At 39.5% G+C, this 72,089-nt stretch overlaps 1 pseudogene; it reads left to right on the forward strand.

The window, feature by feature from the left end:
- Positions 1-36,290: 36,290 nt before the first annotated feature.
- On the forward strand, positions 36,291-40,048 carry LOC143656770 (ribosomal RNA small subunit methyltransferase NEP1 pseudogene; annotated as a pseudogene).
- The last annotated feature ends 32,041 nt before the right edge of the window (positions 40,049-72,089 follow it).

Here is a 72,089-nt window from a genome sequence, read left to right on the forward strand (position 1 = left end):
AAACACTGAAAAAGTGATCAGTCTTCAGTTAGAGATAAGAATGAAGCTGTGTAGTTAGGACTAAGGTAAATCAGATTAAAGGGTAAAGGATGATATTGACTGTATTTTAAACCTTCACCTTAAGTGTGAGATCAAAGGAAGAGATGTTTACTTGGTGCAAAACTTATATTTTCTGTAGCACACTATCTAATCTGACTTGTATGGTCAACTTATTTGAACATCATAACTACATGGAACTTTGAATAGGGAGTGAGATTTTATTGGTTTGTACAGCTTGGTGTAATGTCCTGATATAACCCAGAGTAATCTGGGCAGAAGATTACGAAGTATTTGCAAAGCCCCCCTTGAGGAATTGGGGAAACAGGTGGCAATATTAAAGTTCCCCAACTGGGGAAGACTTTATAGTCTCATAATCATTTGGAACTGCCAAATTGATGGCCCAGGCCCTTGATCTTGGGGCTTGCCCTTATGAAACTTATTCTTGCAAAGGAGAAGCTAAGCCTAGTTATAATTATGCCTAAGAGTCCCCACAGAGAACCTCTTTTGTTTCTCAGATACGGCCTTTCTCTCTAAGCCAACTTAGCAGGTGAACTCACTGCCCTCCCTACCACATGGGACATGACTCTCAGGGGTGCAAATCTCCCTAGCAATGTGGGACATAACTCCTGGGGATGAACCTGGCCCTGGCATCATGGAACTAAGAATGAGTTCTTAACCAAAAAGGAGGAGTAGAAATGAAATGAAATGAAACAAAGTTTCAATGGCTGAGAGATTTCAAATGGAGTCAAGAGGTCATTCTGGAGGTTATTCTTATGTAATATATAGAGATCCCTTTTTGGTTTTTGGTGTATTGGAGTAGCTAGAAGAAAATACCTAAAACTGTTGAACTGTAACCTAATAGCCTTGGTTCTTGAATATGATTGAATAACCATAGAGCTTTAAATGTGCGATCATATATACACAGTTATATGATGATATTGTGAACCACTGATTGTACAATTTGGATGTTTATATGGTATGTGTATATATAATGTACCTATAATATATAATGTACATATAATGTATGTGAATATATATGCTATGTGATATATAATGTTAAATTACATTTAACAAATGTAAATTATATTTAACAAATATTTTATGGCATCTTACAACAAAACATGCAATTCTGAAAAAAAAAATGATATGGAAATCAGTAAGAAAGATCAGGTAAAATGAAAGACAGCTGGAGACCTGAGGCCAACGAAGGAAAGCAGGGGCCATCTCTACTGTATGGCCAAAGATATCCTCTTTGCATGGCATCGGCCTAGGCACAGAGGAGAAACTCAATAAACAAAGGATGAAGGGGGTATGTATTAGTTTGTTAAATCTGGTGGAACTGCAACGTAACAGAAATGGAATGACTTTCAAAAACGGAATTTAATAAGTTACAACTTTATAATTCAAAGTCCAGAAAAATGTCCAAACTAAGGCATCCAGGAAAAGTTCCTTTGACTCAAGAAAGGCTGCTATTTGTCATGTGGGAGGCATATGGCTGGCATCTGCTGGTCCTTGTTCTCAGTTCCATTGCTTCCAGCTTCAGATGCTAGTGGTTTCCTCTTTAAGCATCTGTGGGCCTTCACTTAGCTCCTCTGTGACACAACTCTGGGTTCTGGCTTGCTTAGCATTTCATGGGAAGGTGCATGGCAACCTCTGCTGGGCTCTGCTTATGTCTAGGCATCTTCTCTCTCTGTCAGCAGTATAAACATCTCCAACGTCTCTGTCAACTCTGAGTCAACTGTTCTCCAAGCATCTGCATTGGAGAGTTCTCCAAAATGTTTCCCCTTTTAAAGAACTCTAGTAAACTAATCAAGACCTACTTTGAATGGGTGGAGTCACATCTCCATCTAATCAAAAGGCCACACCCAAATTGGGTAAGTCACATCTCCATGAAAGTAATCTAACTAAAACATCACACCTACTTTTGAGTAATTATACTTTTGAGTAATTATACTCAAAAGTCATCATTTTGGTTAGATGACTGGGTGTGTCATATCTCAATGCAACAATCCAGTCAAAGTTTCCCACCCTAAACAATAGGTCTGGCCTTACAAGATTGGATCAGGATTAAATCATGGCCTTTCTTGGGTACATAATAGTTTCAAACCGGCACAGCGCTCCCATCTTAGGCTTTTGTGGCAATACTATTTTCTATATTGAAAGCAGATTTGGGGAATTGAAAATTCGAAGCCATCTTCTCTGGACCAGACTATATTAAAATGTTGGGAGCTGGAACCCTGTTTCTATATTTGTTGACATGGGATTTAATGTTTTTGTTTAAGAAAAGGGATAGGGAAGCATGTATTACAGTCATTACTCATCTGCAACTATTCTAAAAGTATTTTTCTTGAATTGCATCAATATTGCATTTTATTTTGATAGGCAGAGTTTTCTCCTTATGATGAAGGTGCTCAGTTTTCTAACTAAAGCACTTAAAGAACATGATATCATTCATCTTTCCAACATTTCCCTGTTTCTTAAGCATCTGCCACAATACCTTGGATGTGGTGGGCACTTCATGACTTAAAAAAAATTTTTTTGACATTAATAAGTGCTTGCTCAGTTTGAGACAGGGCTATATTCTGCAAGCCATGATGCCAAGATGCAAAGCTTGATTTGCCTATTGACAGTGGGATTCAAAAACTTAGCTTGAAGAAAAGATACATCAATGTTTATGGGTGTGTTTGTCTTAGCACCCCACCAACCCAATCATGGGAGTTCATTCTTTGACAATCTAATTCCTAGACTTTTGTGATATCTAATTAGAAATTTGGGTAGAGGAAATTAGGACAAGAAGGTCAGGAGAAAGAGGGTGTGGCCAAATAGGCCAGGACTACATGAGATGGGATATTGGAGGCAATTTTTCATGGATAGTGGAGAATATGGGTGGAAAGAGAAAGAAGCTTTCAAGAAGCTATGGAGTAAAAAGAATAGAAGAATCGGGGATGTTTTTTAAGTCATATTAAGGATTATAAATTATATCTTTAAAAATATATACTTTAAGAGAGGCAAGTAAAGTTAAAAGTACATTTTAAAATTGTTATTAATTTTGGCTTCTGCTATATGTTTGTTTGAGTGAGGAACCACAGCAGTACTAGTTTACATGTGTTCTGGGAATTATTCAGGTTACAGCAAGTTCTATGTATTTACTCCAAAGCACATACACTTGGTTGTACTAGCTATAATTACTCAGTAGTGAATTAGTATTTCAAAGAATCAGGGAGAAGTAGAACACAGCAAAAGCACACATGTACCATATTAATTTTAAAAATGTAATTTGAAAGTCTAAAAAGCAATAAATTTCATTGGTAAATACAAAGAGCAGCAAAATACTAATTTCATCTAGAAAATTAGCAACTATTTTGCAAAGGATTGACATGGATAAAGTGATTCTGTTACAAACAGTTTGCACACCTCAATTTTTTTTAAAAACCTATAGATTGTAAATGGGATTATAAATTGAATCAGAGTTCCTGGGAAATAATTTGGCAACATGTAGCAGTGGCCTTAAAAATATTTTTATCCTTTTGCAAGAGTAATTATCCTAAGGTAATAACCAAATATGGAGACAGAATATGGAATATTATTTAGCCATTAAAATCAGGTTTTAGTTAATATTTAAAAGAATATGCATATGTTTAAAATATGACTTCAATTTTGTGAAAATATGCATACTCACATACCCACACAGACAAAAGGCTGGAGAAAAAAGTGCTCTCAATGCAGGTTTTATTGGATGAATGGAATTATGGACCACTTTTATTTTTCCTTTATTTTTCTGCTATTATACCAATGTTTTATGGATGAGAACAGCTTTAACAATGAGACCAAAATAAACATCTTTGGAGGGGGTGGGGGGCTAGTTCATAACCCAAACCAATCGTGTTCAAAGGATTCTGGTAAATTTTCCACCAAAAAAAAAAAATCAAAAATCAAAAACAAAAACAAAAAAACAAAAATTCCAAAACTTAACATGTAGACCTATCAAATAGATTTGTTACTGTCTCTTCAAAGGAGGAAATTCTGTTTTAAATTCATCCTTAGCCCAAAGCAGCTAATTTAATTCTATCAGTCATCAGCAGAGCCCTTACATTAAATAATTTATGCATTTTTTAGCTCAAACCCTACAGGGCAACATTCAGTACTTAATGGAAACCATCACGCCAGTCGACTCCTAGAGCGCAACAAGCATGCTGGCTTTAAGGAGCCTCAAGCTGAAGCATTGAGTGGTCACCTAGAGCACGTTCATTTGATTTGACAACCCCAGAAAGGAATGCAGGGGTAGAACAAAGACACGTAGACATCATGATGTGCATGTGTTATCTCTGCAATAGGAGGCATGGAGAAAAACACTGAGGGCACCGTTCACAAAAGCAGGTGCGAAGATGATCCTGCAGTGGATTAACCTGGATGGAATGTTTTCTTTTTCATAGAAAAGTAACCAATTGTCAGCACCGCCTGCTGCAACTGGCTGCTGCAAGACATTCCTGGACCAGCCTCCTTCCAGGCATCTGTGGTCTAGAAAAGCCCTTCAGTTTCTGTTTCTCATCAAGAGTCTAACTCATCTCCCGCCTTATCTACAATCCTACCTGTACTTGCTCTTCTCCACCTCTTCACTTTGCTTTCCCTCTGCTGCTGGCATTAGAACTGAATTTAATTTGTTCATCATTAAAGGCCTTTTCATCACTGGATTTCTTGGGATGTCCTGACACTTGGTGTTTATTCCCCTGACAAGTGGGTTTTGAGGATGTATTGGATGTGGCATGTCAGGTGCTTTGAAAACAAATCGCCTGGCAGCGAGGGACTTGTTATTAATGGTGTTTCCAGCTCTGTTTCGGGGTGATGCTGAGACAAGTAGCGCAAATGTGGAGACTTTATTTTCAGAAGTATCGCTCTCAGTTTCATGTCTGTTGGCAAGAGTAATAACAGTAAACACACCACAGGGATGCTTTTAAAATTGAAGGGCTATAGGGATTCAGGCAATGGTCTGTATTAAGGGAGATTTGTGAGATGCTGGGATAAAAGACAGATGCTGGGATAAAAGACAGATGCTGGGATAAAATACCTTTCTACTGAGATGGTGGAATGGAAAAGGTCTGCTAGATTCCACAAGTCATCTCGGGTTCCTCAGCAGCCTCCTTTCTCCCCTTTCACCTGGAAATAGAGAGTGAAGTCTAACACTCCTTTAGCTAGCTAAGCTGGGGGTTGGGGGGTCAGAGAGGATAGCCACAACCTCATGAGCAGCCCACGCCTCCTCTGATACACTGTACCCAAATCGTGCTGTATGTTGAATAATCTGAAATTTTAAACACTCTCAATATATAGAGGGGGAAAAAAAAGTATAGTTCTTGATTTGTTACCAAACTACTCCAATTTCAGGCAGCTTTCAGATGTTTCTCAAATTTGCCATCCTCCAGACTTCCTTTTGGCATGGCCACCAGTGACGGGACATGCTCCTCTGTCTGTTTTCATGTTCCAGACGCTGTAAAAGCTCAGGGAAAAAATCAGTGTTAGGTTCACCTCAACTCACTCCAGTTTCATTGGAGGAAGACAGCCTGGGAACATGTGGACAGCTTATGTCATGTCATATTCCTTCCTCCGTTAATTTCGTGTAGGAGTGAAGGGATGGAGATATCGTCTGATTCTGGCTTTTCTTTTAACATTACCCTTACAGCGGACTGGGACCAAGTAAATCTATGTTTCAGGTTCCCCAATGAGCCCACCTTGTTGACAGTGCTTCCCAAACATTCCCAGTTCCTGTGACCATCTCGGGGACTGAGGAGCAGTCCCCCCTTGGCATAGCACTGTGGGCTCTTTCCCCAGCTTTGAAGTGTGCCTAAGTCAATGGGAGCTTGTTAATGCCAATGGTAGCTTTTAAATAAAAGAAAAGGGGATTTGTTTTCTACTATTCTTAGTGTTCTTAATCCAAGAGTATTTCTCACATTGCTGTTTTCAGTGTTTTTGTGCAATTCATTCCTCAAGGGCGCTTTTCTTCAATCACCATGCACCTCAGTTCCCAGAAATAACTCACTGCCTTTCCTCCCATCTGCACAAGGGTACTTCTTAACATAGACAGTGCCCTGTGTATCCTCGTTTATTATCACCGCACCACTTGAAATTTCTTATGTGAAGCATGAGAAAACTAGGAACAGAGCCCTGAATTCAAAATCCAGATATGCCGTTTCTAGACACATGACATGAGCAAGTTAATACTTTACCTTGCTCAGCCTCCTGATCTGTAAAATGGGGATTAGCAATATTCCCACAGGGTTCTGGTGAAGTTTAGAAGAGTCAGTGCCTGCTAATGTTGGTTGAATGAATAAAAGTTTAGCACAGTGCTTAGCAAAGAGTAGACTCTGTTTTCTAATTTTCAGTATTCTTGTTATTTAATTCATTAAGTGTTGACTCAACTTTTATTATGCTTATTACTGCTTTTGAATCACCCATTGGGGGAATTTTTCATTTTCTTCCCAGAGAGAAGTGTTTTTAGCCCACATTAACATTTCCTCTTTGCCTTAATGTCTCCCTTTTGGATCATTTTAAGTTGTTTCCATCTTCTCTTATAGCTTTTCCTTTAAACGATTCTGCTAATATTTTTGCTGCTTTTCCCTTCCAATTCAGCACATCCCAATTCTTGCCACAGGTGCTAGAAAGAGAACAGCAACTTTAGTAAGCAAGTGACTGTGACGTGTGCAAGATGCAGGCTTTCCTTTCAATTAAAAGGCACTCGGCGAGGGTCTCCTTTTAATAAGGAGGTAACTCAACCACATTTCTGGAGGAGAAACAAATAGTTCCTCTTACATTTTAGTTGACTTTTCTCTCCCCCAGGTTCATAAGTGTTGTCTGCCCCTTTCTTTTTTTTTTTTTTTTTTTGTTTTCTTGTGCTTATGTGATTTTCCCCCTTTTTTCACCTTTACCTTCTCTATTGATTTAAATTAAGCTTGGTTGGTGTTTCTTTGAAAAGAAAACACAAGCTTGCTGGGGTGGGAGGTTTTTCCAAGGCCTCTCTGCTCTAGTAAAATCTTATATACGTAGGTCCTGCGAACCAACATTATTTTTGCTGTAAAAACACCACGTGCATGTTCTAGACATGAGCCCTCTGTGTAAGATCCTTTCACACATGCCAAAACAGCTGACATTTCAGCACTTCCATAGCGTGAAAAACAAAAGGATCCCGGTTCAGAAAGGTCAGAGCTGTTCTCCCAGGGCGGGTGCGGGGCTTACCTCGACCTTCATCCCCATATGAGCAGTTGGGTGGGGGGGGGTGTATCAACTTTATATCTTCTTATACTTTATCTGCCTCCAAGGATGTGCCTCCTTTGATTTTGGATTTCCCCAGTGAAACAATGTATTCATTTTCTACTGCTACTTAATAATATTACTACAACTTAAAACAATGCGCATTTGTTATTTCACAATGTCTGTGTGTTGGGAGTCCAGGCACGGCTTAGCTGGGTTCTCTGCTTCTGGACTCAGAACTTCGATCAAGATTTTTGCTGGGGTTGTGGTACATCTGAGGCTTGCTTGGGGAAGGATGCACTTCTGAGCTCACTTAAGTTGTTGGCAGAATTCAACCCTGTGGCTCTAGGACTGATGGCTTCAGGTTCTTGCTGATTGTCAGCTGGGAAGCATACTCAGCTCCCAGTGGCCACCTGCAGTTCCTTCCCACATAGGGTTCCTCAGTGCTGGCAAGGGAGAGAGATTCCAGCAAGAAACATGCTACAATCTTACATATCATAATCATGTAATCACATACATGTAATCTTGTACATTCTATTGGTTAGAAGCACATCACAGGTCCCACCCACATTCAAGAGGAGGTGATCACACAAGCTTGTGATCACAAGGAGGTGGGGTCGTGGGGGACCACAATAAGCATCTGTTTATCACAAACATATGTTTCTTCTTTCATTGTTTCTTACTGTCATTGATAAAAAGAAATGGGGAAAATGTTCACTGTCTGCTGAACTTTCCAAGGATTTTGATGAAATATGGGTATTATTGACTGCTCCCACTTTTCACACAGAGCACCAAAAAAACTTCTTCTCAACTGGTTACATTATCATTGATCTAAATAAACAAAATAAAAACCTTGATGTTTGTCTCTGGCTATACAATCAAGATGATTTTTCTTTACCATATGCTCAAGGTCATTTCAAGACTATTGAGCTTCAGACCCAACGTTGTTTCGAAAGGAATGGATCTGGTAGGTTTCCAGTTGAGTTCTCACAAGTTTACACCAAGTTCTCACAACATATGTTGCTCTGTGATTTCTGCTACCTCTGGATTTTGTACCTTCATGAGTGACTTAATACTTAATTTCTTTCATGTAGTCAGTCAGTAAACATTACTGAACACAAAATAGATGCGTAGCATTCTGTTGAGTGTGTTGAAACCATCTCAAGAAACAGAATGTGTACTTACTGCCTTCACAGAGCTTGCATGAGTTTGATGAGATACAATGTCAGTAGTGGATGAGCTGTAGATTTTAGTAGTCTCAATAGTCAGATCCTCTGGGTTAAAGATGTGGTTCTATGCTTGCCTGTTTTGTAATCTGTTATATAACCTTGGGCAAATCAGCTACACTCATGTATCAGTTTTTGTTTAAAATAGGGACACTAATAGTATCTAAATCCTGAGTTGCTATAAGGATTGCATGAAATGATAATCCTTAGTATTGTGAACTACTTAGCAGAGAGTTTGACAGGACCGTCACATGGCAAAGTTCTGGGGAGGAGCATTCATGTACAGGAGAGTGAGAGCGGTGCCTCCTGCAGTTATGCAACAGGGCAGCTCTGAGTAGTTGCTTAATGAACGTTCCTGCCTGCTATTAAAAATTATTACATGTGAAATAACAAGCATATATTTAGCAGGACACCATATGTTTCATTTATATCTAAATTACATACAACTGTTGTCACAACTTTTTTTTTTCAGTCACTTGAACCCTGTCTTAGTTTGGAAGCTGTTGGAATGCAATATACCAGAAATGGTATGGCTTTTAAAAAGGGGAATTCAATAAGTTACAAGATTATAGTTCAAAGGAAGTGAAAGTGTCCACATTAAGGCACCAATAAGAGGTTCTCTTCACTTGAGAAAGGCCGATGAGTCTGGTACACTTCTGTCAGTGGGAAGTCACGTGGCTGGCATCTGCTGGTCCCTTGCCCCTGGGCTCTGCTGCTTTCAGCCTCTGTTCCCGTGGGGGTTCCTCCCTTTACTTCTCTGGGGCTGGCTTTCATCTCTTGGTTTCCCTTGGCTCTCTTCAGGTTCTGGCTTGCTAGACATCTCATGGTGATATCTGCTGGGCTCCAAGCATATCTAAACATCTGAGTCTCTGTTCTCTGAAGCAACTGTTCTCCAAGCGTCTACATCTGCTCTCTCTGTTAGCATTGAGGCTTCTGTCATTTCTGTCTCTCTCCAAAATGTTTCCTCTTTTAAAGGATTCCAGTAATCTAATCAACACCCACCTGGAATTGGCAGAATCACATTTCCATGGAGATAACCTAATCAAAAGTTACTGCCCTATACAGTATTGTATTAGGATTAAAAGAAACAGCTGCATCCACAAGATTGAATCAGAATTAAAATATGGCTTTTCTGGGGTACATAATACTTTCAAACCAGCACAAACCCATAAACTCCTTTCTGGTACATAGCCTCTGTACCCCCAATTTCTGTATTACTTTACTCATCCCTCCACCCTCACCCACATCTTTTCATGGCTGGCTACTTCTCATCCTTAGGTCTTTGCTCAAAAGATCCTTGCTCAAAATCTTTGCCTGGCCATTCTAACCAAAGTTGTTCCTATTCCCAGCAGCCGCTTTCTGGCACATCACCCTAGTTTATTTTCTTCATTGCACTTATTTAGCACTTCATGTTTCAGTCTGGTTTATTGTCTGCTGCCTCTAAGTGGAATGAAAAGTACTTGAAATCAGGAATTTTGCCTGTATTGAGTCTGCAGTATTTTCATCTCTTAGCTTTGGGTCTGGAACACAATAAACACTCAGTAAATCCATGAGTGAGTGAGTAGAGATCCATTTGGGTCGTGTCTTCAGAGAGGGCCTTGTGCAGTAGGCAAGTTTTGTCTGGACAAAATGAAAAAGAAAATAGAACTGTATAGAAACAGCAGAGCTGGCACTCAGGAAACAAAGGCGGGGCCATTTTTTTTAAAAACTTCTACATAAAGGAAGGAATATTTTAAGTGACATGTAACTAACAATTCAAATCATTCTATTCGTAAAATATTCAAATATTCTAGAGAAAGTTACAGTTTTCTTGAAGATTATCGTCAGTCCCAGCTCCTTCACAGAGGTAAGCACTGTGGTTAGTAAGGTGCTTTTCTTGATCTGGTAAGCTGTACTTTTTGTGTTTTCAAAGCTTACCAGGTGAAGGTGAGAATAGGAGAAAGTAGGTGGGAGAAGGCAAGTGGGAGAGTGAAAGGGAGAAAGCAGGTAGGAGCCAGTGAAAGGAAAGAGAAAATGGCTCCCAAAATGTTGTACTTTTAAATGCAGAGTTTTTTACATGCAGATTATTATAGGTGTGCCTAAGAAATATTTTCAAAGTTAGCATAAAAAATAAACTAAATTAGTCCCTGGGTAAGTTTTCCCCTGCTTAATTTTGAAGGTTGGTTAATTAAATTAATTGGTCCTTTAGATTAGTCTTAGGTTACACAGTACTTTAGGCTAATATGGATTCATTTGACCATTAATAAAATACTAAATTAAGAATGCCTATGAATTTATGAGAGTCTATCTTAAGGTAACGATCATGAAGTCAGCAATGATTTATGTAAAAAGTTATATCAAAGCTTTATTTATAAATGAAGAAATAAGTCATTAAATAATCACATGCCCATACACTGAAATATTATAAAGCTACCAAAACTGATATTTACAAAATTTGTTTTAATGTATGGGGTTGTGTCCATTATATAATGTCAAATTGTATAGGAGCCTATAAAACTTAAATACTAAGTATCTCACCCAAATACGTTTTAATAAAAAGAATAAGACCATAAAGACATATATTTGAGTACTAGTAGTGATTATATCTGGATGGTAGATTTATGAGTGATTTTTTGCTTTCATCTTTATATATATATTTTTTTTTCCCAAATGTTTCCAATGAGCTTGTAGTTGCTTTGCATTTTAGTTTAATTTTTATCAAAGTAATGCATGCATATAGTTTAAAAAGTCAAATGGTACCACAGATTTTAATATAAAAGCAGCATTCTTCTGAAGTTCCCCTCTTCACCCCTGAGTACCACTTCCCAGATAAACCATTTATCTTATCTTTTACTTCTGATGTTCTAAATTATACAAATATGTTGCTATTTGTTGATTTGTCTTAGTTTTAGGTATTATCAATCGAGTTTCTAGAATAGAAGGTGATGACTTAGTTATCCTTCCCTATTCCCCAATTTTATGTGTGTATTTTTCTTCTCTACAATTTTCCAATATAGTAGGATAGCATTTGGTTAAATAAATTTTATTGTTATAACTATACTGTTCACTGATAACGTATATGTATATTACTATTCTATGCCTTTTCTGAACAACTCTTTGGTTTTTCTGGAATTGTGAATGGCCTTAGTTTTTCCTAGCCTTGCTTTTCTCTCCACCTAGCAATAATTTATCCCCAAACTCTCCAAGTTAACTGTCTCCTTTCAGTATGGTCAGGCACATCAGGTGATCTTTCCAGTCTCTTCTTTTTCTTGGAGACATCCTTGTGCCATCCTTTTGCTTTAGTCTGTATGAATGCTCTCTGAATCTGCCCAGCTGGTACCCTAAAACTTCCTTTAGCATCATCCCAGGAATTCCCTTTACTTCACTACTATGCTGAATCCCAATTTCTGATTCCCAAGTCGTCTTTCCTGGTTTACTCTCTCAGTTTACTGACATACATCCACTAGTAGCTTCCAAAGAAAGGGTTTATGGGAGGTCAATTTTTTGAAACCTAGCCTATCTCAAATACCTTAGGTCTTTGTTCACACCTGTCTGAACAATATATAATTTTAGGATAAAAATAACATTCTATTGAAATTTCAACAGCAGTGCTCCATTGTTGTTTGGCTTTTCAGTGTTGCTTTTAGAAGTTTAATCCCATTTTGACCCCTGGTCCTTTATACATTGCTTGCTTTCCTCTCCACAGGATTTAGTATATTTTCTTTATTTTGGTATCTTGAAACATCATGATAGCATACCTAGTTGTGGGTCTTTTGGTAATCATTTGGTTGTATACCTGATAACTCTTTGCATTTGAAATCCCTATAAACCTGAAAAATTTTTCTTATTTTTTATTTGAAATTCACTTCCTTTCCATCTTCTCTTCTCTGCTTCTGAAACTCCTGTCCTTTGGATGGTATACTTCCATCTGGACTGATTCTCAATTTAAAAAAATATTTTATTTTCTACTCCTCATCTTTGTCTTTTTGTTCTACCTTCTGGGGATTTCCTCAACTTTAACTTTGATTTTTTTTTCTATTGAAATTTTTTCTATTTTATTTTTAATATCTAAGTGTTCTTTATTATTTCCTGAATATCCCCCACTGTTTTTAAAACTAGTATCCTATTCTTATGTGGTGTCATCTTGTATCTTTCTAAGAATATTAATTATTACTTTTGTAAGCTATTTTCTGCTTCCTCCATTATCTGTATTTCCTTTTACTTCATTTATCTGTTTGGTTTCTGTTTTCCACTTTCTTCAAACATGTAATGGTCCTTGGCTGAGCTGTTCCAATTCAAAGGTGAGACACTAAAAAGCTTATTAGCAGCACTATATGAAAAAGCAGGGCTTATAAACTGATGGGTCTTAAAGTAGCATATTAAAGACTTCACTGATTTTATGGGGGGCCCCCAAATATCATATCTTTAGGTCTTTGTTTCTAAGGTCAGTTTCCCTGAAGGGGAATCTTCCCTCTTCCTGGTTGTCAGTGGAAGAAGGACAGTGAGAGGGAGGAGAAGAATAACCCTGCAAGGAATCTGGAAGCCAAACTGAATGTCTCGCAGTTTTTCAGTGTGGAAGTTCCTCCTGATCTCTGCCATGTTTTGTGCCCTAAGTCCCATGCTTTTCTTCTTTCCCCCCCCCATCTTTCGGAAGGAGAAAGTGGTCTTCAACAGTGATAAGAAGAGGCAGCTCCAACTGTGAAGGATCGGCAGTGAGTGAGGTGTGGTGTGGGAAGGTAGAGAGGTTGTAGTCTAATTGCTCCTCATCCATATTTCCAATTCATCCTCTTATCTTCAGCCCTGGTTAAAATCCCTACCTCTAGAAATAACTCGTGCTTTCAATACATGGAGTTTATAAAAGTTCTGTGGTAGACTTGCTTTGGGGGTAGCAATCAACCATATCCCATAATACAGATTTCAGTTTTCTCCAACCTCTAAGTCTATTATAACTGGTTCATTTCCTTTTAATGGTCTATAATTTATCTTGCTTGCCATTAATTCTTCTCCAATTCTCTTTGACCTTATATGAATGCATGCTATTTTTCCCAATTTGTATTGCTTTACTGACTTTTTAGTGGATTCAAGTAGGAGCACAGTAAAATGCATATTTCAGTCTTCCGTATTAAATAGCAGTACCAATCTTTCCTATGTATTTAGCATATATATATGTATTCATGGAAATGTGTACTCTTTTTTTATTAGAGAAGTTGTTGATTCATAGAACAATCATGCATAAAATACAAGTTTCCCATATACCACCTTATTATTAACATCTTGCATTGGTATGGAACATTTGTTACAATAAATGACAAGACATTTTTATTATTGCACTAGAAACTATAGTACATTGGTTAACTTGAGGTATACTGTTTGTGTAGTGTGGTTCCTTGAACTTAAAAAAATTATTCTATTACGATATATATGAACTAAAGCTTCTCCTGTTAATCATATTCAGGTATCTATTTTGCCGCTATTAGTTGCACTCACTATGTTGTGCTACCATCACCACAATCCATTACGGAAGCATTTCCATCATTCCAAATAGGAGCCCTATACAGTTTAAGACTTAATTCCCTGTTTCCTATCCCCACCTGTGCCAGTTTGAAAGTACCTCAGAAAAGCCGATCATGTAGAGGCAATCATTTCTTTTATTCCTGACTCAATACTGTGGGTTGGAATATTTTGATTAGATTATCTCCACAGAGATATGACACACTCAATATGAGTGTAACATTTGATTAGATGGAGATGTGACTCTACCCATCCTGGTGGGTCTTGATTAGTTTGCTGGAGTCCTTTAAAAGAGGAAACATTTTGGAGAGAACTAGAAGTGACAGAAGACTCAGAGCCGACAGAGCCCAGAACTTGCACAGACACTGACACTTGAAAACAGAGACACGGATGTTTGGACATGCTTAGAGCCCAGCAGATGTTGCCATGAAATGTTAAACATCTCTGGAGAGAGCTGAGGGAAGCTAAGAGATGAAAGCTGGCCCTGGAGAAGCAGAGAGAGGAATCCCCAAAGGAACAGAGGCTGAAAGCAATGGGGCCCAGGAGCAAGGATGCCAACCACCTGACTTCCCAGCTAACAGAGCTATTCCAGACCCATTGGCCTTTCTTGAGTGAAGGCAAACCCTTGTTGGTGCCTTCAACTATGGACACTTTCACTTCCTTAGAACTGTAAACTTATAACTTATTAAATTCCACTTTAAAAAAGCAGTTCCAGTTCTGGTAATATCACATTCTGGCATCTTGCAAGCTAATACCACCCCATCCCCATAACCTATATTCTAAATTCTGTCTCTATGAGTTTGTTTATTCTAATTGTTTCAAATCTGTGAGATCATACACTATTTGTCCTTTTGTGTCTGACTTATTTCACTCAACATGTTAGCTTCAAGGTTCATCTATGTTGTTGCATGTGTTAGGACTTCATTCCTTTTTATGACTGAATAATGTTCCCTTGAATGTACATACCACATTTTATTTGTCCTTTCATCAGTTGATGGACATTTGGGTTGGTTCCATATTTTGACAATTGGGAATAATGCTGCTGTGAACACTGGTGTGCAAATATCTATTTGAGTCTCTGCTTTCTATTCTTTGGAGTATATACCTAGTGGTGGGATTGATGGGCCATGTGGTAGTTCTATACTTAGCTTTCTGAGGAACCATCAACCTCTCTTCCACACTGGTTGTACCATTTTAAATTGCCACCACCAATGAATGAGTTCCCATTTATCTATTTTTCCTTTTGTTCCTTGTGTTTTTGGTATAAAGTCTAAGGAACCATTGCCTAACACAAGGTCCTGAAGATGCTTGCCTGCATTTTCTTCTAAGAATTTGATAGTTGTTGCTCTTGTATTTAGGTCTTTGATCTATTTTGAGTTGATTTTTGTATAAGGTGTGAGTAGAAGTCCTCTTTATTTTTTTTGCAAATGTAGAGCTGTTTTTCTCAGTACCATTTGTTGAGGAGATTATTCTTTCCCAATTGTTTGGTCTTTGACCCTTGTCAAAAATCAGTTGGCTATAAATGTGAGGGTTGATTTCTGAGCTCCCAATTCAATTCCATTGGTCTATATATCTGTGCTTGTGCTAGAATCATGCTGTTTTGATTACTGTGGCTTTGTCATAAGTTTTAAAATCAGGAAGATGAGTTGCCCAACTCCAGTGTTTTTCAAGATGGCTTTAGCTATTCAGTGACCCTTACTTTTTCATATAAATTTAATACTTGGATTTTATATTTTTGAAAAAAGTTATTGGAGTTTTTATTTGAATTGTATTGACTCTATAAATTGCTTTGGACAGGATTGACATCTTAACAATATTTAGTCTTCCAATCCATGAGCACAGAATGTTCTTCCATTACTTCTATTGATTTCTTCTAGCAATGTTTTGTAGTTTTCTGTGTGTCATTTTTTTGTTTGTCATATTTATTCCTAGATAATTGGTTCTTATAGTTCTTATTATGAATGGATTTTGTTTCTTAATTTCATCTTCTAATTGTTCATTGCTTGTCTATAAAAACACTACTGATTTTTTGGTGTTGATTTTGAACCTTGCCACTTTGCTGAATTCATTTTTTAACTCTAGGAACTTTGTAATGTATTTTCAGGATTTTTCTGTATATAGCATCATATAATCTGCAAATAGGGAAAATTTTACTTAATCCTTTTCAATTTTGATGCCTTTCATTTATTTTTCTTGCCTAATTGCTCTCACTAGATCTTCCAGTACAACGTTGAATAACAGTGGTGACAGGGGCATCCTTGTCTTATTCCTGATGTCAGAGGGGAAGATTTCAGTCTTTTACCATTAAGGAGGATAATAGCTATGGCCTTTTCATATATGGTCTTTATCATGTTGAGGAAGTTTCCTTCTATTCCTAGTGTTCTAAGTGTTTTTATCAAGAAGCAATTCTGGGTTTTGTCAAATGTCTTTTATGTATCAGTTGAGATGATCACGTGGTTGTGTCCTTCATTGTGTTTATGTGGTGTATTACATTGATTTTCTTGTGTTGCACTGACCTTGCATACCAGGGATAAGCCCTGCTTGGTCATAGTGTATAATTCTTTTAATTGAGTTGGACTTGGTTTGCATGTATTTTGTTGAGGATTTTTGCATCTGTATTCATATGAGATATTGGTCTGTAGTTTTCTTTTCTCATGATATCTTTATCTGGCTTTGGTAGAAGGATGATGGCCTTGTAAAAGGAATTAAGGAGTATTCTATCGTCTTCATTTTCTTGGGAGAGTTTGTGTAGAGTGGGATTTAGGTCTTCTTGGAATTATTGATAGAATTTACCTGTGAATTCATTTGATCCTGGGCTGTCTTTGTCCCTTGTAACTGTTTATTTACTTTTAAGTCTATTTAATCTGTGTAGCTACCCCAGCTCCCTCTTGGTTACTACTTGCATGACATATTTTTTTCCATCCTTCCACTTTCAATCTACTTCTATCTTTGAATTTAAGGTGAGTCTACTGCTACAATAATATTGGCATTTATAACTACCCAAATGCTTACATTTACCACAGACTTTTGTTTCTTTATGCCACTTTGAACCACCGTCTAGTGCCCTTAACTTTTAGGCTGATCAACAACCTTTAGCACTGCTTATAGGGCAGGTCTAGTAGCAGTGGACTCCCTCAGCTATTGTTTATCTGCATATATCTTAACTTCTCCCTTATTTTTGAGTGAAAGTCTCAATGGATATATAATTCTTGGCTGCAGTTGTTTTCTTTTAGTACTTTAAGAATTTCTACCTACTGCCTTCTTGCTTCCATGGTCTATTGAGAAATCAGACTCAGTCTAATTGGGACTTCCTTGTATGTAACATGTTGTTTTTCTCTTGTAGTTTTTGGAACTCTCTCCTTGTCCTTTACATTCAATACTGCGATCAATATATAATGGGGTGTATTTTTCTTCATATTTATCTTGTTTGCTGTTCTCTGGGCTTCTTGGATGTGCATATTCACATCTTTTCTAAGATTGAGATGTTCTCCATCATTATTTCTTTGAATATTCCTTCTGCTCCTTTCTCTCTTACTTATCCTTCTGGGACTCCCATAATATTAGTATGCTTGATGATGTCAGGGGGGTCTTATACTATTTTCATTTTCAACAATTCTTTTTCTTTCTGCTTCTCAGCCTGACTCATTTCAATTGTCTTGTCTTCAATTTCACTGATTCTTTCTTCTGCCAGTTCCAATCTGCACTTGAAATTCCCCTGGGGATTTGTCATTCCAATTATTATGGCCTTCAACTCCAGGAGTCCTGCTTTAAAATTTCTACTTCTTTACTAAGATTCCCCTATTTCACATTCATTATTTTTCTGATATCCTTTAGTTCTTTCTCTGCATTTTCATTTACTTCTTTGAGCATTTTTAATATATTTTTTAAGACTTTGTTCAATGTATCCACATACTGGTGTTTTCTTATTTTTATCCTCTTTCTTTGTATGGACCATTATTTCTTGTTTCTTTGTCTTGTTCTTTTTTGTTACATATTGTATATTTTAATACTTTAAAATGTTATTTTGGGATTTATTGCCTTAGATGTCTCTTTCTTGGTTTTGTAATAAGCTAGTGATAAGACAGATATTTTCTTGAGCTTCAGCATTCCTATCAAGAGAGTCTGCCCAAGGTGAATGGAGTGTGCAAGGGTTTCCCTGTCTTTCTGGACCTCTGTCTTGTTCTGGGTTTTTGCGTATTAGTTGTTTTGGAATTTCTCTGTTTACAGGAGTTTGGTTGATCTCTTTGCTTCACAGAAGACAGGCTTCTCTCTCCCACGTATTTGGAGCCAGGAGGCTTTTGCTCCAGATTGTCTGCTTCTACAGTTTCTTACATTCCTTTCATTGTCTCAAGCTGCTTTTGCCTAGAGGGCCAATTCTTGGATGAGGGCCACACCAGAGAGGACTTTCCCAAGTCAGTCTTTCTCAGCCAAGACAGGTCCAGACATTTACTAAGGGGCATAATCTGGCTCCAAAGTGCCCTGGGGAGGGGATCAGGAAGGGTGCCAAGAACTTTTTGATGACTCCCCAAAGCTAAGCTTTCCTATGCAGCAAATGAATCCCTTCAACTCATGGTCCCCTGCAGCCCTGAGAAAGCACAGCATCCTTAAGTCTCCACCACCACTGCCCTTTTCTAGGGCTGGTTGAAGCAGCAACTGCCATCAGAGCCAAGCCCCCAGTGATCTCAAGATGCTAATCAAAAGCAGTGATCGGTATTGGCCATGCCTAGCCCTGGCCTTGAGAAAGTGGATTTTTATATCCTTTTCCATCACCAATGACCTAGCCAGGGCCTGAACCCCATGGCAGCCTGCCGTAAGATTTGGGGTTGGGTGCCAGCTGCTGCCTGTGGAGAGTGTAATTTACTATTCTTTACTGTGATTTTTTGGCCTCTTCTACCCACTTTTCCCTGGATGTCTACAGTGTTCTTATAGCTTCTGGAGTTTCAAAATAATTGTTTCAGACAGTGTCTGCCTGTTTAATAGTTGTTCTTATGGAAGGACTATGTCCTAGAACTCCTTCCTCTGCCATCTTCCCACAATCTCCAATCAGTATGTAGTCTTTCAATGTTTTTTAATATGTGTATATATATCATGTGTGCCATTCTCCATCTTGCTCCTTTCATTCAGTTAAGTCTTTCTGTGTCAAGTCTTACACACCATGTCATTCTTTTACATTGCCACATAGCAATTCATTCACTAAATAGACCATACTTTATTTCTCTTATCAATGGGGCTCTAAGGGCTTTTGCTTATTGATTATTTGACTCGGTTTGGTTTGGTTTTATTTGGCTTTTTTTTTGCTCTTATAGAAATGCTACAATAAACATCCCTGGTATGCTTCCTTGTGCTCATTTAAAATTTTTAGCATAGTAAATAGTGAGATACAAAGTAGAATTGCTGTATCTTAGAACATGTGCATTCTCAAATTTCATGAATGCTTCCAAAATGGGAAAAAGATCCCTAGTATAGTGGGATAATCATTTTCATCAAAATATATCTACATCCCAGTGTTACATTTGCTTTTCTTAACATCTTTTATTGTGAAATATAACATATATACAAAAAAGCAATACATTTCAAAGTACATTTTAACAATTAGTTATAGAACAGATTTCAAAGTTTGGTATGGGCTGCAGTTCCACAATTTCAGGTTTTCCCTTCTAGCTGCTCCAAGACATTGGAGACTAAAAGAAATACCAATATAATGATTCAGTAGTCATACTCATCTGTTAAATCCTAATCTCTGTTAAAATTCATCCTTCTCCTTTGATCTTTCCCCCAATCTTTAGGGATATTTGGGCTTTGCCCATTCTAACTTTTTTCATGTTGAAAAGAGGTGTCAACATATGGGATAGGGAGATGGAACTAGTGATGTTCTTGAAGAGATTGACATCTCTCTGGGTTTTAGGACTTATCTGGCTTAGGAACCATCTGAAGGTTTTAGGTTTCTGAAAAGTAAACAGTGCCTAGACCTTTTGTAGGATCTCAGATAGAGACCCTGGGTGTTCTTTAGGGTTAATGAGAATGATGTTAATGGGGTCTGGCAAACCTTGGCAATTAGGAATATCTAGCTGAAGTTTGCGTAAGAGTGGCCTCCAGAATAACCTCATGACTCCAACTGAACTCTCTTAGCTACTCTTACTTTATTTTGCTTTATTTTTTTTCCCCTTTTGGTCAGGTAGGCATTGTTGATCCCACAGTGCAAGGGCCAGACTCATCCCTGGGAGTCAGGTACCATGTTGCAAGGGAGACCCACAACCCTGGATATCATGTCCACATAGTGGGGAGGGAATGATTTTACTTATAGAATTGGGTTTAACGAGAGAGAGGCCGTATCTGAACAACAAAAGAGGTTCTCTGGAAGCAACTCTTAGGCATGATTATAGGTAGGCTTAGCTTCTCTGCTACAGAAATGCTTCATAAGATCAAGCCTCAAAACTGAGGGCTTCACCTATTAACTTGGGAGTATTTGAGAAGGTATCTGGAGTTTCCCAGTTTGGAAAGTTTAATAGTTCCATATTTTTTCTCCAGTCCCTCAAGGGACTTTGTCAATACTTTTTAAATATCTGCTTAACATACCCTGGGATGTATCTGGCTATTACCTTAAGCTGTGCAGAATTACAAGCCCTTGTTCCCATTCTGGGCTCCATGCATTTGGAGTGTTTAAATGAACTATGAAGATAGGTTGAGTTTGCTTCACAAACTTTAGGCTTTGGACAAAATAAAGCTCTCTTCCTTTGGTCTCATACAGTAGGTAAAGTTCTAAAACACATACACTGTCATTCTTTACCCTGTATTCTGATTTACTTTTGGTCTCAGCCACATCAGTTTCGTTCTTATCTCTAAGTAAAGCCTGATCTCTTTTGTTATTTCTTTAACAGTTGTAGTAAATAGCAATGCTGACCTTCAGAACTGCAGTCCTCCAACCCAGAGTCTTAGAGCTCACACAGGTACCCAAAGTTCCAGGGAAATAGAAGGTTATACACATATAGTACAGCACCACAGAATCTAGAAATAACACTTAAAGCTCAGGACTAAATGTGGCAGCTATAAGATCTTACAATCTAGGCCCAAATTTTCTTATATTTTCTAGAAGAGACCATACAATATTTTCTCTTTTGTTCCTGGCTTATTTCACACAACACAATGTCCTCAAGGTTCGTTCACCTTGTTGCAGACTTCATGACTTGGTTCTTTTCAGGAGCCACAAAATATCCCATCATATGCACACACTACAGTTCATACTTCTGCTTCTCAGTCATTGTAGCCTTCAGCCACCTCCATTCATTGGGCACCAGGGATAATATCCAAAATAAACAATCCAAATCTCACAATAGCTTCATTTAGTTATGCAATTATCATCACTCATCATTTTAGACAATTTTCACTGATCTGCAGAGAAAAATACTGATAAACACACCCTCACCAAAAACAAAATCCAAAACTCTCCTTAACTCTTATCCTCCCCACCCCCAATTATTTACCCCTAGTATTGCTGCTACTAGTGATGTCTTCCTGTTAAACACAGGCTGTGTTGTGCAATATTAGTTTTTCCCTATACCTCTCTATTATTGATCCTTTGTTCAAGATTCATACCTTTGAAGTGGTTCATGCAAAAACTTATTTATATTTGTAGTGTTAATTGGTGAGATACATGGTGTTCTCTAATCCCTTTCAATCATATTCACCTTCAATATGGCAATATCACTTATAAACCCACTAATAAACTACCGTAATTTCTATCCATTCCCCTTAAATTCAACTTCATTAGGTTATTGTTCACCTATCTCTAACTTTTATGTGTTTCTAGGTCCCCTTTTTCTACATTAGAGACTCTGAGTTTACCTTTACCAGGTCATATTAACAAAATTACACAGCATTTATCCTTTTATGTCTGATTTATTTCACTTAGCTTATGTCTTCAAGTTTCATCCATGTTGTCATATGCTTCAGCACCTCATTTCATCTTACTGTTGCTTAATATTCCATTATATGTAAATACCACATTTTGTTTATCCACTAGTCTGTTGAAGGGCACTTTAATTGTTTTCATCTTTTGGCAATTGTGAATAATGGCACTATGAGCATCAGTATGCAAATGTCTGTTGTATCACTGCTTTCAGCTCTTCTGGGTTATATACTGAGTATTGGTATTGCCAGGTCATAGGACAACTCAATATTTTAGTTTTCTGAGGAACTACCAAACTGTCTTCCACAGTGGCAGTACCATTACACATTCTCACCAGTAGTGAATAAGTGTTCCAATTTCTCCACAACCTCTCCAATAGTTGTAGTTTCCTGTTTGTTTAACAGCAGCCATTCTTATAAGTGTGAGATGATATTTCGTTGTAGTTTTGCTTTACAATTCCCTTATAGCTAATGAAGATGAACATTTCTTCGTGTTTTTTAGTCATTTTAATTTGCTGTTTGGAAAAATGTCTATTCATATCTTTTGCCCATTGTATAATTGGTTTGTTTGTTGCTTTGTTGTTGAGTTGTATGATTTCTTTATATATTGGTTTTCAAACCCTTTTCTGATATGTGGTTTCCAGATATTTCCTCCCATTGAGTTGGCTGCCTCTTCACCTTTTGACAAAGTCATTTGAAGCACAGAAGCATTTGATTTTGAGGAGCTCTCATTTATCTATTTTTTTCTTTTATTGCTTGTTCTTTGGGTGTAATGTTTAAAAAGCTATCTCCTATTACTAGATTTTAAAGATGCTTCCTTATATTTTCTTTTAGGAGTTTTATGGTATTGGTTCTTTTATTTAGGTTTTTGATCCATTTTGCATTAAGGTTTGTGTAGGGTATAAGGTAGGGCTCCTCTTTCATTCTTTTGACTATTGATACCAAGTTCTCCCAGATCCATTTATTGAAAAGAATGTTCTGTCTCAGTTCAATGGATTCAGGGGCCATGTTGAAGATCAATTAACCATATAGATTTGGTGGTACATTTCCACACTCTAAATTCAGTTGCATTAATCAATGTGTCTATCCTTGTGCCAGTACCATGCTGTTTTGACCATAGTAGCTTTATAATAAGCTTTAAAATCAGAAAGTGTTAGTCCTCCCACTTTGCTCTTCTTTACATTTGCTTTTTATAATGTTCACAACTTCATTTGTTGACTCCCCAAGTCATTTTCTCTATCTTCTGTGGATCACAGAGCAGGCAGAGGCAGTTCATATTCCCAGCTGTATTACCTACCAGCTGCTGGACCCTCAACAAGACATTCCCTGAACTTCAATTCCTTCACGTGTAAATTGGGGATCAGACCTACTCCCCAGAACTGTTTGTAGGAATAAATGAGATGTATCTTTCACAGTGCCTAGCACACAAGAAATACTCTAATGTATTACCTGCTTTCCCTAATTATTGATGCTATATATTTGGAGATAATGGCATTAGCAGTATGATTCAGAGATACAACTTAAATGCACACCATACCTGAAACCAGAGTCTCCAATGATCCTGGGCTGACAAACCCAGCTCTATATATGAAAATAAGGATATTTCTGAGAAGTCAGCTAGGACCCACTCCCAACCTCCTCTCCGAACAGGGCCTGGGCAAGTGCCTTTAGAATGGACATTCCATTTTGCATGTCCTGGCCCTCTCCTGCCAGGTGGAAGGGCTTGGAACTTTTCTCCTTCTACCCTGCTGGAGCACTTTATGAAGTAGTTCTAAAGCAGCAGTCTATGGTTAGGGAAGACAGCTTCTGTAGCATAATTTCCTTCTCTGTCTCATTACCCACTCCATTTTTATGACATCTCATAGTACAAAGTGACAATTATCTAATGTAAAATACTGATTATTGCTAATTTGTTAGCATCACAGGAGAAGTTTTATCCTTTACTCAGGGAATAATTATTAATTGAACACATGCTACTTTGAAGGTACTATGACAAACCCTGATGGAGGACACGTCTGAATAAGAAATGGTCCTTGCTCTCAAAGAGTATACAGCTGACAAAGGGATAAGGACTAGGCCCATGCTGAAGAACCAGGTGTTAAGAGACAGACAGATGGGGAGGGAGGTAGAAGAGAAGGAATGATTAGTCTAATGAGGATGTCTGTATCATAGAACCCTCAGTGGGGATGACACAGAGCAACAGGAGAACCCTGGCTTTGGTACCAGATACACACATGTTTGATCCCAACTCTTCCTGTATGGCCTGCAAACACATGTATCTTCTCCATTTCGTCACCTGTTTGGAGTGGGCTAATGAGACCTCCCTGACGGTGGAGTGCAGATGTACAGCAGGTTCCACACAGATGTTTTACCAAGTTAAGTCCCTTACTTACCTTTCCCTTCCATTCTCTCTCTATCTTTCCCCTCTTTATGAAATTGAACAACATGCTGATTTAATTATATGGCTTTCTAAAAATCAACCCTTGCCTCTAGCTCTCTGTCCCACAGCCCTGGCAGGGACCAAAGGAGTGGCACCTTAACTCTGTCTACTGCTCATGTTTCTGCACTTTCCCTTGTCCTTGCCTGTGAGGCCATCCCAGAATTCACATGGTGTCTGACAAAGAAACCAGGATCCCAGACCCTGAGACACAGCTTCCTTTGGTGACCATTACTTACCCTATCACATTGTGGGAGTCCCCTCTGACATAAATGGGCCAAACCATGACAATTCCTATAGGAATTCTAGGCAAGTTCATAGATCAGGACACAAGCTGACAAGGATTATGGGGTAACAATCTAGAATTAATTTGGATTGTATCCTGTGTTCCAGAACATTTGCATGCTTTTTAGTGTTTCTTGGCCTAATGAGCCCAATAGGTTAACCTCAATATTTCTATGGGGTATTTCAGAAAGCTATTGAAAAATAACTTGGTAAATGGAGCAGAGTCCCAACTCAAGGTGCTGAAAGAGCTGGCCTACATGATTCATCACTTGGGAAAATTTTATTGAGCATCTACTATGTGCAAGGCATTGCATGTGGTATGAGAGACCCTTATCCATGTAACATACCCCTCCTGACTTCCTTTCTCAAATCCTACAATATGCCTTTGTATTAAATATAAAGATTTAAGCTCTAGTTTTCAAAATAATAAGTAATCCGTTATTGAGCATTTATGCTATTCCAGATACTGTGCTAACTATTTTGCCTACTCAACATACATTATCTCATTTGACCCTCATTTAGAACCCTGGAGGTAGATAATGTCATCATCCCCATTTTAAATAGATATGGGAACTGAAGCATAGAGAGATTAAGTAACTTACCCAAATCACACAGGTAGAAAGTGGTGATGCCAAGCTGAGACACAGGAAACACACCACTGTCTGTATCAGTGATGACCACCAGAAGCTCTCCCACCTCGTAAATATCCAATCAGGATCCCACTTCTCTTTATCACTGAAATTATAAGGATTCTGCTTGAAGTTTAAGGATTCTCATCCTTTTCTAGGTTCTGCTTGACAGATACATTTCTTTCAGAATCGCTTTTAGGTTGAATCCAGCTTTGTTCGGGCTGCCTCTCCTGCCTCACATGCTGTCTGCCAGACCAGTCTCTCATTTCCCCGAAGTGAAGCTAAGAGCAGACCATGTGATTCTAGTAAGGACACTAGTAAAGCCTTTGGACTGGAAGGAGATCTAAGCGCGCACAGCAGAGCCCTTCCCCAGGCTTTCCAACGGGTACCTCTCCCTCCGAACTCCTGCGTGCTGCTACGTGGGAGGGCTCAGCCCACTCCAGCTACCAGGAGGTCCCCAACAGGCACCCCGACCCCAGGCTCAGGTCCCTGATCTGCTAAAACCTGCATCAGACCAGCCAGCCACAAAATGTTTCTTAAAAGGCAGCATAATCAGCATCTATGACTCCATCCCTAACGGTTTCACGTTCTTAGGCCGAGCCCTGTGGCACCTTGTGGTCCCTAAATACTCCCCATCAAAAAAGGGTCTCTTTTCTTTCATCCAAATACCCTTTAAAAAAATTGTCACACTCCCCCGCCATTCTCCCCCACCCTGAAACAAAGATGAATTGTTCGCCTACTGCTTTTAGAACTACAGAAATCAAGCTTGAAGCTTTAAAACGACCATTTTCCGCATTGGTAGCCACCTAAGTTTGAAAAAAATAGCAAGGCTTATTCTTGTTCGGGATGCCCAGTTTCACACTGCATGAAACGCTTCTCAGTTTGAAAGACCATTTCCTATGCCTTGTCTCCTTTTCCCTGCAACGCCCGAGGCGAACGTTCAGAACCTGCGGTGGTCCCCACCCTCTGTCGATGCTAAGCTCAGATAAGGCAGCTACGTGGCTCTGCTTGCCTGTTTTCCTAGGTGTTCTCCTGGACCTTTTTTCCCATCCTTGCCTTGTTTCTCCTCCAAACCTTCTCTTTGCTAAAGTAGGATGTTAGACTGGGTTTTGGAAACTCAAGGGAAGTCTCATTCTTATCAGAAACCATGAGGGTTCTTTACATAAGTCTTCCAGGAACTGATCAGCATTCTTTTGCTAATCAACTCCTTGACCACGACTTGTTCTGTGCAGGTGTGCATTTTTAAACAATGAACTGGCAGTTCAAAACCCAATGCCGCACAAGCAAAAATTGTTTTATCCACTAAGATCTTTCTATTGTTTGTCCTCTGTGCTTTGTATAGAAAGAAAGGGTATTTAAAACCTCAACTGAGCGCATTTCTATAAATCACCCTCACACAAAATGATTGGAATTAAAACTCCCTCCAATTCCTCTTGGTTCGAAAGAGGGGGAGAAGAGGGAAGGAAACAAATCATTGTTTTTTGATCGATCTGTTTCAAAACCTGCATACAGAAATGCCTGTCCCATTGCTATGCGGGGGTCCTAATGAAATCTGAAAGGTAATCTTTAAATCTGATAAAATGTCGCTCGTTAACCTGTTACCCGTTCATGAGGAAAAAATGTAGTCTGTCTTAGCCCCCAGAAGGTGCATAAATGCTCTCATGCCAAAAGTAACAGAAAATATTTTTTCAAATCTCTCTCTCTCTTTTGTACATGGGCCTAAACAAACAAACAAACCTAGTAACATTTCACTTGATGTTCCTGGCTCTATTTGTCTGTGGGAAAGTTTGAAGATGAGGGAACGTTTTCTCTGCCTGATTATTTACATATAGACCACTGTATTTATACCGAGTTTATTAACATCGTTATGAATCCACTTTTAATGCACTTGTCCATAACCGCGGAGCTTGTGCCACCCTGCCCAACAGCCTTTGATGTTCCCAGGTCACGGGGCACCTCATTTCTAATCTTGCATCACTCTCCATGTGGCATGGGACGGGCAGATGTAGTCTTTTGGGAATTACCAGCATAATAGACAGAGCTTCCAAAGGATGTGAGTGAATATATATACATATGTATATGAAAAAGATTCTCTCCGTGCAATTGCATAACATCTTGGTTTAATGTTACCCATGGAGGGAAACAGGAAAGAAATTAATGGATGAATTTATTATCACAGTTATTATCAAGGAACCGCAGGCCTGGGTCTCATTTCATGACCAGCACTAAATCTACATTTGGCAGGGTTTCATCACCAATGGGAAATCTGACAAGCAGACAAAGAAACCAATCAGATTTTTAAATGTTTTCTGAATTACTTTTTCAATATTCAAAAACCGGTTTATCTGAAACATAGCAAATCTCATCATCTGTGCAAACTTGCGCTCATGACTTACTAGAAAAGCATGCTCTACATTTGCTTTAATAAAGGTAAATTCTCCGGGGGGGGGGGCGGGGATAGGACGCAGCTCTCTTTTTAGGTCCACTCCTGCATTTCTTCTGGCCTGGAATCCAAACTGGGTGCCTCTCGCATTTACATGCAATTATATTTGAGGGCCCCTAATCAAGAAAATAAATCAAAGAAGGAAGTCATATCTGAAAGAGCCTTGAATTAGCATAATGCTATACTGGTTAGAAAAGGAAAACACATCTTACTTATTTTCCTTCTCTTTCATTATATATTTCTTCATTCGAAGTCTGGCTAAAAGATCTTCTTACACGTTAAAGTGAATCCAGTGGGGAATTAGTCTGGCTGGAATGCTCGTTGGAGTTTTGATAATGAAACACTGCAGGGGCTGCATTTTGTGTTTCATGTTGGGTCTTCAAACTTGCAACAAGTAAGTCACCTAATGAAAAACCGCCATGCTAGTTAAGCTTAATAAAGACAGCACCCCCCCCCCCCCCGAAAGGACTCAGAGTTTGGAATTTGCAGGTTATATTTACATTAGTTGTTTATTTGAGTTTCATGTCAATTTTCTGATGTGGATGCAACATCAGAAAATGCTCTTCTCCTTGTTTTATAAGGAAGGAAATTGGCAGAAAGAGGGTGAGTGTCTTGCTCCACGTCCTCTAGGCCTGGGTAACAGCAGCACAGTCAGAAGACCGGTCTCTCAACACAGAGGTTTCGAACTCACAGGGGAGGTCCTTAGAATCTGGCAAGAGAGAACAATCGTCTGCTTAATTCATCGTCACACCCCCAGGTTTTAGTCTGAAATAGGTGCGCAGAAAATAGTTGATCAATAAATGAAAGTGTCAGCAACCTGCAAAGAGGAGAATAAAACAGTAATGGCCTGGTGTGCCACATTCTTAGGTCTCTCCTCCATCTACAGCTGTCTAACCCATTATCACCTGCACAGCCAACTCCAGGAAAGCATGACCAGTCTGACGTGCTGTGGTCGTTGTGATAAGACACAGGCCTGGTGTTTCTAGACTTTTTTCTGAGTCCGGTTCTCAGGCTTCAGGTGCCTGCTCACGCATGTGAACCAGTAGTGATGTGGATGAAGCTGGAAGCTGCAATACTCATTAACAGTTACTTCCACAGCATTTGTATTCAGCTAAACAGAAGTGCTAAAACACATTTTCACCTAAGTGACTATAGGTCCATCAGTTAAATGTCAACAGGAAGTATCAGACAGGGATTAGTGTATTACTAACCCTAAGAAAAAAAAATCACTCAAATTTCATGAGGTTTGAAGAATGGGAGACACAATAGCTATTCCCTGTTCTTATCTATTGCTTATTCAATATGTAATATATTCTCATTTCTTGAAATGAGGGCAGGTCAAGCGCTCTAGGAATGGAACTATGAGCCATACACGCTGTATTTGACTGGAGTTTTCGTTGTTGATAACTTCACGTTCCAGGAGGGAGGTTCCATTTTAATTCTTATGTTGCTAACCCTGTTACCAAAAGGTAACATGATTAGGTAATGTACCATAAGTTAAAGGTGGGTTGTACAAATAAAGAAAGGTATCCTAGAATGAACTGTTCTACATATAAGTACAAACTGAAACAGTCCATTCCTTTTTTTTCAACCTCTAGACCACAGTCAAATGTTGTTGTTGTTGTTGTTAAGTGACTTCTAACAAAGATTATTTTAAATAGACATGTCCTTGTTCAAAAGTTTAGCGCTTTGGCTGGGCCACCCATGCTTGTCCATGCCCCACATTCTGAGTGTGAGCGAAGATTATCAGAACTCACATACAAACCTCTCCCCTGCCCACCATTAGCATTTTAAGTCCTGGGCTCAGAGTAGGTCTGTAGTTGAGCACAAATTTCAGTGGGATTTGGAAAAATCCTTTAAATAGATTTTTATTGGTTTTTAAGAACAGGGCTATTTTGTGTTAATAATGGGCATACATTAGGCTTTAGATAATTGCTTTATGTAACTTAGAGTTTTGGCTTTCAGCTAAATAAACACTCTATGTGTTCACAGGTGTATTGTCCTCAAGGGCACTCGGCTTTTAAGGGTGGCAGCTGTTGCCAAGGTGTTGCTGATACAGTTCTGTGTATAATTTATTGGAAACAGGTGCTGGCTCATGATGAAGATAGACAGGAAACTAAAGCAGACAACATGTTTAACCACCATTAAAAAAAGTTCAGGTTCAGAGAGACAATGTGTCTGAGATGTTTGGGGGATGTTGCCAGCATCCCAGCACAAGTTTAAAAGCTCCTGCAAATCACCATAAGGAAGAAATTGCACATGAATTTCAAGCAGCCCAGCCTAATGAGTGCCTGATGCTATGCTGCCAGATTTAATTGATTACATGAAAAATTTTGAGTTTGTGTAAGGCTAGCAAAAATTATAAAATACTTTCCTAAGCTAATTGTTAAAAATTACTTTCAAATGAGGTAATAACTGTTCGTTTTCAATGATCTGGACAGTGGATTAGGCCATAATGTGTTTTCTTTATGCTCCAAATGTTTGTGCCGGGTTCTGTCTCTGTTGGGAAGAGGCCAGGCTTGGTGTCCGCAGCGTACTGGCGCGGGTTAGGGCAAGCAGGCAGGGGCGGGGTCTAGAGGAGCCTGGGCACTCACCCTCTCTGGAGGTTGCCCTGCGGTAGAGCTGGTTGGCAGGCTTGGGGGTGGAGGCCGTGCTCAAGCCTTTGGGCCCCACGGAAGAGTGGGAAGGTGTTGGAGTTTCCTCACTAACTGCGCCCTCTGGACGGTGCTTTGCCTCGATCCTACCCCTTATACTCCCCAGTCATAAAATGAGGAGACGTATCAATTCAGACTCCTCAAGACCGTCCCCCTGTGAACAGGCATTTGTGTATTTTCCCAAATAATCTTGAGTCTAATCGGCATGCCACATAATACACATGTGCAATAAATATGCATACTAAATACAGCTGAAAAATAAGTTGTTAAAAGTGCGTGCAGAGTTTTTCAACCTCAAAAACCTAAATATCTTGGCCATTTGCATGTTTAAAACATACCCAAAGGCATTAGACCACATTACGGACTAATGGCCTGCCAAATTTCATTTTTGGGAAGAGAATCCACGTTTGAGTTAGAGAACACACGAGTGTAAAAAAAGCAACTGAAACAACAAAATTTGGTTAGAAACATTTTTTGACCCCAGGCTCAGACCCTGTGTGCCAAAAATGTTGACAAAACTTTATACCAACACCAGCGGGCATGCACAGTTTAATATCTGCTTTATGTGAAAAATCATTGACAATTTAATGCTTGCATTAATTTGAAAGAATTTTATGCAGTAGGTAGAAACTTTTACATTACCATCCCTAATCTCTACCAGCCGTCTTGTTCCCTCCTCAAAGGGAAAGTGACTGACAGGGCTGAAAAAAACAAATCTGCTGAAGGGCCCATGCAGCTGCTTTTATCACCCTTCCAACAGCCCCATCCTAGCCTGAATTGCAGGAATTCGGTTTGCATGCTGCTCAGAGCCTTCAGCAGAGGTTTAGCAGAGGAAAGCAAATAACTGATGTAAAAATAAACCCTTTATTAAAAAAAAATCTTTATAAGGCCCCTTTATTTAGAGGGAGACTCACTCAAATAAATACACCGTTAACAAACTTATATAATGAATAATAATATATACTGTAGCAAGTGATGAAACGCAATCCCACAAAACAAGTGCTGAAATTCGATGATTGATTATCAAACCTATAGGATAAATAAACCTTCTCCAATTAATAGCAAGTCTTGCGGATGAGTTTCTATAGAAATGCTCCAGAAGGAAAAGCACCAATTGCAGAGGTCCAGGGAGAGTCAAGTTCCGAATTTAGCAGGGCTAAGCTTAACCACAGCACTGTTTCCAGTGTAGTTATGAGCTTGGAGGTCATAGTGAGATGGGTCCAGCTAACTTATGGAGAAATATGCTTTCTGCATCTGAGCTAATGAATTATCTGGGCCATTTGGGACCCACGTGTCTAAGTATTAGAAGAAGCTATTTTTAATTTATTAAAAAGGGAATTGAGAACCAACCTGGTTTCCTTGCATGTGTTTCTTGCCAGCACACCAATGAAAGCAACCCATTCAGAAATTTTTATTTTCAAGCTTTGGTTTGCATCTTTATTCTTCTCTCTGAGTTGATGGGGATAGCCTGTTCAAAAGCTTCTTATTGATTTTGGAAGGGAGCTGACTTCACATTTGTAACCAGCCATGCTCTGATGTCTTGGCAGCAAAGTTATGGGGAAAATGACCAGCATGAAATCCCAGTGGCCAGCTGCATGCCTACAACTCTCCATCCACATCATTTAGCAGTGTCTTTGTTTTGAAGCAAAGGAAGAAACGTCTATCCCAGCGTCCTATGAATGCTGCTTTGTGACTGTGCTTTATCCTTGATCTTGAAATAGGGAAGTTTCCATTGAAACCATCATACTTGTTAGACTTGTATTGTGGATGTCAAGGGAAATAGACCCTTCATATTTATTGGTCCATCAGACCATCCATCCATCCATCTATCCATGTGTCCTTACCAATAGTGTCCTTTTCTGCACAGTTCCTTCCTAAAAGGGCACCCCTAATTCTACTTTCTCTTCAAGCATGGAATAAATATACCTCCCTTCAGCCCCTCAAAGCTTTGGTATTCCTGGATATATTACATGCATAAATGAGTAGTTGTTTTTTTTTTTTAACTTTTTTTATTAATTAAAAAAAATTAACAAACAAAACCTTTAGATATCATTCCATTCTACATATACAATCAGTAATTCTTAATATCATCACATAGTTGCATATTCATCATTTCTTAGTACCTTTGCATCGATTTAGAGAAAGAAATAAAAAGACAACAGAAAAAGAAATAAATGATAATAGAGAAAAAAAAACTATACGTACCATACCCCTTACCCCTTGCTTTCATTTACCACTATTTCAAACTGAATTTATTTTAACATTTGTCCCCCCTATTATTTATTTTTATTCCATATGTTCTACTCTTCTGTTGATATAGTAGCTAAAAGGAGCATCAGACATAAGGTTTTCACATTCACAGAGTCTCATTGTGAAAGCTATATCATTGTTCAATCATCATCAAGAAACATGGCTACTGGAACACAGCTCTACATTTTCAGGCAATTCCCTCCAGCCTCTCCACTACATCTTGAACAACAAGGTGATATCTACTTAATGCATAAGAATAACCTCCAGGATAACCTCTCGACTCTGTTTGGAATCTCTCAGCCATTGACACTTTGTCTCATTTTACTCTTCCCCCTTTTGGTCCAGAAGGTTCTCTCAATCCCTTGATGTTAATTCTCAGCTCTAAATGAGTAGTTTTGGCTAAGCCACTTCACCTTGCTAAACCTCAGTTTCCCCTTCCATCAACACAGACTATTCACATTTTACTGCATTGTTATAAAGGTCAGATGGGCTCACATATAGGAAAAACCCAAGCATGTGGTAGGAACAGAGTTGAATCTGATATCATTCTCTGAAATGTCTTGTCTTTCCTCACTCAAATTTTATAAACCCCAACAATTTCCCTGCACATACTCCTCATCAAGCCAGTGAGAACCCCAGGGAGTCCTATTTTCATACTAAGTAGTAAGGTAAGGAATGAGAGCAGAATTTAGAGTCCCCAAAATGTCTAAGGGAGAGTCCTTGTTACACCACTTACTCTCTGGGTGATCATAGGAAAGTTACTGTTCTTCTCTGTGCCTTGGTTTCCTCATCTGTAGAACCTGGAGAATTCCTTACCTTGTACCATTGCTATGAAGATGAAGTGGGTAACACACCCATTGCCTGGAAAATAGTGGGTGTTCTATAAATGTAAGTGAATAGGACTGGGAGTAGATGTAGGGGTGGTTCTAGCGCCCCAGGGAGACATAGTAGCAGATTTCCCACAGACTCACCGCTGTTCTTCTCATGACTGTACCTCTCCAGGTGCCATCATAATACCCTCCTGCTGTGCCAGGAGACCATTTCTCTGGCTAACTGCCTTCTAGAGAATGGGGCAGTTGATTTAGCCAGGCTACTCGTGACCCAGACATAATACACCTATTAACTAAATCTCAAGTGAGAACTCAAATATTACATGTTTACAGATTTTTTAATGAAAAAAAAGTAATTTATGAATGAGATTTTATTAACCAGTCCTTAATCCTGCAGGTTTATAAAGTGACTATACTGAAACACCTGAAACGGTTGTATGCAACCCAATATTTTATTTTATCTAATTTTAACTGAGGCTACTTTGAGCCACAATATTTAAGAGTCCTGCCATTCTACCAGAGGCAAGCAATTAGGAGAGTTGATAATTTTCTCTATTGTCCAATGCTTAATTCTTATGCCGCTAGAAACTTTCTCCTGATGGATACTTTGAAAATATGATGGAGGATAATAATAAATAGTGCTCCTGAGTGCTTGGAATAATAACCCAAAAATGAATTATTTAAATGTGTAAATGCTGATGTAGCAGGAAGTATATATCCTTCAGAGTCAGTCCGATCTGTATTTGAATTTTAAGCTCTAGAATTTGGGCAAGATATTTACCTTTCCTGAGTCTGTTTGCTCATGAATAGAGTGAGAGTAACGGATCAACTGTGTGGTATGGTAAACACTGGCTACATAACAACACCATCAAAAGCACGGCAGTTATGGAGCATTGCCATGTGCCATGTGCGAGGCATTGATTCCTTTTAACCCAAGCAACAACCTGTAAGGTAGTTATTGTTATCATGGCTTATCTGTGAAAACACCAAGGCATGAATAAATAACCTAATGGATGGAGCCAGGATTTGGAACAGGATGCCTGGTGTGAAGCCTGAGTCCTTAACCTGCATTGTATGATCTTCTAGGAATATCTCTTCTAAGTGGTCAAGGCACAATTTCCTTAATCTCCAGTACACCATGGGGTCTCTGGGACAAGGAGTGTCAAGATCCCTCCCCATCTCACCTCTTGCTTTTCCTCGCACCCCACGCTTCCCACACACCCTGACTGCCAAGCCCCTTCTGTCACCAGCTCATATCTCTGAAAATGAAATCCTCCCTTCATGCCAAATTCAGTCTTCAGGAGCTGGTGGAAATAGGGAAGTCCAAAAAGCAAGGGAGGGGGCTGGGGCTGCCTGGAGAAGGGGCCCAGGGAAACTTGGAAGCAAGGCTGGAATGAGTCAATCAGTCAGCAAGTATTTATTTAGTGCTAGGCAGCTTGGGGGCTACAGAGAAATTATAAGACGCCATCCGGTCCCTGGCTAGATTGCTGGCGAAGTTCCTCCGGTGAGAACCAGGCCTGGAGCTGGGGCCTGCCCAGCTTGTGGAAGGCTGCCATGGATTGGAGTCTGGCTGCCCTGCCTCCATCGGGAGCAGCAGGGGCTGGGGGGGAAGAGCAAGAGCTGAGGAATCTACTAGCAGAGTCCATGTCCCAGCTCTGCTACACATCATGAAGGGGTCATGTTGCTAAAGAGGAGCCTCAACTTTCCCCAATGTCAAATGGGAATAACACCAGCCCTTGTCCAGTTGAGGTGGGTGAGGTCTAGGGAAGCTGATATTTGGACAGTGTCTAGCCTAATGACTGGTGCACAGTTTGCCTAACAAACATGGGTTCTCACTGAGAGGCGTGGGTCACATTAAACAGTAAAGAGTGTTATGGAAGCCCCTCATATCCTGCCCACACCCTCTCCTTTTACTCCAGTTACTGCTCTGGCCCCCTGCTCTGCACAGGTATACCTGAGGGTGTCTTGGTGGCCTGGACCTGAGAGTTGGAGAGAGTTAACACGCATGGGCAACGTGACCAGCCAGGTGCAGAACTGGTGGCTGAATACTCCTCTCTTTTATCCTTAAGATCAACAATTTTGAGGTACATTGTACACAGCTGCTCAGAAGTTTCTGACAAGTTGAAGACTGAGGGAGACAATGCATGGAAAGTGCATAGCCAGTGCCTGAAGAAGAGAGTGCTCAGTTCAGTGTTGGTATAAGTGGGTATCTCTGGTTCAGTTCTGGTTGGGATCAACCCCACTGGGAAGACCATCTCAGAGGAAGGCCAACTCAAACAAAACGTGGTGTTGGCTTCCCAGCTTCCCAGGTGCACTCTCCCTACTTCCCAGTAGCACTCTCCCTACTCCTTAGTCCTTTTTCCTGGGACCATCCCCCCAAATGAATCACCTTGCCTCAGGCTCTGCTTTTATAGTGGTGGAGTAAAGACTCAAGTCATGGTAAGGTGTAGCATGATAGTAAAGAGCTGGGCAGACTTGGGCAGAACCCTAGCTTTCCCAGTCATTGACTGTGTGAAGGAACCTTTATAGAGCTCTCTGAGCCTGCATTTACTGTCAGTAAATTGGGGATACTTTATAGTACTGAGCTCCTGGAATTGTTTGGAAGATTAAGGGAAACAATGCATACAAAGTGCAGAGAGCACTCAATCCACAGTAGGTATAAGCGTGTATCTCTGGTTGGGTTCTCAAGAAGCAGAACCTGAGACTAAGATTCATGTGAAAGTGATTTATTGGAAGATGTTTTAAGAAAAAGCCAAAAAAGTAGAGGGAGGAAGAAGGGAAGGAAGCTAAGGAAGGACATGAAGCAAAATTCCATCCAGATTAACTTTGGTTCAATCTCCCAGGGGAGCTTGGACATGCAAACATGACACCTTCCCCAGTCTTGGGGATCAGCAAGGTTCTCCTAAAGGAAGTGATGTCACACCCTAGTTTTGCAAAGGTAAATAGGGTTACCCAGGTATATAGAGGCCAGGGTAGGAAGCCCCTTCTGGGCAGAAAGAATTGTACTAACAAGGCCCAGAGAAAAGAGGGAACATTGCCCATTCAAAGGTTTCCTTTGGCTAAAGCATAGAGTTCACAAAGAAGAGGGGCTGATGGTGTCAGGGAAGTCCAGCCAGGTCCAGGTCATGCAAAGCCATTAAAAGCTGAAAAGGTGGGTGCTGTGGAAGGGATGCATTCCAGGAAGGCAGGTTTGCAGACTTCAAAAGGCTTTGTTCTGGGTGGGCCACGGTGGCTCAGCAGGCAAGAATGCTCGCCTGCCATGCCAGAGGACCCAGGTTCGATTCCTGGTGCCTGCCCATGTTAAAAAAAAAAAAAAAAAAAAAAAAAAAGGCTTTGTTCTGAAGGGAATGATCTGATCACATTTGAACTTTAAAATGGTAATACGGCTTCAAGGTTGGAGAATGGGTTGAGGGTGGGAAATTTTATAAATAAGGTGAATAGGGAGGAGGCTGTTCCTGATGTTCAGATGACAGATGAGTGTAGTCTCACCAGGGTAGTAGATAGGGATGAAGAGAAGTAGATGGATTTCAAAGGCAATCGGGGGCTACAAGAGATTGAATTAAGTGACGGAATAGATTTGACAAGTGAGTCTGAGAGATAAGTCAAGGATGACACCAAGAGTCTTGATGGGACAATGGGGTGGTTGGTAGGACTGAAATAGGAGACCAGGGCAAGTAACAGGTGGGGATGGGGAAGAGGCTATGAACCTACTTAGGCTTGTGCTACACATTCTCTCCCAGCCCTACCCATTCTCTCCCAGCCTCATCACTTCAGGACACAGGGGCCCAGTTTCCAATTACTGGTATCTGTATTCCTATGCCTGAGGCTGTTCTCTTGCTGGTAATTAACATATTCCAGGAGCAACACTTTACCAATGACTGAAGGAAGCTGATGTGTGAATACCCCAGCTCCATCATTCCTTTCGAGAGATCACCCTCACTGGCTCCCAGAGGTCCCCTGAATGTTTAAGCTCTACACACCCACAGGGGTATCTGGCTTATAATATACCCTTCTTCCCTCTCTGTCTCACTTCTCCATGTTCTTCCCCTCCCAATCAGGGTGTGTTTTATAGGGAATCCAAACCGAGACATGAGCACACGGATGAGAGCAACTGTAAGATAATATGGGGTTGCCCAGTAAGAATGTATAGAGAAGGAGAAAAACTCCTAACCAGGACCTGGGAGAAGGCCAATGTTTAAGGGGCAGGTTGAAAGAGAAGACCTTAAAAGGAGGCTGAGAACATGCAGTCAAGGAAGTAGAAAGAGGAAGTCTCAGGAATCAGTGTGGGTAGCATTGCCAGACTCCACCAAGCCAAGGGGTAAAATGAGTAAGAATGGAAGTACTTCCACTGAGTTGGTCTGTGTTGAGATCGCTGATGAGCCTGATGAGAGCAGTGTTAGTAGAGCGAAAAAGAAGGAACCTTAGCTGCCATAAGTTGAGAGAAGTGAGAAAACTTGTTTTTTCTTCCTTCCCTTACTCAGCAAATCCTTCCAGTTTGACCCCAGAGGGAGCAACTAACTCTCTTTATACCCTTCCCTCTGCCCAAGTTATTTGTACCCTCCCAAAAGCATCCTTGCATATTCTTGTCTTTTTGCCTGGAATAGTTCCTTCTTTCCACCTCCCTGAATTCAAACTCCTTCACAAAGTTCACTATTTCATATTATTTAGAATTTCTTTGACTGTAAGAACAGGTTAGCTTCTTTTATTACTCTCTTAGAGCTCTATTACTTTTCTTAAAATCATTATCTCCATATGTACTTATACTTTCCTTCATCTGGCCATCTTAAATATTAAGCTCAGCTTTGATTCACCATTATTCCCCCAGAGCCTGATGTGGTGCTTTCTGACATAATACACATTTTATAAATATTTATTGAATCAATGAATCCTCCTCCTAGTTCCTTCCTCACTCCTTATAACTTGAGACCCAAACTGGAAATAAAGATTCTCAACAATTTAAACCATCCTACTTCAATGTTATTCTACTTTAAATCATACCGAAGCTTCTACTACTTCTCTCCCTAGTTCTGTTCTATGTGCCGTAGCATTCTCGGGCTTCCAGTGTGCTCAGAGTTTCCTGTTGGAAAGTTTTAAAGGCTACCTCTTCTCAGGAATGACGCCTGGAGAGCCGGCAAAGTGGAGTTTCTCAGTGGCTTCAGATATGGATAGTTGAAGCCAATCCACTGCTCAGCTGTCAGAGCTTGAGGAAACTAATTACAGAAAACATGGACATCACAGAAGACATTTCTAAGCTTTTCAAACTGTAGGTCCCATCTGGAAAATTTCAAAAAGGTTGGCCATATGGTCTATTCCATGTTACAGAACCTGTGCTCAATACTCCTGCTCATGTCCCCAGACACTCTACAGAAATTTTCAGGCTATTTTCTTCCCACGTATCTGGAGCCCTTATGGGAAACCTTCTCAAAATGTTCCTGTTCATGCCCAAATTCAACATGTGAACCTCTTTCTTTGCTTTCCTCCTTGAATGCTTACATGGGAATAGCATCTTGCACTCTCTGAAAATTCCTTTAGTCCTTTGCCTGCCCTTACGTCAGGTGGTAATCACCGCTTTAAAACATGGAGATTAGTGCAGTAAAAAAGATTTATGAATATTAATCCTTTTTATAGCAGGTCATAATGTGAGCTGGAGAACAAACAGTGTATCATTTCATTATAGTGCTTTACTGCAAACAAGAAAGAGGTCGCATGTTGTGGAAAATATTAGTTGGAGATGCTGGTTTGAAAACCAGTTTGTTTTGATGGCTTTGGTCATAACCAGCCAGACGACCTGAGTTGTGGAAAGTCTGTTACGGAAAGTGAGGGTCATGAATTTTACAGTTGTCATGTCGTCCATTATCAGCAGCATTATCTAAAGGAGTTTTAAAGTCTATTCTTAAAATGCAGACCCCAAAACATTAAAGTGGGTGATATTAAGAAGGGGAAGACCTTTTCAAACTTTCTAGAGCTTTAGTTTGAAAGGTTTAGGGTGCCCAAGCAGTCTCAAGATGGGAAGAAGGTCAGAAGTCATAGGCTCATTTTGGTGCCGGTGGAGACTGTCAAGTTAGGGCAGACCTGTGAGCTATTCAACAGAGATAAGCACAAGTCTGTGTTGTTTGAAGATAGTATGGGATCCTTGGGAGGGGAGACTGGACACGGGCCACCAGAGTTTCCTGAGGCTGATGGATAGTCCCTGGGCTGAGCTGACTCCCTACAGGTTTACAGCCACATGCAGAAGAATGTGCTGATTAAAGTGAACCCCAGACTCCAATTCTCAGAATCTTTGATCTGTTCTATGGCTTCATGATTCCGTTTTTACCCAAACTCACTGTTCAAGCAGCTGATGGCCCCTAGAAGCTCTTCAAGACAATAAAGAATCCGGTGTCAGATCACTTTCTCGTTGGAAGTATGAAAATTGGCACTTTATTTTCCATCCCTGTCATAAGTGATGCATGAGTAGTTGCCCGGCAGTGACCCTATTGTTTTTGTGCTGAGGGCCTCTGCCCACTGTAAGGTCAACATGTGTATGTAGAGGACATAGTGTTCAGCAGCAACTGCCCCCTTTCTGCTACCCTCACCTGTGCGAAACTTATGATAGCCTTTAGAAGGATGGGGGTCACTTGATAGAGGAGAATATTGTGTCAAAATACAAAGACTGTTGACATTGTGCCCCTTGACTCTTTTCAGATGTGATTCTGAATTGACTGCCGGAAGATCACTTTCTGCACTGAGGCTTTGGACTTTGGCAAAGCCAAGGCTGTAAATATGCTATTTGTTTATCCTACAAATACTGTTCTTACAGGGGAAAAAAAAGTGAACTGTCTCACTGACCTGTCACTTCCTCACAAGTCCAGTATGGCTTCCACCTTTATCCTTTCCTGAAACAGTGCTTTCAGAAGTTCCTGGGGTCTCCGAAGTGCCAATCCTTGTAGCATTAGACATCCTTGACCCTTTCTTCCCTGACATGCTTTCTTCACTTGACATAGCAAGGAATACACTGAAAGGCAGTATAACCATGAGTAAGAGGAACCCTGGACTTAGCTAAATTGTTAGGGTTCAAATCCTAGCTCCACTCCTTACTAGCTCTTTGAGTTTTTGGGCAAGTTAATTAACCTCTTTGTACCTGTGTCCTCATCTATAAAGTGGGGATGACAATAGTACTCACCTTGCAGGGTAGTTGTGAAGACTGAGTAATTTAATGTATGTAAATTACTTGGAACAGTGTCAGATACGTAGTACAGTATCTGTTCAATTAACACTCTTATTGTTTTATTAATAGCATTGCAGGATCATGGGTAAGTCTGACCCCTGCCTGTTAACTTTGTCTATGTTGTACCTTTGAGGGAAAATCTTCCATTTGGGTACCAGAACCATTGATTTATCTCTTTAAGATTTACGTTTTAGAGTCCTGATCCCAAATGCCTGAAGACACTTTCTACATTTTTCTCCTTTAATTCTATACTTTCCCCTTTCACGTTTAGTTTTCATTCCATCTAAGGCTTATTTTTGTATTTGGTGTTTAATTTCCATTTTTGATAGAGTGAGACTATTTTCTCCATGGTATTTACCAGATAGTTTGTTCTTTATCCCACTGACTCTGTGATGCAAATTACATAACATGCCAAGTTCCCAGAGGCACCAATGCATCTCTGTGAGTGCTTTAGTCTGCTACCTTGGTCTATTTTTATGCACCTACTTTGTCGCCATACTGTTTTAATTACTGTTGTTTTGTACTCTGTCATAATGCCTAGCAAGACCAGTCTTCATGGCCTCCTCTTGAAAAATATTCCTTTTATCCATAGGCCTTTATTCATTCCTCTGTATTTTAGAATCCATTTCCAGAAAAAATATGCTTGAACTTTCATTAGAACTAAACTAATTTACAACTTAATTTGGGTTATGTCGATGTCATTTCAATGTTAAATTACGCAAACCTTGGGCATGATATTTACATGTCTTCTTTCATGAATTGGACTAAAATACTTAAAACTTTTCCATGAAGGTCCTGTGTATTCTTTATTATGTTAACTAACAGAAAATTAATAGTTTTAGTTGGTATTGGAAATTTTCCTATACTTTCTGAAAGGAATTTGCTCTACTGGGTGCACATTATTGGCTTTTATAACTTAGTCTTGTTTCTACCAATTCTTATAGATTTCCATGTAATAAATATTTTGTCTTCTCCTTTCCAGTCCAATATTTTCATTATTTCGTTTTATTTTCTTATTGTTTCTCCAAGAATTTTGAATAGTAGCTGTTGTGCTTGTAATTCTTGTTTTCCTTCTGACCTAAAAAGAAATGTTTCTAAAATTTCTCCATTAAGGTATATTTTGGTAGATTAAGGAAATTCACTTACATTCCTAACTTTCTAAGAGTTTTTTTTTCCCAGAAATGATTGTTGAACTTTATCATATACTTCTTCTAGATCTATTAAGACTTTTACTCTATAAAAATGATAAATCATATTTATAGGTTTTCTGATGTTGAAGCACCCTTGATTCATGATCCTTTTAATATGCTTTTGGAAATAATTAGCTAATACTTGACTTAGGATTTGTAAAACTAAGTTCAGAAGTAAAATTAGCCTATAATATTTCTTTTTGTCTTTTACATTTTTTCATCTGGTTTGGCAATTAAAATTATACTAGACTCATGAAGTGAGCTGGCCAGACTCTCTTCAGTTTCTACTTTCTAGGGCAATGTGCCTAAGATAGGAATCATATAATGCCTCACTTGTAAAGCCCTTTATGTTTGTCATGTATGGGGAGAAGGTAAGATGATTATATCATTTTGATTTCTTTGCTGATTACAGGTTTATGAACATTGTAATGTTTCTTTCAATTTTTCTATAAATTTGTATAGTTTTCTAGATTTTTAAATATATTGGCATATGGTTTGATAGCATTCTTTAAATTTTATTTTCATTTTATTTCATCTCCCTGCTTTTGTTTTTTTTTGAAAAGATCACCAGCTCTAAAAAAAATCTGCTTTTGTTTTGTTAAACAATGTTTATTGTTTTATGATAAACATCTTTATTGTTTATTGTTATTCTCCATTTTACTCACTCATGCTTTTATCATCCTGCTGCCATCTCTCTTGTGTCTTTGTGTTTGTTCTGTTGATCATTTCTTTTTTTTAATTGTGAAAAATAAGGTATGTACAAAAAAAGCAATAAATTTCAAAACACACAGCAGCAATTAGTTGTAGAACAGGTTTCAGGATTTGGTACAGGTTACAATTCCACAATTTAAGGTTTTTCCTTCTAACGGCTCCAAGACCCTGGAGACTAAAAGAAATATCGATATAAAGATTTAATAGTCATACTCATTTGTTAAATCATATTTTCTGTATTATAACTCCACCTTCTCCTTTGATCCTTCTCCCAATCTTTAGGGGTATTTGGGCTCTGCCCAGTCTAACTTTTTCATGTTCGATAATATGGGATGAGGGATGGAACTAGTTGACATTCAGGAGAGGCTGGCCTCTCTGGGTTTCAGGACTTATCTGGCCTATGAATCCCTCTGGAGGTTGTAGGTTTCTGGAAAGAAATTATAGTGCATGGACCCTTTGTAGAATCTCGGATAAAGCCTTAGGTATTCTTTAGGGTTGACAAGAATGATTTTGGTTGGTATTTGGCAAATGATGCTAATTAGCAATATCTTGCTGAAGTTTGCGTAAGAATAGCATCCTAAGTAGCCTCTCCATTTGAACTCTGTTAGCCACTGATACCATATTTGCTACAATTCTTTTCCCCTTTTTGGTCAGGAAGGCATTGTTGATTCCACAATGCCAGGGCCAGACTCATTCTTGAAAGTAACGTTGCATATTCCAGGAAGATTTTCATTCCTGGATTTCATGTCCCATGTAGAGAGGAGGGTAATGATTTCACTTGCAGAGTTGGGCTGAGAGAGAGAGAGAGAGAGAAAGAGGCCACATCTGAGCAACAAAGGAGGTTCTCTGGAAGTAACTTTTAGGTATAACTATGGTAAGTTAGGCTTCTCCATTTAAATAAGCTTTATAAGAGCAAGCCTCAAGATCAAGGGCTTGGCCTATTGACTTGGGAGTCTCTAATGTTTCTGATGCTACCAGGGGTTTCCCTGGTGGTAAAGTTTTAATAGTTCCATATTTTTTCTTCCATCCCTCAAGGGACTTTGCCAGTACTTTTTAATTATTTACTCATCATACTCTGGTATATATCCAGGAATTACATTAAGTTATACAGCCTTACAACCCCCCATTCTTATTCTGGACTCCCTGTGTTTGGGTTGCTTAAATGATCTCTCCAGACAGGTTGACTTAGATTATGTGCTACAGAAAACTTAGGTTCTGGACAAAATAATCCTCTCTTCCTTTGGTTTCATAGAGTAGGTGCAGTTCTATACCGACAACGTCCTCCTTACCCCTGTATTCTCATTTACCTAGTCCTGACCCAATCAGCTTTGTTCTTATCTTTAATCGAAGCCTGATCTCTTTTTCAATTTCTTAAAACAGTTGTATGTGGCAATGCTGACCTTCAGAACTGCAGAACTCCTACCTGAATTTTAGATGTCATACAGGTATCCGTAGTTTTAGGGAAGTACTAAGCTATACATATATAGCACAGCCTCTCAAAATCTAGAAATAACAATTACTACTCCAGACTAAATGTGACTGCTGTAAGAGCTTAAAATCTAGGCCCCAATTTTCTTATAAGTATTTTCTAAATGAGACCATGCAATATTTGCTCTCTTGTTTCTGGCTTATTTTGACTCCATAATGTCATTCAGAACATTACTGCCATATGATTTTGCTCCTTTCTGTAGCAGTCCACTATTCAATCTATGTATACACCACAGTTTGCCATCTACTTCTCAATGTATCCTTCAGGCACCATGTATGATGTCCAAAGTCAACAGTCCACGTCTCACATTATCTTCACTTAGTGGTATAATCATCAACACTCTCAATTCTACATAATTTTCATTGCTCCGAAGAGAAAAATAACTGATAAACACACCTTCACCAAATAGAAAATCCAAAGCCTCCCTTAACCCTTATCCCTTGCCTCCCCCTGCCCCCCCCCACCCCATTATTTATCCCAGGCATTGCTATGTTACTGGCGATGTCTTCCCAGTAAACATAGCCCATAGCGTGCAATCATAGTTTTCCCTCTGTTCCCCAATATTATAAACTCTTTGTACAAGATTCTTACCTTTGAAGTAGTTCACACAAGAATTTATTTATATTTGTAGTTTAATTGGTGGGATACATGGCTCTATGCAATCCTTTTCAATCATGTTCACCTTCAATATGACCATATTACCTGTAGACTCACTGATGAACTGCCTTAACTTTTATCCATTCCCTTACATTGAAGTTCAACCTCACTAGGTTACCATTCACCCCTCTCAAACTTCTGTGTATCCCTAGTTCCCTATGTTCTGTATTATAAGCCTCTGAGTTTACCTTGACCATGGTCATAAAAATGGAATCATGCAGTATCTATCTTTTTGTGTCTGGATTATTTCACTCAGCATTATGTCCTTAAAGGTCATTCATTTTTTCATGTTCTTCGGGATGTCATTTGTCTTACTGCTGCATAATATTCCATCATGCAGCAGTATGTATATACCACATTTTGTCAATCCACTCATCTGTTCATGGGTACTTGGATTATTTTCATCTTTTGGCAATTGTGAAAAATGCCACTGTGAACATTGGTGTGCAAATGTCTGTTTGTGTCACTGTTTCTCTTCTGGGTATACCAAGTAGTGGTATTGCTGGGTCATAGGGAAACTGGATACTTAGTTTTTAAGGGACCGCCAAACAGTCTTCCACGGTGGCTGTACCGTTATACATTACCACCAGTAGTGTGTAAGTGTACCCAATTTTTCCACATCCTCTCCAACATTTGTAGTGTCCTGTTTGTTTGATGACAGCCATTCTTAAAGATGTGAGTTGATATCTCATTGTAGTCTCTATCGACATTTCCCTTATTGGTAATGAAAATAAGCATCTCTTCATGTGCTCTTTAGCCATTTGTACTTGCTCTTCAGAAAAATGTGTATTAATATCTTTAGCCCATTTTATAATTTGGTTATTTGTTCTTTTGTTGTTGAGTTGTGTGATGTCTTTATGTATACAGGATGTCAAATCTTTTTCTGATACATAATTTTAAGGTATTTTCTCCCATTGGGTTGGCTGCCTCTTCACCTTTTTGACAAAATTTTTTGAGGCACAAAGTATTTGCTTTTGAGGAACTCTCATTTATCTGTTTTTTCTTTCATTGCTTGTCCTTTGGGTATAAAGTTTAGGAAGCTACTTCCTATTACTAGGCCTTTGAGATATTTCCATATATTTTCTTCCAGGAATTTTATGATATTGGTTCTTATATTTCGGTCTTTGATCCACTTTGAGTTAGTTTTTGTATAGGGTATAAGGTAAGGATCCTCTTTCGTTCTTTTGGCTATTGATATCCAGTTCTCTCGTGCACATGTTTGGGCTGACCCTATCCACCTAAGAAGCACACCCCGAGGAGAAGGACTGGAGCAAAATGGCCCTAAGTTAGCAATTAGCTCAGAATTGGGGGTCTTAAAGGAAACTGAGGTTTGACCACCAGTATTTTCCCTTTGTTCTTCAATGTTGTTTGAGACCAGGATCCTAGACTGAGGTTCCTCTCTCCTGGCTTGGGTTTTGCCAAAAAGGAATAATGGGAGAAGTTCTAATTAAGCTAAATAACCCTGGGAGGCTAGGTCAGGTTCCAGAAGGATGATAGGAAAACCGGAGAGGGCAGGCCTCTACCTCAGGGGAGAGGCGGTGGTCTGGCTCCAGAGATAGGGCTGGGAATAGGGTAGGGGGCCTGTCACCTCTATATTCCCTTTACTGCTCCTTCTTTGTCTTAAAGTTGCCCTTCCTAAACACCTTCATCAGGATCCTGGAAAAGAGTTTAGGCTCAGTCTGGCTTTGGGGAAAGCCAGATGAGTCATGAAATAAAGATGTCCCACCTTTCCATCATCTGGGCAATGGGATTCTGAACATTGGAAAATTTCCCACAGGATCCACCTTGGATTGGATTTGGGTTTGTAATGTGGCCATATGTAACTCTCTGGACTCATCTTAAGATATAAAAATTCAGATTTTTAAAATTCAAAATAATGATATCCAACATTTAAAAAATTACCAACAGGTAACATAATACTTAATGGTGAATGCTTTCCCTCTAACTTGTTCCTTTAAGTTTCAGAACAAGCCTAGGACATCCACATTTACCACTCTTACTTGTTGTAGTTCTGGAAGCTATAACCCATGCCAGAAAGCAAGAAAAGGAAATAAGAGGCATACAGATAAGAAAGGAAGAAATTAAATGGTTCCTATTTGCAGATGATATGATTGCCTATGCAGAATCTCCTCTCTACCTCCCCCCAAAAAATCTACAAAATCTATCCTAGAATGAATAAAGAAGTTCAGCAAGTTTGCAGGATACAGATAAAAATACAAAAATCAATTGTATTTTGTATTACAGCCACAAGCACAGTTGTAATTAAAAATGCATTATCATTTACAATTGCTGGGAAAAATGAAGTACTTATGTATAAATATAACAAACACATATAAGATTTGGATACTGAAAACTATAAAACAATGCTGAAAAATTCAAAATTATATGAATGATGAGTCATACCATATTCATGGATCAGAAGACTCTAAATAGGAAAAATGACAGTTCTCCTCCAATTGATATATAGGTTTAATGCAATTCCTATCAAAATCACAGCATGATTAGTAAATTTAGATAAGGTCATTCTAAAAATCTGTATAGAAAGACAGAGAATCTAGTATAGCTAAAACAATTTTGAGAAGAATAAAGTAAGAGGAAACAGTCTACCTGATTTCAAGACTTATTTATAGTCACAGTAATCAAGAGTGCATGGTATTGGTGGAGGGATAGACATACAAATCAATAGCAGAATAGAAAGTCAAGCAACAGATCCACATGAATATGCCCAGCTGATTTTTTTTTTTGACAAAAGTGCAAGCACAATTCAATGGAGGAAGATAGTAATTTCAATAAATGGTACTGAAACCAGTGGACATCTATAGGCAATAAATGAACCTTGATGTAAACTTTATCCCTTATACAAAAATCAACACAAAGTGGATCATGGACTTAAATGTAAAATACAAAATTATGAAGTGTTTAGAAAAAAGCCATAACATATAATTTTCAGAATCTAGGACTAGGCAAAGAGTTCTTAAATTTTTCACCAAAAGCATGATACAGAAAAAGAAAAATTGATCAGTTGGATCTCATCAAATTAAAACTTTTTGTTCTATGAAAAAGCCTCTCTGAAGAGTGAAAAGACAAACTATAGACTAGGAAGAAATATTTTAAATCCATACATCCAAGAAAGGACTGGTATCTAGAATATATAAAGAACTCTCGGGTGGGCAACAGTGGCTCAGCAGGCAGAGTTCTCACCTGTCATGTCGGGGACCCGGGTTTGTTTCCTGGTGCTTACCCATGCAATAAAAGAACTCTCAAAACTCAACAGTAGAGTGCATGGGTGGTAGAGTGGTAGAATGCTCACCTTCCATGTGGGAAACGGGTTTAATTCCTGGACCATGAACTTAAAAAAACAAAGACATAAAAATAAAAACAAAAAATTCAACGGCTGGGTGTGCCATGGTAGCTCAGCAGGTAGAGTTCTCGCCTGCCATGCTGGAGACCCAGGCTCGATTCCCAGTGCCTGCCCAAGCAAAAAAAAAAACAAACAAAAAACAAAAAACTCAACAGTGAAAAATGAAACCATCCAATTAGAAACTGGCCAAAAGACATCATCAAAGAGGCTATACAGGTAGTACATAAGCACATGAGAAGATGTACAATATCATTAGCCATCAAGGGACATGCAAATTAAAACCACAATGAAATGTCACTACACACCACTTATCAGGATTATAAAATGAAAAATAGTGACAGCACAAAATGTTGGTAAGATTTTGGAGGAACTGGATCGTTCGTCTATTGCTGATGGGAATGTAAAATGCAATAGCCACTCTGGAAAACAGTTTGTCAGTTTTTAAGAAACTAAATGTGCAACTAGCATATGATAAAGCAATTGCACTCCTGGATTTTTAACCCAGATAAATCAAGACTTATGTTGATGCAACAGCCTTTACAATAATGTTAATAGCAGCTTTATTTATAATATCCAAAAATTGGAAAAATGGTATGTCCCTTCCGGGCATGAAACAAACCATGGTATATCTATGCCATGGGATAGTACTCTGCAATAAAAACGAATGGAATATTGAAACACACAACAACTTGGATGAATCTTCATGAATTAGGCTGAGTGAAAAAAAAATCCAATTTTTAAAGATACATGCGGTATGATTTCATTGGTGTAATATTCTAGAAATGACAAACCTGTAGAAATGGAGAGTAGATTAGCGGTTGCCAGGGACTGAGGTCAGAAGAGGGGGCAGGAAATAAGTGGTGTAGCTGGGAAGAGATGATATGAGGGATCCTTGTAGAGATGGAAATGTTCTACATTTTGAACATATCAATGTTAATGTCTTGATGATAATATTGTAATGTATTTTTACTAGATGTTGCAATTGAGTAAACCATGCAAGTGATCTCTCTGTATTATTTTTTACAACAGTTTGAAAATCTGTGATTTTTCTCAAAATAAAAATTTAAAAACAACAACAAAAGCCAACAACGACCATTCAGATCAAAGTAGGATTTAACTTCATTCTGTTTTACTTTGCTTTACTAAATTAGTTTTACTAAATCACTTGCCTGAATGAATTAAAACATCTGGTTTTGTCCAGACTTACTATGTTTTCCTCCCCAGAACTTTTCAGGAAAGAAGTACCCAAACACTCTCACCCCTTTCCTGCCTATTAGGCATTATCAGACTTCCTGATTCAGTTTTTACAGCCTTATTTCCTTAGTTATTCAGCACTGGGTGGGGCTGGGGGGTGGCATTCTACATGAGGCCACTTCTCCAGCATGACTCAGTCCCATCTATCTAAATTAAGGGAACTGAGGGCATTCAACAGGACATAATTTCATCAATACCATCCTCAATAGAGATAAAATACAAGAAATAGATAAAAATACTAGGTTTAAAAAAACACACAAAGAAATGAGAGACCAGTAAAATTAAAGGTAAATGCAAGAATAGTAAAACCATCTAAAACTGTGGTTTGATTAAACATTGGTGTTTGAGTCTCACTATCATTGCAGAGAACTTTTAAGAACATCTACACAATACAGCCATTTGTGGAAGAAAAGTAGGTTGCATAGAGGCATGGACCTAAGACCACTGCTTGATTGTTTCAAACTTATTTTGCTGTGTGAGGCCTATTTCATATGGGGTTTTTATTGAAATTTGGCCCCTGGGCAATTGGCCATTTATGGGTTGCCAGCTTCCCTGAGTTTCCTGCCTTTACCTATAGGATCGTGCAATACCTCTGGCCTAATAACAGTTAACTGTGAGTCCTGGTGGGCAGATTTTCTCAACCGGGCACCCAGAAAAAACTTCAGAGTATTTTGGAGGAGTATGGCCGAGATGCAGAGGTCATACCACTTTGAGTTAGAACCATGGTAGTTAGGAAAATAAATACAAATATGAATCCATTTGTTCCTCTCAAGCTGGTGAAGCTTGCTAATTTCATATATAGCTACATCTGTGTTTACCATTTGTTTAGTAACTATAATACTTCCAGAACTTTATAAGTAGTATCTGTAATCTTTATGACAGTCTTGCAGGACAGATATTGCCCTCATTTTCACAGAGGATAATTGAAGTTCTCAAAAAGTATGAGATTTTCGATACTTGAAACTAAAATGAGCTTTGAAGTTCTGGGAAGATCAGTCCAAAAGAGTTTCAACATATTAATATATTGCTATTTATAATCAACATTTTGTTCATAAAAATTAAATATGTTCCCAAAAGCTCCTCTTTTTTTTGTCCTCCTCTGTTAATAAAAAGTTTAGCTATCTAAATTTGTATAGAGTTTGATACTCAATTACAAAGAATAAATTGTTGGTATTTTTCAAAACTAATGTAATATCTATTAATGATTCAAAATGCATAAATTTTCTTATTTATTGAATCAATAGCTATATTTTCTTTCAAAACCAAATTGAGATATAACTTAACAATAAATGGCACACCTTGCCCTTGTTATCATTATAATTTGTCTTTATTGTAAGAAAAATCTATATATCACACACCATATGTCAAAAAGGGAGGAGGGAAGAAACTGATCTAAATGCTCTCCGACAAATCATATTCATATCCCTCCTTGGAGGCCCTTTGGACTCAGCAAGTTCACATGTTATCCATCTCCCTGTCCTCCAAGTATTTGGTCACTGGTTGAAGGTGGAGTCTACACCCCAGCTTTGTTTTGATAAATGAAGTCAGTTAGAGGCCACGCTTGAACAGCCTGAGATTGAGCCTTCAGTTTTCTGAAACTGCTGGGACACAGATGAGAGAGTTGGTAGGTGTGCAGTGAGAGAAGAGCCCATCAGTTCAAGGAAGTGTTCTGTCTCTAGAGCTGGAGATGTTAATTCATGATTAGCAGATTATGTTTTCTAGATGAGATGAATGGATATGGGACTTCTCCCTGAATGTTGCTGGTTCTTTGGAGTTTGTAGAGCTGGTTTTAAGAAATAAGAATGGAAGCCCAGGTAGCAAGAAGCTGGGAGAGTTCATTCTTCTCACTGCTGCCAGAATCCAGTACCATGGGGCCACCCTAGGCCGTGATGATGGAAGGGTCATCAAGGGTAGCATCTCTGGGCTGGATGTGGTGACCTTATAAGGGGCATGGTTGATAATGACAATGAAGAAGAGTGAAAGATGGCAGACAGCACTTCATGGAAGATACCACCTGGAAATAGTCTCAGTCAGATGATTTTGTAAACATGTGGGCAGCAGCAACTGAGGGCACCCAGAAAAAACTTCAGAGTATTTTGGAGGAGTATGGCCGAGATGCAGAGGTCATACCACTTTGAGTTAGAACCATGGTAGTTAGGAAAATAAATACAAATATGAATCCATTTGTTCCTCTCAAGCTGGTGAAGCTTGCTAATTTCATATATAGCTACATCTGTGTTTACCATTTGTTTAGTAACTATAATACTTCCAGAACTTTATAAGCAGTATCTGTAATCTTTATGACAGTCTTGCAGGACAGATATTGCCCTCATTTTCACAGAGGATAATTGAAGTTCAGCGTGTTTAAATAGCTTCCACTAAGTCTCTCAACTAGTTAAGTAGTAGGGCTGTCTGTCCCCAAATCTAGCTCTACACCAGATTTCCTATCCCAAGCTGGAATCCAAAGAATAGGAGAATCTTGCAGATTGATTGACATGCTGCACCTTGGATCTCTGTTGGAAAGGAGGGCTCTTGAGTCTGGCTGTGCCAATCATGGTACCTTATTCTGCAGGGATTAGGGAAGACCACATGTGTGGGGTGAGGGAGAAAGAGCAGCTTCCTAAAAGAAGGGTGGTGACGTCCAGGGTGGATGTATTCACACCTGTCCAGTATATCTTCCTATCTGAGGAAAAGTGACTGTGAGTTGGGAATGAGGGATCAAATGAGTGAGAAAAATCACATTGTCCTCAGGCAGAAGCTTCTACAGGCTTGCGTTGCAAATAATTCACAGCAGTTATCTCTAGAGCTTGAACCACTGAGATGGAGGTCATTGTCTCCTTTACAGGGACAGATAAACTTGTTTCTCCCTAGACCTGACACTTGAGACCAATCTCAAACTGCCTGCCCCTTCCTGCCGTTGATGGATGATAGGATTACCAATTCTCAGGGCACTGAATCTAATTTCTAAAAGAGTTGCTTAGAAAATTGATTTCTTCAAACAATTATATAGCAGACATTTGTCATTCCCTTAAAAAATAATACCGTGGTAGGAGCTAAATTAAAGAATGGGGATCTATATAATTTGTACTCTCCCTGTTGCAGGCAGAATGAGATGGAGAATAGGCTGGGGTGGCATGTAGTGTGGATTGCCTACATGGAAGTGGCAAAATTCATTTAGCTTGAAATAAACGGTTACCATTTATAATTAAACTTTCAAAGGATTGTCCACTGATTGAAAAACATTATCCCCTGCTCTTGTTTCCAGCTGTATTTGGAGCTGATTGGCTAATTTAGGAGCAATATGCCTTTGATATTTGAGTCTGTCGTCCACTTTAACTTTAAACAGACATGCTGGGAAGAGGAAGTTGGACTGGTGATGTGCTAATTCTTGTTTGTGATTTACCCCCGAGGAACTAAAAGAAATCTGCAACTTATTGTACATTAAGAACTGAAATTGGAGATGGTCACATCTGGTTTGTTGGTTGGTTCCCTTCTCCCCTTTTAAAAAATAAAACAGCAACCCAAAATGCTTAGACTATTTGGTGATAATGGTAATTTATCAGGGATAAAACGTTGGAGGCTAAAGTGCCCCAGAGAAAGAAATTAAGAAATTTTGAAAGAGAGGTTATAAACACTGAGAAGTAAAAAGAAAATTTAAAAAATATATAATATGGGTAAAGTTCAGTGACCTCATGTATAAAAGGAGGTCCCAAAAGATTCCACCCATTTGTAAAGATGAAATGAGATGAGTAAGAGCACAAACCATCTGCACTCTATTGCCATTAATATTTCCACCAACTCATGTATTATTTGATTTGTTATAGTGAGCATGGATTATATTATAAGGAGAAATAGTAATAAAGTTATTTTTAATCCCTTCCTTCCCCCTTACCACAATTTAAATCCATAAATGTTAAGCCAAGTCAGCGGGGTGGTTAGAAAGAACATAATCTTTGGAACCAGAAATGGTTTGGTCTTGGCTCTGCATTTACCAGTGTGTGTCCTTAGATGAGGCAGATAACATCTCTAGCATCACTGACCCGTCTGGAAATTAAAGAAGGTACCAGTGCCTTTGGGAAGAGCTGATAGAAAATGAATTCATTTCATCTTGCTGGCTTTAGCAAATCCAGATTTTCTTACCCTCTCTCTGCCCTCCCCTTCTCTCCCTGTCTTCTCCTTCCTCTCTCTGTCTCCTCCCCTTCAATCCCCTCTGCTTTCCTTTCCTCAATTTTTGGTTTTGTCTTTCTATAACATTTTATCTGTTATCCCAGCCACTCCAATATCTTACCTGCTCTGTTTTGTTTTTCACTTGCCTTTGAGATGTTCCTATAACCTTAATTAAACTTCAGAGTCTGGAAAACTTAGTAAGTTCCTCCCATAAAAAATACATAATTACCAAGCTATTCTTTTCTTTTTCAGCTCCTATACTCTTTTTAAGTTCTCAGTGATTATAATTTATTATTTCTCAAAGCACTTTCTTTTCCCTTCCTGCAGTCAATCAACTTGGCTTCAAGTCAATTAAACGTAGAATTTTTTTAATGCTATGTGGTATGAAGAGGCTGAACAGAATGAAAAGGAATCAGTGGCAGTCAAAATGAATGGCCCCACCTTTATAGCCCTTCTGAAAAGGATTTTTCATTTAAGACATGCTTTTGACTCTAGTCCAGGTCATAACAAAGCATGGTCAGAATTTCCTGAGAATCATAGCATAGTGAAGCCTGGGATTTATCAAGAAAATCTTTCATGATGAGATTTCCAGTTTATATTTCCAGGTGTGGAAAATGGTTTCCCAGAAGTTTAATGAGAGAGCCGACAGGATAGGTGCTTGCCTGATTTAAAACAGGTAAATAGATTTGTGGTCCCCATCACACATGGATATTATTGACTCTAGTTTTGTTAGTGACATGAGATTAGGAAGATGTTGAAATAAACTCACCATACACAGGGTCCTAGAGAGGAAATCCTTGCCTCACATGGATGACACTTAGTGTGTGAGCTTGGCTACAGAATTGTGTATCTCCTGGGAAAGTCAGAGCTTGGGAAAAAAGCTGTTCCCAAAGAATAGGACACAAAGTCATTTGTGAAAACTCCAATCATGATTTAAGAGTTACTGAGATGGTGAGGAAATAAGAAATGAAATATAGTTACAGTGGAAAAAAGTTAACATTTTCTGAGCTTACACTATCTCAGACAATATCACATTTCATCCTCTCAAGAGATGCAGACCAAAGAGATTCTTTCTTCACTACCCTCACCCTAACAACCACCCATTTTACAGATGAGGAAACCAGAGTACATTGACTAAACAGCTGGTCCAGTTTCCCTACAGTTGGCATATGGTGATCATTGGATTTTGGATTAGGGTCTGCCTAAGTTTAATGTGTATGCCTTTCTCACTGCTAGTGCTGTAAACTTATTAAAGAGAAATATATTTTTTAAGTTATCAGAGATTTTGTTAAGGCTACCAGAAATAAAACCAAGAAAAATGTGAAATTATAACTCTATAAAATATTTTGGCTCTAGTTTGGGTAGAAGTATATCATAAGGGTCAAAGAAGGCGATAAAGAGTAATGTTAAACTTGATTCAATTCCTGGTTATGATACTTTTGAGTTGTGTGACCTTGGGCAAGATGGATGACTTTCATGAAACTCAGTTTCCTTACACATGAAGAGGAGGTGTTGATAATACTAACCTCAGAGGCATTATGTGGCCGTACGTCATGATGGTCAACAGTGCAGACTTTGGGGAGAGAGTGTTGGCATTGATTTTGTGTGCTCTTGGGCAACTCAAACTCTCCACTCCTTAAAATGTTTGTTTAGTAAAATGCAGATACTAATACAATGCCCATAGTGCTCTTGTAAAGATTATATAAAATGTATTAAATGATTATCCCAGTTCCTGGTTTATAGTGAGCCCTCAGTAAATAAATACTAATATTCCGATTTAAAATAAAGATTGCTTGTATAATACAAGAGGCTGAAGTCCTATGACATGGTGTGTTGGTTTGAAATGATGTATGTACCCTAGAAAAGCCAAGTTTAAATCCTAATCCCATTTTGTAAAGGTAGCCATTTCTTCTAATCCCTATTTAGTGTTGCATATTTGAAACTGCAATTAGATCATCTCCTTGGAGATGTGATCTAATCAAGAGTGGTTGTTAAGCTGAGTTAGGTAGAGATGTGTCTCCACCCATTCAGGTGGGTCTTGATTAGTTTACTGGAATCCTATAAAAGTGAACGACAAGAGAGGAAACCAGGAGATTCTGAGAGAGCAGAACGACATAGCCATGACAAGCAGAGAGTCCACCAGCCAGCGACTTTTGGAGATGAAGAAGGAAAATGCCTTCTGAGGAACTTCATGAAACAGGAAGCCAGGAGAAGAAGCTAGCAGATGACACCATGTTTGCCATGTGCCTTTCTAGATGAGAGAGAAACCGTGACCCTGTTCCCCTCGTGCCTTCTCACTTGAAAGAGAGACCTTGAACTTCAGCGGCCTTCTTGAACCGATGTATTTTTCCGTGGATGCCTTAGATTGGACATTTCTATAGACTTCTTATAATTGGGACATTTTCTCAGCCTCAGAACTATAAACTAGCAACTTATTAAATTCCCTTTTTAAAAGCCATTCTGTTCTTGGTATATTGCGTTCCGGCAGCTAGCAAACTAGAACAGATTTTGGTACCAGAGAGTGGGGTCCTACTGTTGTTTGCAAATACCAGACATGTTGGAACAGCTTTTTAAATGGATAAGGGGAAGATTTTGGAGGAGTTGTGAGGAGCTTGATAGAGAAGGCCTGCAATGCTTTGAAGAGACTATTGGAAGAAATGTGGACTCTAAAGATACTTATGACAAGGCCTTAGAAATGAGGCATGTGCTATTGCAGACTGGAAGGAAGGCAATCCTTGTTTTAAAATGGCAGATAATCTGGCAAAATTGACTAGTGTCTTTGGCTGGAAGGCAGATTTTAAAAGCCATGAACTTGGATATTTAGCAGAAGAGATCTCCAAATCAAATGTGGAAAGTGCAGCCTGGTTTCTCCTCACAGCTTATAGTGAAATGTGACAGGAAAGAGATAAGCTGAGAACTGAACTCTTGGGTACAAAGGAATAGAAATTGAAGTTCTTGAGAATTCTGGGCTTCTAGGAGGGGAGACCCCAGAGAACAGTGCCCCACATGAGGATTTGACCAAATTTGAAACCAGTCAGCCATTTCAGAGAAAGCCAGGATTGCACATGGAATTATCCAGGAAGAATTTGTGGAAACTCCTTATATCTGATGGGCATGATCCAAGGCTACTGCATAGAAAGCCAACTAGAGTGCTGTGGGACTTGTATAAACAGATCTGCTGCCAGTCTGGACTGTGGGGTTCAGAGAAGGGATACAGTGGAGAAAAAATAACCTTACAGGCAAAACCGTGGAGGCTGAGGTCTGAAGTCAAGAAGTCTCGGGCCCGGAAAGCTGACCCACCCAAGCCCATGGAGGTAGTTTGTCCCAAAGGCAGAGGATGGGCCTTCCACCTTGTTGCAGTGGGACAGTCATCCACCTCAGGCCTTGGAGAGGGTGAAGCACATTCCTTGGGGTTTGGGGAGAGCCTGGCTGCCACCACACGGAGGGGTTGAGCATGTTCCCCAGAGAAGGCAGAGAGCACAGGTGTGGCCCCAATGCTTGGAGAGGGTGGAGCTGAGAAAAAGGTGGTCTCCCCAGTGTCCCCCAAGGTTGCGTTTGGAGAGAGGCAGACTTCTGCGTAGGCCATTGGAAAGGGTGGCACTGCCGCTTTCTAAAGCCCTGAGGATAAATGACTCTCAGACTTTGAAATCTAATGGTCTTTGCCCTGCAGGTTTTCAAAACTGTATGGGTCCAGTGACCCCTGTGTTCCTCCTTCCTCCCAATGGAAATGGGTATGTGTATCCCATGACTGTTCCTCCTTTGTTTGTTGGCAGCAAATAACTTGTTTTGAGTTTTTATAGGTCCAGAGCCAGAAGAGAACTTTGCCTTAGAACAGACATGCCTGTAACTAATTTTGATAGGAGTTTGTACTGTTTCTAACTTTGTATTTCATTTGTATTGCTATTGAAATGGTTTAAGGATTTCTGATATTGTGATAGAATTAATGTATTTTGTATATGGGAAAAACATGTCTTTTTAGGGTCCAGAGGGTAGAATGTGCTGGTTTGAAATGATGTATAAAAGCTAGAAAAGCCATGTTCTAATCCTAATCCCATTTTGTAAAAGCAACCTAGCATGTTTCATCTCAGCACTTGCAACTCAGCCCAGGCCTTTGGAGGTGCAGAAAGGAATCACCCCAGGGAAATCTGTTGGAACTCAGAGGTCTGGAGAGAAGGCCAGCAGAGATCACCTTGTGCCTTCATGTATAAGAAAGAACCTCAGTTGAAAGTTGGCTGCCTTTCCTCTGAAGAACTATGCATTTTTAATGAAATAAATCCCTTTATTAAAAGCCAATCCATCTGTGGTGTGTTGCATTCTGGCAGCTAGCAAACTAGAACACATGGTTATCACAAACTAGTGTTTAGCTGTATTTTCAATGATTCTGGAAGAAGGGGGGATTGAGGAGACAAAGAGTAGAGTTCAAAACCGTATTTTCTGAGAAAGGCTTACTTTGCAACCTTTTTGACCTTGAACAAGTCATTCTTCTACCTCCTCTACGTGGAGACTTAAGAATAGAAGCCATTTTTTTAGGGCTTATAGAAAATTGATGTCGTTACTGAAAAGGGAAATATTAGCATTTTGCTGGAAGTTCCAAGGCTCCTGCAGGATGACAGGGACACCAGTCTGGGGGTGAGTAAAGAGCAAGCGTGCCATCAGGAGGTCTGCTGTCACTCTTCCTGGCTCAGTGTTATAACTGCCACAGCCAAATCCTTCAAGCCAGCTTCCCATCATAAAGATGACTTCCCACGTGCCTCTCCTTAGCTGAAAATAAATGGTGGAATTTATGAAATAATACAATATCACATTGGCTGTGTCTAATTTAAAATTCACCATAGACTAAAATCTTTTTACATGTACATTGTAAAATGTTTACAAAACTACTGTCTGGATGCCGGGTACTTTCCACTAGATTTTCTATGTACAGAAAAACACAGTAAATAGAGAGGTTATCTTATTAAAAATCCCAGTTTATATAGGTGCCAGGTGCTTATAAAATAGTTCATGAATATTGCTTCTCAATTGGTCTTTGTCTTCAACACGGTGCTGTGAAGAGAGTCAGAACTTGCAAAACCAAATTGAATATGAGAATCAAGTGTGGGTATTAAAAAATATTTGTATTTATAAAACCTGAGAACAATAAAGACATGCCAAAGAAATGGAGGCGTCATTTTAGGACCTTTGAAGGAGGAAAAAATATTCACCAGAGAGGTGCCTAACTGGTTGAAAAATGGTTCAAAATGGAATCAAAGTTTAATTGCTTCTCTGGGAGTCCAGCCAGGCCTAGAGGATAAATGGGAAGCTGAGTCTTTGAGTTGGAACATTTGTACTAAAGGACCCTCAAGAAGTGCAGGCTGGTGTGATGCTCTCCCCTTCCGGACTGGGTTCCCACTTCCTTCCCCACCTCACCCTCTTAATGCACCTGTTTGGAAGGTCTCTCTTTCAGAGCCAAGCTTTGGTTCCAAGGAGGTATTTGCATAATAATATAAGGTCATTCTTTTGGGTTTATCTCATTAAGAGTCTGCAAATTAAGCCTGACCCTACTGACCAGAGTGCAGAGGCATTGGGAATTCTTTGGATACTAATCTGGTTCAGTATTTCTCACAGTGTGGTCCCTGGATTATCAGCATTGGTGCCTTCTGAGAGTTGGTTGAAATGAAAAATCTCAAGCTCCACTCAGACCTAAAATCAGAAGTTCTGGGGTTAGGGCCAGCAACCTGTGTTGACACAAGCTTTCCAGATGATGCTGATCCATGCTGAAGTTTGCGAACACCTAACCTGATTTATTGGGTAGAGATAACCCCCTGGCTTGCTCCTTAATCTGTTTTACGGAGACCAGTCATAAATCTAGGTCCTGTTTATTGAATGCTTGTGACCCTTGATGTACAATATTTCATTTAATCCTTCCTGCAACCTTTAATTGTAGGTACTATTGTTATTCCCATTTTACAGGTGAGAAAATGGATGTTGAGAGAGATTAGAGAAACTATTCAAGATTACTCAATAAGTGGAGCACTCAGGGTTTAAATCCACAACTATCTAATGATGACACTCTTTGCATACTGTATGAGCCTCAACTTTAGAACTCCTGTCCCAGATAGAAGAAATGTCTGCCTTATAAAAGAGAACTTCAGGAAGAATGTAAGGCCAAACACAGAATATCAGATCATAGACTTGGAAAGAATTTTAGAATCTACCCTTGAACTTACACAAATTCTCTATAGCAATGTTCCCCCCAGTTTTTCCAGGGACCACTAATTTCACAGGCTATAAATAGGCAGTTACACAAAAATAGTTCTGTGACCAGATAAGTTTAGAAAATGCTGGCTTAGATTTTGCTGAATCAGTTTCTTAGCTACAGGACTTCTCAGTACTTATAATAAATACAGGTATGAAGTCCCTCTCCAAGGGTGCAGTACACATGGCGTACCCACATTTAATTTTCTCTTTTTTGAGCATTTCTTGCACCTAAAAGGCCTGAGAACAAGACTTTCTAAGTCCTGCCCTATAATGTCCATTGGAAGCCATCATATAGGCTGAATGAAAATCTCTAATCTTAGTACACTCCCTGCTCCCCTAGGCATGCTGAGCTGGGGATAGATCACTACCTGCTTGGAAATCTTCTCTGTTGAGTGGAAACCTCCTCAATAGTTTTCTGCCATTTTTACTTATTCTCTGCATGGTGTAATTGAGGGTAATTATAGTCCCTCTTTCACATCCAAGCTATTTCAAGAAGTAAAAACGGTACTATATTTCCTATTAAAACATGCTTCTCCAGGGTTCACCTCCCCAGCCCTTACAGCCATTTCCATTGGCTCTATTGCCATCTCATCTCTTCTGGACTATTGCTGCAGCCTCAAAGCTGGCCTTTCCCTTTTGATCTTGTGCCTCCTTCAATCCCTACAGCAGCCAGAGAAGACTCTTGAAAATACAAGATGGATCCTCTCTTGTCCTTGCTTAAAACCCTTTAATCGTTCTGTATTGAACTTATGTTGAAATCCAACTCCCTAAAATGGCCTAAATCCCTACGGCATCTCCTCCTCCCTGTATGAAGATTGTTACTAACAAAGCTCTTCCTTCATGAGGCTCCAACTCACCTCTCATCTTCTCAAATGGCTATTTCCCACCTTAGGCTTTTGTACTTGCTGTTTCCTCTGCACAGAATAGCCTTCCCCACCTCTTTGAGAGGCTACTCCCCACTTATCTCTTAGATCTCAGTTTAAATGTCATCTTCTCAAAGGCCTTCCCAGATAAATCATCCTAACTTAGGCATTCTATTATGCTCCCCCTACCACTCTTTCCTTTCCCCTCATAGCATAGTCCATGCTAAATAATTTTACATTTGTGTGATCATTGGCTTAATTCTGTATCTCTCACTCAAAAATGAAATCTTATATCCAATAAATACCACTGTGCCTAGCATAAAGAAGGTTCTCAAAGTATTTGGATGAAAGGATAGTTGTCAGTTTCCAAAACCTTTATATCCTCTACTTCTACCTTCTCCGATGCTGATGCCCAGAATTAACACAAACAGCAGGTATGCCCTGGCTAGGGTAGGTTAAATGGAACCATCACCTCCCACACCTTAGTTAGTATAACCAAAGTCCAAATTAGCTTTTCTAGTTGGCACCTCCTACTTTAGGCTCACATTAGATTTACATTATCTTCACACACACCCATTTTTTCCCACATGCTCCTCTAAGGAGTGATTTGCCCTGGCTAACCATATATTATTACATGTCTCAGGCCTGAACACACATCCATCATCCGTTCTTTTCCTTCAAGCATGAAGTTATGTCTTGCTCTTATCAGAGTTGCTAATTCACACAGAACTAGGTTGAGGAATAAGACTAAATCCTGTGACTCAGACCCTCAGAGGCTTTTCACTAAATTAGTACCCTCTTTTAGTGATAGTTCCTCCTTCAGTTGAGCAACTAATAGTGGTATTACGGGCACAGTGTCAATAGCTGAGAAGACAGTCAGTCATCAGGGTTAGGCTATCTACCAGACTTACACTGCATGTCTCTGTTAGAACAGAAAGCTAATTTCCTTCCATCCTTACTGGCACTTTTCTCCCACCCATTTTTGATCCTATGTCTCCTTTCCTTCTACCCATCTTGGAGTATATATCCTCATCTCCATGTTCTGGAACCCTCTGAGCTCTTTTCCTCCTCTTCCACATTTTCCATATAAAATGCCCTCTGCATTCACTTTCAGTATTAACTTAAGAGGAAGACTATATGAGAATGGTTAATCATTAATGATTAAAATCGTGGCCTTTGACTTCAGGCAGAGTTAGGTTATTAATCCTGGCTTCAACATTCATTCCGTATGTGACTTCAGGAAAGTTGTTGAACTTCCTCTGACACTCAGGATCCTCATACACAAAATGGACAGAAACTTTAAGAATCATGGTGAGGATTATATTGGCACTGTGCATGGCACATAGCAAGCCCAAGATAAAAGAGGGTTGGGGTTGTTGTTTCTTGTTATTATTATTGTTCAGTCTTCCATGTCTTTCTTCCATAGCTAGTAGCTTTAAGGCAGGGGTCATCAATTTTTTTCTGTGGAGGTCTGGGTAGTAAATATTTTAGGTTTTATGGGCCATGCAGTTTCTGTTACAGCCGCTCAACACTGATGCTGCAGTGTGAAGGCATCCATAAACGTGATGTGAATGGATGAGTATGTGTGTGTTCCAATAGAACTTCACGGTATAGACCACAGGCTGGATTCGGCCCCCAGATTGTAGTTTGCTGACCTCTGTCCTAGGGCTTCAGTTTTAGTTGTCTATTTAATTGCCTTGGGAAATCTGCTCAGTGACTGTCTTCCATCCCACTTAGCTGTTAGCTTGGAGGGAGGCAGAAAGCCTTGTCACTGTGATTTTGTAATTTCATTTTTGTCAGATGAGTCTCCGTGCCATTGGTGGGAAACACTGCTGATAGTCCGAGAGAAATGACCCCAGTCAGGCAAGAAAATATCCTTTCTTGGGAAATATGTCTTGGTGATGACAAAACCGATTTGCGGAAGGAGGACAGGAAAATTGTCCAATCAGTTGATATGATAAAGAGAACCTCCTGTAGCAAATGCCAGATTAGAAGATGTTCCGACGAATATCAGATTGTGAAGAGGAAGGGATCAAGTGTAGCTTGCTGGGTTTCCTGACTGGCTTTAAATTCTCTCTATTAATTAGGATTGCATCTGTTCTCTTGTAGCTGAAATCCGACTACAGTGTTGAATCAAACGGAAATTTAATATTGTTAACCTAATGGGAAGCTGGAGGCTGCAGCCTCGGGGTTTGTAGCTGGTCAAGTCTTCAAAGACCTCGGCCCCAACCAGCCTCCTGTCCTGTGATCCTTAGAGTCTGCCTCTTGACTTGGTAATCACAAGATAGCTGCTCTGCCTCCAGGCATCAGGGGCAAACTTGGGCTAGAAGAAGGAGGAAAAGGCAAAGAGCAAAGGCTGTGCCAGATAGGTCAGTCCCAGGAGCTCACACAGTGCACATGTGCCAGAGAGGGGCATGCAGCTTCCCTTAGCTGCAAGGGAGTCCAAGGAAGTGAGTGTTTTCACACTGACGCCCCAAACAAAAGTGGGGTTCTGTTGGTGAAAAGAAAAAGGAAAGTGGAGTTGGGAGAGGAATAGCAATGTTGGCCCCATTTTCCAAAATGGAAAGTCTGTGCTGCACAGAGGATAAGAGCAGGACTCTAAAACTGACTGACTCAGACAAGATTCCTCCTTTCTAGAGGGGAATCACAGCACCTCTCTCATACAGTTGTTGTTAGGATTAGCTAAAATAATACATGGAAAGTGCCGGATTTAATTAGGCATCATTATTATGTATTACTACTACAATCTTCTCCACCCCCAACGAAAGTACATTTTTCTTTGAAGTAAATTGATTCTGCATCAGCCCACCTGTAAACTTGCCCAAGAAGGACGCAATGCTGGCCCCACCTAGCCTTTCAGCTGTCATTACCTCAAATATAAAAACAATAGAGAACACCGTGGAAGCAATGAATAAGGGAACATTTGAAGTAGGTTCTGAAAAACAAATAGGAAATTTGCCAGGCAAAAAGAGAATCAGAAAGGGCATTCTAAATGAAAGGGCAAGATGTCATGAAAAAGCATCATGCCTCATTATAGCACACAGTGGTGACTGCCTCTAACTGCACAGACATGAGTGGAATTTTTCTAAGAGTCCTAGGGGAGTGAATAGAAGGCTTTTAGGCAGTTGCAGTATATCTGCTATAAAAGATGAGCTCTTTGTAAAACATTTATGTTTGTCAAGTGGTGATAACCAGAAATTTTGGACTCCCTGTTCAGAATCTCTTTTTGCTACAATTTATTCTGCACTTGCTATTCCTGTCCTAGAGGCAATACTTTATATTCACCATCGTATCTCCTCATTCTAGTAATTTTATGAAGTGTTACAATCCCCATTTCATGTCTGAGCAAACTGGAGTTCAGATAGCTAAACACAAGTTCACCCAAATGAGAGTATTTGAACCAATGTGAATTAGCTTAATAACCAAACTGCCATTTCTCCAGGTAAGCTACCTCTCTCCCTCTGTCACCATCTCTTTATCATCTTTATGTAGGAGATGGCAGCAAGGTTTCTCAAGACTTATAATTTTATAAGTCTAAGAGAGCCTGGAGCTGCTCTGCCCACTGTGTTGGCCACTAGCCTCATGTGACTGAGGACCTGAAATGTGATGCGGCTCATGGAATTGAGGAACCAAATTTTTAGTTTCATTAAGTTATTTTTTCTTTTGCCAAGTTGGCAAAAGAAGAAAGAGGCCACATCTGAGCAAGAAAAAAGGTTCTCTGGGGGTGACTCTTAGGCATAACTATAAGTAGACCCAGCTTCTCCTTTGCAGGAATAAATTTCACAGGGGTGCACCCCAAGATCCAGGGCTTAACCTACTGATTTAGTTGTCCCCACCGCTTACGAGAATATCAGAAATTCTCCAAATGGGGAAGACGAATATTTCCTCCTTTCTCTCCATTCCCCCAAGGGGACTTTGCAAATGCTTCTTAATTCACTGTCCAAATCCCTCTGGGATTTATTAAGGCATTACATTAACCAACAAGATCTCACACCCTAGTCAAGATTCCATGTACTTATGGTGTTCAAATAAACTGTCCACACCAGTTAAATTAGATAATGTGTTACCCAAAATATAAATTTTGCACCAAATAAACACCTCTCCCTTTGGTCCCACACAAAAGTTGAAGTTTTAAAATATGGACCATATCATCCTTTATCTTGTGTTCTGATTTACCTTAGTCCTACCCAGATCAGCTTCATTCATATCTCTAGCCAAAGTCTGATCATTTTTTCAACAGTTGCTGTAATTTAATTTTGATTAATTTTAGTTTAAAAACAGATACACAATTCAGATATTGGAAAACTTTTAAGTATGTTCACAATAACTTGGGTATGGAAAGTTATTTTTTCACTTGCAAACTTTTTGAAATCTAAACACAAATCAAATAGGTCTGATGAAAATTTAGTGTCAAATTGAGTTCTGCAGTAAGAGTAAGAAACCCCCGGGGTTTGAAGATGTAGTACAAAATAAATAATTTAAAATATCTCATTAATAAAATTTTTGTATTGATTTCATGTAGAAATGATAATATTTTAGATATATTAGGTTAAATGGAATAGATTATTAAAAATGAATTTCACGTCTTTGAGTTATTTTTAATGTGACTACTAGAATATCTAAAATTACATATGTAACTCAAAAATTACATATTTTGATTGAACAGACCTGTTGTAAAGGACACACCTCACTTTTCGGTTAGGAAGTCTGGCTGCTCTCTGACTCACAGAGAACTTGACCACTGGACAGGGACAGATTCCATTCACACCTTTGTCTACCAAGCTATGACACTGGGCAAGTCACCATGCTTCCATGGACTCAGTTCTGAAAAAATGGGTAGAATTGTTTCATGTTCCAAATTTCCATGGTCCCATGAATATATCTTTAAAAGTCTCAGAGTTTCAAATATATTAATCAACATAGGTTCATATCAAGAGGAAAATCAGAGTTTTAGATGTAATGTAGGAGACTATGTGATAATGAGTTATGTTAATTTAATACTATCACAAATTATTCAAAAGCTAAATCAATTCTTAACCTTATTGAATAAGCTATAAGTAGCCTATGATATATATATATATATATATATATATGAAGGTATTATCCTTATTTCCATATTTCAGATAGGAAAATTGATTAAATAACTTGCCCAAAGTCACTTAGTCAATAGGAGTAGAGCTGGGACTCAGGTTGTCATCTGTTTAAGCCCAAAGTCTGCCCTTATACCCACTCCTCTATAATGCTAGTGTCCTATGATCCTACGTAACAGAGCCTTTCAAAGTGCCCTGTCCTGTTAGTACTTGGCTGCATACTGACATACCACAGCTGGGTCTATCCTGAAATGGGAAGGAATTTGGAGTCACCGAAATCTATGAAGTAGGAGGTTATGAATTAGCCTCCAAGACCAAAGGCAGTGCCGCCCATTTGTTAATTTGATTTTGTTTAGGTTACTGAGCCATGATTCATCCTTAATTGCACTGTTTCGAATGACTAAATAGTCTAAGTATTAACCAACTGCTAAGTGGTTGCCCGGCCTCAATTTAACTAGGACATCTTGAGCTTGGGAGTCATTAAACTAAAAATGCTGTTGGGTCTCCATTGGGTCCTGGGTGAGCTGCATACTAAATGGTGGTCTCAGTGCCTGGGGCCGTGGAGCTCCAGAGATGAAGGGTGTGTCTGTCTGTTGCCATTTTCTAGGTAGCACTTGGGGCTTTCAACCCATTTGGTTAAAAATTCTTACAGATGCAAAAACAGTGGACAGACAAACCTAATTCAATAGATAGACCTACCTTCTGACAACACACTCCACCAGAAATGTTTTTGGAACATGTTAAATCATAGCCAGACGTCCAGGTTAAAAGCATTTTTCTCAGAATATATTCTACTGCACCTCAGATTCCTTATCTATCAAATAATAATAGCAACTCTGCCATCTAAGAATTTGAGCTGAGAAAATGAGACGCACTCTTATGGGCTCCAGAAATTTTTCAAAACACTTTAACAAAATGTAAAAGATTGTTGGTTGAGTGTCAGTCTTTCCCAGCACATTTATGGGTATTATTAGTCTTTGAATATGAAGTGTGTCCGTTTAACTCTGTATCATATTTTGATCCTACATTTACAACTAATAATTCCAAAATATCTCAGAGCTTGTGAAAGATGTCAGGAACAGAGGAAACATGGTAAAGTTACTGTACTCCTGGGGTTGAAAGTGAAAGAGGTTTTCATGGGAATGACTGTACCAGACCAATGGGCAAACATGGTTTGAAGGTTTGCCACAACCCACATCCTAGACTGATGCTTCTCAGACTGTGGCCAGAGTTACAAACCACCTGGAGAACTTGTTGAAACAGATTCCTGGGTCCTGCCCCCAGAGACTCTAACTCAGTAGGTTGTGGATAGGACCCAAATATTGTACTTTTAACCTACTCCCAGGTGATGGCAATGCTGCCGGTCCACAGACCCACATTGGGTAGAACTGCCCTAGATGAATCTTGCGTATGATCATAGGTACCAGGACCATCTAACCAGCCTCAGATCCTTTATCTACTTGGATAGCAGGTGATGGTCCCGGGGAACCACCTCACCCCTGAAATAGCCAAGCCCCGCTGAGTGAAATGGCTCCTTGGGTAATCTCACTGTCTCCAAATGCTTTTACAACCATACAGAAACTTTCCTAAAAATCAGCCCAGCTGAGAACATGCAAGAATCCACTTAACATGGAGATGGACAGATTTCAGAATAATGTCCTTGTACTCCAAGTACCTGACTCCAGGATGGATTGTGGAGGACTTGGAAAGGAAAGCCTGGATGGAGCTTCGCATCTGCATGAGAAAGGGCGAAAGACTCCCACACTGTATGCCCCTTCACAGTCGTCTGCTTATTGTAATAGGAGTAGTGACCCGTTGATCTGTGAAAGGAGCCCTTTTGACTCCGTCTGCACACAGAGCTCCTGTATTGGGCTGGTATGCTGCAGGCACATGAATATTCTCTAAGGTGTAATATCTGGATAGGGCAAGAAAGGGACTGACCGCATGTTCTGATAGCCTGCTGCAGCGGGCTTGAAGAAATGAAGACATTTCTTCTGGAGCATCAGAGAAACTGAGCAGGCTGCAAAACAGGTTTACTTTGAATCTTAAAATACAAACATGGGTAAAATATTCATAATTTAAGTCAACATCCTGAAGCCCTGTCATTGAGAGACTGGGACAGGAAAAATTCACAAGGAGGACAGAACTAGGAAGGCACATTTGCAGGAAATTACAGCCACGTGAGGAACAAGGTTGGTGGAGCATTTGGCTATGGGTGGTATTAATCCAACTGAATACTTATATGCATATCTAAATTCATTCACTGGATTAGCACAGTATCGTATTAGCCTAATACAGCATTAGCCTAATTTAATGCGGAAGTATTTACTCAGGGGATCCCTTTCATGAAAGGAATTATTTCTATAGCAATTCAGTATTTTATCGGTCTGAGATGATGTACTGCCAATTTGCTTCCCTCCCAAAATACATCCTAACAAATGTGGGCTCCTTTGTTCTAGCTGTAGGCTAAGGGCAGCCATAGCATAGATGAAGGAGAAATTCTTGTTCCCCATAGATCAACTGTCTGCATCACCGCATCGAACTCCTTGCTGTTGTTGATGGTGTTTCTGCTGACCTTTCTCTCTTGCCCAAGGGGAGTCGAGATGGGATGTTTAAGGTTCTCTCAACTTCCAGACTCGAAGACTGAAAACACAGCAGCAATGTGCCTGCTGTCTCCCCGAGATGAGAGACCATCTCATCCTTCTGAACTCCCTGGAATCCCCGTGGAATTGGGCTTGTGTCTTGTTTAAGCGGAAAAGTACAACCATGACTGAAAATGAAAACGTGGGTCGGTGTCAGGTCAGTGTTGAGGTCCTAGAAAACTCCGGAAGTTGGCACCCATTCCTGGCCTCAGGGCCAGGCCTGAGACTGAGAGCGAGGCCATGCTCACCTTGAACATGAGAGATGATTGTCAGAACTATCCCTGCCTCCTCCAACAGCTTCACCTCCTCCAGAGGTTCTGCAGATCTCCTCCTTCCAGGCCTTCTGGCCTTGACCTTGCCCATATTAACTCTTGCCTGGATTGTCACAGGCCTTCCTAGTTGGATTTCTTTGCCTCTTATGTTCCTCCTCCCAATCCAGCTTCCCTCCTGCTGCATAATAACTGTTTAATAATACAGGTCTGGATAAGACACTCCTCTGGCCCAGAGTTTTGCAAAGCTCCCGTTGCCCAGAGGGCCACATGCGAATCCATATGGTCTTTAAGGCTCTGGATGCCTTTCTGCCACCCTTCTCCACTTTCTCCCTTCCTCTAAGACTCAATTATTTTCTTCTGCTGCTTCAGCAAACCTGGCCCATTTCGAGGACTCTTCAATTATACAATGCTTCTTCCTGTCTTTGGACCTTTGTTCATTTTGGTCTCTGTTGCTGGGAAGGCTGTCCATTGTGCCTTTTGAATCACTATTCAGTCTTTAAAGCCAAGTTCAGATTCCTCCTTTTCCAGAACACTTTCCCCATGCCACCCATTTAAAATTAGTCACTTTGGGGTACTTATTTTTTCTTTTATCATATTTATTTATGTGCCTGTCTGTCCTCCCCAGTGGACTCAGAAGTCTTAAGGAAAGGTCTAGCTGAGTCATTTCTGTGTTGCTAGCAGTGAATCCGGAACAGCATCTGCGCACAGTAAAGTATGGAGGCAGGACTCTATACCTGCTCCATAAAGAGCATCTGCATGTGCTGCCCACTCTCTGCACAGATTTCAGTGGCTTCCCATGTTCTCTGGATATCATCAGTATTGACTAATGAAGTGATTAAAGGAGTCCCTGATAGGTGTGTTTAGGTATTCAACCATCATTCGGCAGCATCTCTGGGACTGTGAAAGGAAGATTTCTCCATTGTAGCCCCTGTATAACTTCTATGTAGCTTGAGAATGCCTTTGCTACCACCCTGTATTATTATTTATCATCAGAATCTTGGCTTTTGATTCTGGTGTTAGTACTGTGGTTCTGGTTAATACTCAACCAGACTGCTTCAGTTTGAATCACAGCTCTGTCACCGCTGTCTAGTGTGTAACCTTTGCCCATTTATGGTACCTCTATGAGCCTCTGTTTTCTCATCTCTAAGATGGGTCTATAATAACACTTCCCTCAAGCCTTGCTCTGAGGATGAAATAGTGTAGTGTATGTAAAACAGCAGAGCCCTTTCCACCTGATGATGCTCAATAAATGTTAGCTATTATTGGTAGTAGTAGTGTGACCCTCATTATTATTAATATTTTCTCCTCACTCTCGATTTTTACTGTTCCATGTATGTGTGACTGTCTTAGCATGGAGAATTATAACACTCCATTATTAATTGCTCATATAAATGATCCTTAAATACCTCCATACTGGCCATTATTGCCAGGTATCATACCACTTAATTCATCTACAGTCTTTTACATCTTTGAAAAATTATAAATTGTTTCCAAATAAAATATTTTTCCTATACAATGTCATAGCGAGTGTGAATTATAGGGAATTTTAACAAATATCAACAATAACAAGTAATTGCATCTGGACCTACATCCATCTCTGTGACCAAGGCAGACATTGTTAATCAATCATGGTGCTCTCTTCAGTGACCCCAAATGCCCCTTTCCAATCCTTCCAATCCTGTGCTCCAAGCAGCCACCATTAATCAATCAGAGTTGACATTCATTTGCCATCCCCAGTTTAGTCCTAAGCCCTAATTTTCTAGTTTCCTTCCCTTTCTTCTTTATGTTGTTTCTGCACAGGACTTCTACTGGAAGTCCTTGGAGAACGGCAGTGAAATTTGAGGTTTTTGCTGTTCTTTAGAAACTTTCAGTGACTAAAGTTCAGAGTTTTGGTAGAAGCTGACGTTCTTGTGTTGGGAAGATCCTGGCTCTCCTTTAACTCAAAGAAAAGTTGCTCAAAGTCTAAGTGAGCCAATTACCTGCATTGATTGAGGCTAAAAGGAGAGGGTCAGGGGTCATTTTCAACTTTATGAGAGAGAATACATAAGCATCACCTTAACTCTTGCAATGCTGGAGAGTAGCAGAGTACTTTCCTCCTTCAATATGGAACTACCAGATTTTTAAGAAAGAAAGGAACTGTAGTTAGAAGATTTTAATAAAAACTTTTTTAATCTTTTCCAAAATTCTGTCTCCATGTGTGGAAAAGCACAGTGCTATTAAGGAGCGCCTGGTCCCTCTGCAGGGGTGCTCACTCTCCCAGGTCAGTACCACCAGCTGGGCTGGGCATTCTCACTGCGCTGTGGCCACTGAGATTCTCCATACAATCAAGATCAGGTAGCGTGGCATGAAATGTCATAACATGACATGATAAAGGCCAAAGTGAGGTAATTCCCTAAATAGGGTTTTCATATTACTTCCTGTGGTACAAGAAATAGAAGATCCTAGAGAATTGTTTCCCTTTACTTTGCAAACTCAACAGCAATGAATTCAATCTAAAGGGAACCACATTTTGACTATACTCTGTGGATAAATTCTGACATTCCTGTTTATTGACACTTGTTCTGAGCCAGATAGTGTTGTATATGCTGGAGAAGAGGCAATGAAATCCCTGTCTACAGAGAACTTAAATCCACCATGTGAATGCAAACTGCATGTGACATTGACATTCAGGATTTCCAGAAAAGGAGAAGGTCTGTACAAGTGAACAAAATTATATGCTACTTAAATATCATTATCCAGTAATGATATTGGACTTCATCAGCAACAGACCCTGGCCTGACGACTGCTCCTCTCACTTCCCCATGCTAATTTCTGCTCGAACAAGAGCGCACTTGTTACCATCTCCAAGTTGCTACCTTGCCTCTCTTACCTCCTACCTCCCAAACCAGGGAGCACTCCCTCTTCATCTCTGCCCCTTCCCCTTATTCCAAAATTTGCCTGCTATACTGTGCTCTCCTTAAAACAAGTCTATGTCTTATTGATTGTTGTAATTTCATCTCCAATATTGTAATTGCTCGATCAATACTTATTGGATGAATGTGTTTGAATTACTGACTTAGAGAAAAACTTTCTTTATGAAAAAAAAATTGGCTGGATCAAAGATCCCCAAAATATCCCATGACCCTATCCATTTCCCTGCAAAAGAAGAGCAGAGAGCACAATATGTTCAACAACAACGTAAACATATTTTGTCATGTGAAATTCCTCTGGAACTTTACAGCATGAATCTGTTTCTATTTCCCTTGGTCAGATTTTTTCTTTAATTTTATGCAGTTTGTCTAATCTTCTCTACTTGGTTATATGTTCCTCAGAGTTAGAGACTGGGTATTTCATGTCACCCAGACACCTGAAGTAGGAGCACCACATGTCTTGCTACAGAGTTGTATCCCCTTAACTCTTTGCGCAAGGATCTCAGTAAAAAAGCACATAAAATGTGAACATTCAGTCCTTTAGCTGGTGCTGTTGACCATGTGGTGCCAAGCAAATGGTTTGGTGTTTTTTTTAGTTTGGTTTTGTTTTTTG

This window comes from Tamandua tetradactyla, chromosome 15 (assembly GCF_023851605.1).
Source record: "Tamandua tetradactyla isolate mTamTet1 chromosome 15, mTamTet1.pri, whole genome shotgun sequence".
Lineage (NCBI taxonomy): Eukaryota > Metazoa > Chordata > Mammalia > Pilosa > Myrmecophagidae > Tamandua > Tamandua tetradactyla.